At 48.8% G+C, this 71027-nt stretch overlaps 2 protein-coding genes and 2 pseudogenes across 2 annotated transcripts; 2 read left to right on the top strand and 2 right to left on the bottom strand.

The window, feature by feature from the left end:
- The first annotated feature begins 10880 nt into the window (after positions 1 to 10880).
- LOC101875708 (cis-aconitate decarboxylase-like) lies at positions 10881 to 16135 on the top strand (annotated as a pseudogene).
- Positions 16136 to 19260: 3125 nt separating this feature from the next.
- On the bottom strand, positions 19261 to 20122 carry GLOD5 (glyoxalase domain containing 5). Its single transcript, XM_005144840.3, has 3 exons — positions 19982 to 20122; positions 19587 to 19742; positions 19261 to 19413 (listed from the first exon to the last, which is right to left on the bottom strand). The coding sequence occupies exons 1-3, from the start codon at positions 20120 to 20122 to the stop codon at positions 19261 to 19263; spliced, it is 450 nt and encodes a 149-aa protein (XP_005144897.3).
- A 2692-nt stretch (positions 20123 to 22814) lies between these two features.
- Positions 22815 to 44857, bottom strand: LOC101871730 (exocyst complex component 1-like; annotated as a pseudogene).
- Positions 44858 to 64302: 19445 nt separating this feature from the next.
- LOC101871560 (BTB/POZ domain-containing protein KCTD12) lies at positions 64303 to 67304 on the top strand. Its single transcript, XM_034064378.1, is given in 3 exon segments — positions 64303 to 64436; positions 65919 to 66356; positions 66358 to 67304. Coding segments are annotated over 2 exon segments (891 nt in total). The 5' UTR covers positions 64303 to 64436; positions 65919 to 65942; the 3' UTR covers positions 66835 to 67304.
- Positions 67305 to 71027: the final 3723 nt, after the last annotated feature.

The raw sequence follows: 71027 nt of genomic DNA, 5'->3' as shown, positions 1-71027 counted from the left end.
TGCTGGCTCACAACCATTGCAGTCATTGCGTGCTTTAACAGCATCTTTAACGTTCACTCCAGGCATGCAATTGCTCTGGAGATGATTTCTGGGGATAAATGAATTAATAAACATCTCTCCCCACTGACGTCCAGATAAGTGTGTGGATTGCAGACCTGCTTGTGCTGAAAACATGGAAGCAGGGAGAGAAGAGCTGTCCTGTTCATCTCACCTAACTTCTTCAGCCACTCTGCTTTCTTGATGATGCAGCCAATGCCACCAGGGTAAACGTTTTCCATGAATTCCCAAAGCAATGGGCTGATGGGGGGAGCAGCTGCTCGCAGCTGATCTAGGTTGGAAATAAGATGCAGATGGGCTTCTCTTGAGGCCCTGTCCTGCAAATAGAGGATAGAGGAAGGGGAACAAATAGATTGAGAACAGAGTTTGTGCATGGAGAAGATGGAAGCACACAGGAACCCTGGTTTATGTGCTTCCCAGTGTCCAGGAGCTCCGAGGAAATAGGTGTCATCTCTACTCCAGATGCTGACACAGGAGGGGACTGGATGCTGTGACTGATGCTCAGCTCAGATCTACATGTTCAGACTGAAGAAGAGAGAGAAAAGTGGCCTGCTCTTGGGATCTTGGTGGGATGCATCCAAATCCTCTGCTGTAGACACAACCAAACGCAGGACCACTGATGCTCTGCTCTTTATCAGTGCTTTTAACACCTTCTACACTGGGGCCCTGATCCTTCTCTAACTTACACTGGTGCAAATCAAGGTCAAACCCACCAATTCAAAACTGGATAATGGAAGGGAGAGCCTAACCCCTGCAAGCCAACACCTACATGACCACATCATTAATGCTTTGAAATAAGCTTGCTGTAAAGTGAACAGTGATACTGAAGGAACATAAAAGAGCTCACAAAGCAGTGTCCTTTCAGTCCTCAACTGACATCAGTTTTCAGCAGGGCCAAATGACTAAGGAGCTGAGCATGTATTTACATTCTGTTTATATTATCTCATCAAGAGGGAAGGTTAGCATTGGCATCAAAGCAGGACCAGAAAGACTGCCTTTGTTGCTGATGTTCACACTAAATGCCAGCTGAGATAGTCTGTTATGCTTATTTCTCCAGGCTAGCCAGGAAATTGCCTCATGGAGAACAGACAGGGCCAGGCTGCAAAAGTTGTATTGAAGCTGCAAAGTTTGGGTCTGATTCCAGCACTGAATGTCTCCAAAAGTCTGGGGAATTTAGAGCTGGGATTCTTATTCAGCAGTTCGTAAGACAGAGAGGACAAACAGAGGTTTGGATCCACTGTTGACAAGCATCAGAGGTGGTTCCAGTTTGGGTTTGTGCTTTACGCGGCAGTGATGCAGGATGTAGAGTGTCTTATCCCCACTGCCCCACACCCAGAATAGAGGGTTGTTTCACCCCAGGTTGCTCAGCTCAGGAAATGGTCCCGCAGCTTTTTGGTTTGGCTGCTCATAAACTCAACCTGATAGTCAAATTCTGAGGCTTAGGACAACTTGAAATAAGGGGGTACCATTTCTGTTCCTGTACATAACTGGTGTCTATAGGACATAAACAGAAGCCAAGTAACAAGATGACAGCCTTGTATTCACACCTTGATTCTGTAGACCTTCTCAATGGCTTGAGGGGTGTTTGCAGGAGGCTGCCAAAGCGTATACAGTATCTGTTGGTACCCCACAGACCGCCCCTGTGTTCAGCAAGTCAGCAATGGTCCTCAAGCCACTTGTACAGTGGGACTTGGGGCAGATGCAGGGTGGAGGATCCTTGGTGTCCTTCTTAGAGCTTTCAATCTGGCAATAAACAGGAGGCAACAAATCCATTACAGTGGGATAAGGAAAGATGAGATAGAGAGTAGGATACAGTTCCACCCAAATGCAGGTATCTCACTGTGCCATGCTCCCTTGATAGCCAAAAGGCATAGGCAGCACTTCTAAGGGTGTTTTGCCTCAGGTAGGTGAGATGAATGACAAGGCAGATGTGATTACTTCTGTCCCAGTAATAAAGACAAAGCTCAGGTGAGGATTCAGAGGAAGGGAAATTCCATGGAAATCTGAAATCCCTTAGGTAAGATTGAAGAACCCAGGTTATCCCTCCTGACCAGGGAAGCTACACCATCATGCAAAAGTGTCTTACTGTGAACAGTGGGGTTCCCATCATCATGAGATCCTTCCCAAACATGTTGTTTGCAAGTGATGTTGTGGCTCCATAGAAGCAGATGATGCTGAAGATGCTCAGCATTACAACTGGAAAAGAAAAAAGAGAGTCAAAGGCAGGAAGGGTTTGTTTTCTTCTCTATCTCATCGCTTCCCAGCATTGCAGACTCACTTCAGTCTTTCTTGTCATGCACCATTTTCAGTTCAGCCATATTGTGGGTCTAAAATTCCAAGGGCATTTCCAGCCTTGCCTACCTGTGCATCTTTTGCCATATGGCTTTTGGTCTTTGTTCTGGTGGAAAAGCTTCTACAAAGCATCTTGCTAAAGCACTGAACATCATTACAAATGGAACTGTCACTTGCAGCAAAAGCCAAAGTTTCAACAGAACTACAGCCATTCACACTGGTGGCACATTTAGCTCATCCTAAGCCTTAGCTCATTGAACAGCTACTAGCAAGAAGGGCTGTACAGAACCTCAGGAGGTTGCCTTCATCCAGCACTATCTAGCCCCACCTAAATGCTTCTTAGGAAGCTAAGGATCTTGGGGAAGATATGAGGAAAGGTTTCTTCCTCCAATCACGGAGCTGAGAGGCCAGTCTTGTAGGGAAAGATGACACACTCTTCATGTTGAGTTTGTGCAGAGCATTGCTCCTCAACCAGGGACCCGCTCACTGCACTCTATGGTGAAGGTTTGATGACCCAAGTTCACCCAAAACTCACTTTCAAATGGCAAAGGGAGTTTCTCCAACGTAAAGAGCAGAAAACAAATGGTCAAGAGCTCCATTGCAAGGGTCCTGCAGGAGAAGAACCACGTTGAAAGTAGAAGCTGTGAAAAGAAACGGAAACAGTGGGAACCACATCAGAGAATGGGCCATGAAAATGTATGTGAAACAGCAGAGGAGATCCTAAATCACTTAATCTTATCTGATTAAACTGAGCAGTCTGGTGGCCTGACTTCCCTGTTCATGGAAGAAGAAAGGCTTGGCTATGGTTCATTCGGCCCTCAGCTTTCAAGAGACAAGCTGCCAAACCCTTAACCTGCAGTACACTGTGCTCACATGGAAAACACTTCCTGGGCAGCCAAGACTCTGATTTACAGCAGCTGGATCATGGATACATGCCAAGGGCCAAGTCCATCTGACACTTTCACCTCACTTGAACCGTTTATTTTCTTTGAAATGTTCTTCCGTTCTCTTATGACTGGTTCTTCTAAGCTCAAGTCAGCTTCTGTTACTGCTTGTGGCAAAAACAGTTCAGTTCTTGCTTAATCTGCATGACAGAGAGAGCTGAGACTCTTGTGCATCTCCACCACAGAACAAACACGATGGGATTAGTGCTCTGACCCCAATTATCCCTCAACAAACAATCACACATGGCTCTGAGACTTACCTAGAACAATTAGAAAAGCATTGAGCACCAAAAAGGCCACGCAGCCTGCAGTGAATCCTTCGCTGTTCCCCGCACTGATGTTCACCAGTGGCCTGAAATAGGACCAGAAGATTGGGTTGTGAGCAAACCATCATGTGCAGCATAACAGAAGAAATGACGTATCTGCAGTTGGAATGACCACAACTCAAAACACTTGATGGTGGCCACTATAAGGCCGTAATAAGGAAAATTATCTGCATCCAAACCCATTGCTTCTGAAATGCAAAACATTTTAGGTATTAACTGGAGGACAGAGGATGGTTATCCAGAAAAGGTGATGATTTTGCTTCCAGCTTGTAATAAACAGGTCTGGCTGAAAACATTAACAGCTTCTTGCCATTACCTCTTAAGCAATAGCTTTAACTTTCCCCACAGGTGCTAATTTTAATAGGACTTGGCATGGAGATTCTATGAACATGCTGCCCACCTGGAGCCAAATAAGGCTTTTTAAAGCCCAGGCTCTGCGTTCTGAGCTCTTCTTTTGTGGCTATGAGTAACTGTGTTGCTCTAGGCTTCTGAAGGATAAATCCATGAACTTGGAGCCTGCTACTGCCTGAAAAGCATCTCCTGAACTGTTATTGAGAGATAAAGGTGCAGAAACAGTCTGAGTGTTGTCTTACAACAGCTTAGCCAGAACATTTTGACCTCTGTTGGGTTGAAGATACAGCTTGGACTCCTGTAGCTGTGAGAGTACCAAGTGACGGTGACAATGGCAATTGATTGCTGAGAACAAGCTGGGATGTTCAGTCATTATCTATTTACAAGGAGAAATGCTGGTAAATCTGGTTTCATTGAATCTCCTGGGAGAAGGAATTATGTTAAAGAAAGTAACCTGTAATGTCCTAAAAGCACCCCTTTTTTGAGGAAGCAAAGTAACCATCCTGACCTTGCGTTACCTGCAAACCGAAGCCAGGTCCATGCTCCCCAGAAGGCAGCATAGCAGAATGGAAGAACACAACCGAACCTTCTCCCTCTTTGAACCTGGATCCTGCAGATGTAGAGCTGCATTACGGCTCCTGGGATGAGCACAGAGGGTATGGAGAGTTGCTGTCTGCTGGGGTCACTGAAGCTACCCTGGATGGCAGAGACTGCAGCCAGGCCATTGCAGATGTAGAACAATGCATCTGGCACTTCAGCACTGGTGCCACTTGGGAAGTTCTTGGACCTTGTGAGGTAGGTTTTGGCAGCCATCAGTGTGGTTTGCAGAGCTGAGCTGGACATAGCCTGCATGCCAACTGGAATCAAGACCTTCTCCCCAATGGAGTTGATAAGGGTGGCAAAAGTGGCATACAGTGAGAGGGCAAGTGCAAAGGCTGCAGGCAGCCCCCAGGAATAGGTAAGCACCTGCATTGGGATCTGATGGATGGAGGCGGCTGTGAGGATGATGAATGAGGCGTTTTGAAGCATCTCCAGGGTATCCTTGTGGGTTGACATCAGAAACAGCATGCAGGCAGTGGCCAGGAAGAACCACCCTCCAAAACATTCCTAGCCTGCTTTCCTCAGCCTTGGACAGCCCTAGGAAGGTGGTGACTATAAACTCTTCCCAAGACATCACCAGCCAGTAGAGGCTGTGGACACCAAGCTTGGTCGTGTGGTAGACATCACCTCTTAGATAGCTGTAGAAGCTGGACAGCAGCTGGCAGCTGGAGATGATGGATATCCATGCTGCTCCCACACAGAACATCTTCATGTACCCAAAGAAGTAAAAGGCAAACATAAAGGCAGAGATGGTATCGCAGATGTTGCCTAGGGCCATGGGCTCAGCATACTTTGTATTCTTCTTCTTTTCTTCCCCAATGGCCTTGGAAGAGCTCCTCTGAGCTGACCCCAGTAGCAAGACATTGAAGAGAGGATGCCCAAAGCCTGGAAGGACGTACCGTTGTGTGATGCCCTTCAACAGGAGAGCCACGGCTCCATACAACCCACAGATGACAATGACAATCTCAATGACACCAGACACTACCAGGGCCCACTGACCAAACAGGGCAACCGCTTCAAACACCAGGGCGAGCGCAATGGCCCCAAATATGAAGGGCATGATGTAGTTCACTGTGGCTGAGCAGAAGGACAGGATAAAGGAAATGGAAATGTAGGCCACCAGCCCAGCCACCACGCTTTGGCTAGAAGAGAGCTGGGCCATGTCAGTGAGCAGGAGGTGGCTGGCATTCCCAGAGGGAAGTGTTATGTTCTGCAAGGAGGGGTAAGTGGCCACAATGATGCGTGTAGCCCCATAGCTACTCCACAGAGCAGAGAAGGTGAAAAAGGCTGTGCCTCCAAGGTGGTCATACTTCCGGAAGGTAAGGAATCCTGCCAGGAGCTGGACAAAGCCTCCAGTCAGGATGAGGTGGACACCTGAGAGACACAATGAAGAGATCAGGTAGAGTTATAGGTTAGGCTAAGAGAGAGTTACACTGTTGAGGTGAGTACAGAGGGTATTAAGATGCTCTGAGAGCTGAAGCACCTCTGCTGTGGAGACATGTTGAGAGCTGGGCTGGTTCAGTCTGGATAAGAGAAGGCTTCAGAGAGACCTTAAAGCAGCTCCAGTGCCTAAAGGGGCTGCAGGAAACCTGGAGAGGGGCTTGGGACAAGGGCCTGTAGGGACAGGACAAGGGAATGGCTTTAACCTGACAGAGGGGAGACTGAGCTGAGCTCTTAGGCAGAAGCTCTTCCCTGTGAGGGTGCTGAGGCGCTGGCACAGGGTGCCCAGAGAAGCTGTGGCTGCCCCATCCCTGGCAGTGTTCAGGCCAGGTTGGACACAGGGGCTTGGAGCAGCTGCTCCAGTGGAAGGTGTCCCTGCCTGTGGCAGGGGTTGGAACTGGGTGAGCTTTGAGGTCTCTTCAACCCAAATCAGCCTGGGATTCTATGAATCGATTCAATACGCAGCAGGTATATGCATTTGTGTGTGTAGAGGGAGTGAAACTGAGTCTTTCTGCTAATATACACAACACCTACACCCCAATACTACAAAGCAGTGCTCTCAGGCCAAGTTCACCTCTGAGCAGCACCACCTGGTACCCCCCCTGAGCATCATCACCCACCTGCAAGGATGTCCTCTGCTCCTTGTGGCTTGATGCCGGTGTGCACCACAGTGAGGTTCTGCAGGCAGAGGAGGAAGGCACTGACCACATTCGCCAGGAGCCCCAGCACTGCCGGCTCACTGTAGAAGACAGCGGCGAAACCCACGGTGCTCACCATGGCCCCTGCAGACACAACAGGAGCTCCGGTGGTCACCCCAACACCTCACCGTCCCCGGTGTCTAGACCAGTGCTGCCTCGGCGCGGGCACTCGGCCAGCCTGCAGAGCCGTGCCCCTGCTCCAAGCAGGGAGGAACTGGTGACAGGCTCAGGTGTTTCCACCGTGCTCGTTGCTCCAGACAAAGGCTCGATTCAAAGCAGAGCTTTAGGTGTCTACTTTCCAGAGTCCTATCCAGAAAAAACACACACAACCTATTTAGGCTACGAGGATTTCTGGCAAAAACATGTTTAGGTGCCCCAAAGCGCTGCAGGTGTTGGTGATGGTTCCTGTCCCCTCTCCTCCAAGCTGCTGGAGATGGAGAGCAATGAATAGCCTAACACAAATGAACAAACATTCAGACAAAACCCACAAGGTATTTTTGAGCCATTCCAGGACGTTTCTTATCCACTGTTACAGACAAACAGACAGGCACGACGCACACATACACAGTCTCCCTTCCAGATGGAATTTTCCAGCTCCATCCCTTTCTTGAAACCCCAGTGACTAAACAGTTTATTTTCAAACCCTTCATATTTCTACCATTAACCTCGTCTATTTGCAGGCAGCCCCCACATTTCCATTCCTCTGCACTCCTGGGTACCATGAGCTGGAGTTTTCTCTCTGGAGGTTTTTTGTTAGGAAACAAAGATGAAAATAAAACAGCAATGTTCTTGTTATTTTGGTATTTTTGGCACACCAGATGATCTAAAGGAGCTGGAAAAGGAGAAAGTGATGTAGTCTGTTCTCAGCCATTCCAAAAGCCTTTGGAAAGCAAGGGAAGCATGCAGCACTACTATTGACATGGGAAGTGAGGAGTGGAGGAGCACCACCCAGAGAAGAGAGAGTTTTGTGAATGTTAATCTACCCAAATCCCAGTGTCTGCTCTTAAACACATAGTATTCATCAGCACATGTATAGTTTGCAAACATCACAGGCCTCTGGACCCTTTTGTTCCACTAAACCCCCATGTTTTCCTTTTCTCCATTGATTTTGAAGGATGTGATTTTCTCTGGAATGAGGAATGAAGCATAAATTGTCTCCTAATAGCTCTGAACTGATTCAGTGACTTAAACTTCATGAAATGGTAAAAACCAATCAAGTGAGCCTTGGGGAGAGTAGTTCATTAATACTATTATTTTGATTGTGCTAAAGGTTAGGTTTTTTGGTTCAGAGATATGCACCAAACCACAGTTCTGCAGGAGGCACAAGCATCTCTATAAAGTACTGACCTGAGGAAGGCCCTAAGGATGCACCTTAGGAAGAGCTGAGCAGTACCTATGCTGTCCATGATGCTGTCATGCCACATGGCATTCAGATATAAAGAAGCCGTTTGGTTTATGTGGTTATACTTGGAGGCAGGCCATGATCTTTAGTTCCTCCAGATGTTTTGCTCTGAAATAGCTCAGACAGTGGCTTTCTAGGCATGCTGCAACAAGCCCCTGTTTTGAGTCAGTCTCTGGAGGAGGATGAGATGGGTTTTGGGAGGAAGATGGGCTGGCCAGGTGTCTCCCTGGCTTGCAGAAGTGCTTTTCAATTTGCCAAGGCTCATATTGGCAGTTCCTGCGTAACTAGTGGTTTTAGAGCCTGCAACATACAGCTTGGTTCTGTGAAGGATGTAGATATACAACTCATAGGGATGTTTCTCTCTTCTTGCAGTGCAACCCTTCATAGGATGTCTGAGAATACACCATATCAAGCTACAGAGGTGTAAAGGGAGAGGATGTGAAAGGATTTAGACCAAGATATGGAAAAGGAGGAGGATGAAGGAGCTTCACTTGGGAAGAGAAGGGCTTGGGGTTGAAACTGCTGCAGACCTACCCACAGCATCCCCCATGCTCTGCAAACACAAACTCTGCATTGCCTCCCCCTCTATTTCATGCAGCATAAAGACACATCAAATAATGAATCCCCTCCCTTTGTTGTCTCAGGGGTAGCAGCACTAATGATGCTGTGGGCTGGAGCAAGAAATGAGGCTTCTGCATGGTAACAGAGGTGTTTTCTGTTCAAGCCTTGTTTGTCCATAGGATAGAATCCCTCATCACTGCTGTCACTATCTGTTTTGCACAGCTGCTGCCTCTGGCAGTTTGGTAGGACCTGTTTCTCTACATGCACTAGTGAAAACCAAGCGTGACACCTCTCTGCTCCACGAAACACAGCAAGGAGGCATCTGCATCCTTTGCCCTCAAGCCTGCAAGCTGGGTGTCCTCAGCTGAGACTGATGCAAAGGAGCTTCTTTGGGTATCCTGCAAGCAATACAGGGCAGTGTGGAGGCAGAGGACCAAAGGGGAGGTCTGTTTCTACCATGTGGGGTTAGCAGCCCTCTGCAGACATGGGGTACCAGCCAGCACAGCCACTGTCCAGGAAACCACAAGGATGGAGATGTCCTCACAGTAAGGAGGCACCTGGAGAGCTGGGGCACTGCCAGGCCTGGCAGAGCTGTTTCTAGCAGATGATGGGGCAGCCTGGGGTGATCCTTCTTTTGCACAAACCCCTCATGCAGCGAGGTCAAAGCCAAATCCATCCCTTTCCTCAACCAGCCTCCTCCATCTCCTTTCCTTTTCCCTGCTTGCCCCTGACATTCATCAGCTTGGGGTCTGCAGAAATGGCTTGTGAGGTCCTCCCTCCGTCCTGGCTCTTTTCCCCACAGCATGAACCATGCCCATGTGGGCTGCTCACTGCATGCCCTGGTCACCTTTTTCTTGCCTTTCTTGCAATAACTCCCTTTCCAGAATAGGTCACAGTCCTCTGCACCCCTCTTCCAGCTCACTGCTATACCTGGGCTTTGCAGACACTGCTGTGCGTCTGCTTTGCACTGTCATTTGTGCTTCACCTTGACTTACACTAACGGGAATATTCTGATGTGTGGACATTGCCTCCAAAGGAGGTTGGAACAAAGCTTAGCATGCCATGGGACACATATATAAACACCAGTATGTTACATTTATCAGACACTTACTCCCACGTGGCATTTTACTATTAGTTTTCCACCCCACCTTATTAATAACAACTGTTTACACAGCTCAGAGGAAACACTGCTTCTCTCCAGATAAACATGTTAAGAGAATGAAATGCAATTCTTTTCTGGCTAAGCACATAGCAAGATTAACAGTGCACAACAATGCCATGCAGCTGGGTTAAATACCCCAACCCTGACTCTCCTCTGGTGAAAACCAGCACAAAGTTGCCTGAGGTGCATTGCTACATCCACAGTGATCAAGGATCTGCCTTAGTATTTAGTAGATTCTGGTTTTAAATGCAAGGTGTACAACATCAGGCTGCTATTCTGTACTGAAGAACCTGCAGCTTGTTGAATGTCCACAAGGTTTCACTCTTGGACCAAGCAAAGAGCCATGGCATCCCCCAGAGTCCAAACATTCATTTGGGAATGAAAAGTCCCAATGTCTCCTGGCAGCAGCAGCATCCACCTCTGCACTAACCCTTCAGTGAACCCACAGCCCATGGCAGGCAGCATCACAGAGCTGACTATTTAGAAGGAGAGAGCTATGAAAAGATTCAGCCAAATGACAAAACACTGAATGTATTCAAGAAAAGCACCAAAGAAAAACCACCAATGCCTCGTTTCTTCCCTCTGCAGCTTGGATTACCTGGTTTGGTGACACTTCAGCTCAATGGGAGGATGCTCTTGTCCCTCTCATTTCCTGGTCAGTACCAGTTTTATAGTCCTCCTCTGTAGGAGGAGCCTGGGGCCAGTTGCTTCACATACTGGCACCTGTAGCATTTGGAGACAGGAATTTCCTTGGACTTTGTCAGTTATTGTCCTAAATCTTTTCTTATTTCCTGAAACCAGGGGGGTTTCCCTTGTGTTCGGCAGAGAAAACCACCCCTCCTCATCTATTCCCCCCACCCTCTCCGTCCCCAGAGGCTGATGTCATCACACTCGAAATTCATTTGCAAAACAACAAAAAGCAAATTGCCTTTCAGAAGCATATATAAACCCTGACACCGAAGCACCTTGCAGACAGACAGGCACCTCTCCCATCCCTCGAATAGCGCAGCGCAGAGCTGGGCACTAGGGAGTGGTAACAGCCACAGCATGGTCTACTTAACCTTACAGGTAACTACTATTTCATGTACAAACCCTATCCATCTCTGATCTTTCCTTCCTCACTTTAAAGAGGTAATGTTGTTTTCCGGGCAGTTCCTCAACTGGCCGAAATTGCCGTGACATGAAGTGGGAACCTGCCCCAATACTAACAAAATCAGAAGTTTTCACAGACACCTTATTTACAGTTACTAACCTGTTCCTTTCATGTCTGTTGCTTTTTATGCAACCCACACGGGTTTATATGGTGCCATGGGAGAGGGGTTGTTGTTGTTGGGATGTGTTGTGTGCTGTTTTACTCCTTGTGTTCACTTGAACTGCTGCTGCTCGCAGCCGGAACGGGATTCCATGGTAGGTCTGCAAAGGCTATGCTGCCCCTTCTACTGTACTGCTTTATTTCCCTGGCTAGTCTTGGCATCCCTGCTGGACTGAGCCTTGGAAAATGTTTTTCTCCTTTAAATATGTAGCCAGTTTTATCCGCCTGTTTGATCTGTGAGTGTCTCACAGTGCCATGTTAGAGGCACAACCAGAGTAAAGCGGCTTTGAAGGAGTTCAAGCGGCTTTGGTGACAAATGCTCTTTCTCTGTCTTTAGATATCCCAGAAGTTCTTGGCAAGCTCCCGGCAAGTTCACAAAACTGCTGCTCACGGTTTGTACCTCTGCAGAACAGCGTTCCCTGCCCTTTTTTAAAGAGCATCCAAATAACCATGTTACTGCTTTAAAAAGAAAGGCTCTGGGCTGCTCACAGTGAGATAAACCGCTCAGATCCTCGGAAGATAAACGTGTTTGGGGGTCTTGGTGTGATTATTGCCTATGGTTGCTAAAGAACAAGGAGAAAAGTAACAAATGATAAAAAACACTGATTGTTAAACCTGTGCTAAACCAGAAACTTTAACTGATTTAGAACCAGACTTTCCAAATTCCTACTCTTTGACCATAAACGTGAGATATTTAAGTTGGAGCTGTCATCGGCTTGCTCAGATCCTTAACTCCCCCGTCTGTCACCACTTCTTTATTACATCTGATCTTGCTATTAGCACTGCTTGAAGCGATTCAGGGGTCATTCCCTGTGTCTCACAGCAGAGGAGCTTCAGCACAGCTACAGCTTCTCCCTTCAGGCAAGTTAAGCAGGGACTTTGCTGTGTAGCCACTTGGTCTCTCATAGGTTTTTCTATTAAGTGGTTCTGAAATGTGTTATTAATATAATAAATGCAATGAATTCTGTTTAATCAACACTCGAGAAGAGAGGATTAATAATAATCCACACAGATCTATTTGGTCTTGAATGGAGTATTTGGGGTTTTAATGAAGTTCTGCAGCACCATTACCATACCCAGACAGAAACACTGGAGTCATGAAATGCTTTTAATGGAAGGGTTAAAAAAACATCTCTGCCTACTGAAGCGACAAAGAGCCTTTGATGACGGGAAGGAAGCAATCCAGATTTTATGGCTGTGGTGTGATTTGAGCAGGTTTTCCTCCATCTTCTCCAGTCCAGTTTGTTCCTTCTTGAGAGCAGAGGTTTTGTGGGACGCTGAGGATGCTCCGGGTACACACAGAGGACACAGATTTTGTCAGTAGAAGCTTTCCCAAAGTGCTGAGTGTTAGATTCCTATAGCGATGTATTTCATAGAGCCGCTGCAAGGGGGAATGTTATCCCCATGAGTCACAGCCATGATGACATTCTCAGCTGTGTTTACAAATGGAGTTTACACTCTGAGGCTCTAGGTGAGTCCAAATACACTTGCAAGCAAACTGTGAGTCAGTAAGCATGACATTTAAGGATGAATACAAGCTACTGAAGTTAGGGAATGGTCATTTTTTTTTAAATTGGGGTGTTTTCTGGTTGAAAAATGAAGTGTCATCATCTGCTGATTCTCATGAGGTTTCCTGTAAGATGTTGAAGCAAAGTGTTTTTACTTGGTTGCTTCACCCATCCTGACTTTTTTATGTCATTAGTTTCATTGGGACATTAGTGCCGGCTTTGATCTGTGTGCATGTGTGTGTATTTCCCCAACATGCATACCTATATGTGGATTTGCAATCATGCATATGTTAGCTATATTGAATTTTATCATTTTTTCTGCTCCTGTGCACTCTCAGAATTATCTTATAAATTATAATGGGTGTAAGAATGATCATTCTATGAATTATAAATTCATCAAAACTATTTTGGCCCAAGTTTGTGTATTTCCACTGATTTTAATGCCACCGAAGGTTTGGAAATAGTGACTTCCAAACCCAAAAGTGCCAGGAGTTTGTGCTGTCTGCCCAGCTCTGCCTTTCAGGTCACAAATACAGGCACTGACTTTGCCTTGGGAAGCTTGATGTGTTGCTTTTTATCTACCAGCAAAGATGTTCTCAGAGACAGGGAAAGCTCTCCTTCAAAGACCAAGCTCAGGAGATCTTCTGTTTAATCCCCATCTGAAGGATAGGCTGGATCCTCTGATGAGCTGAGCTCAACTGTGAAAGAACACAAAAGGACTTGTTTTAAGCACTAGCATCCTTTTGAGTACATAGGGCTTGAGGGCTCTGTGGCTGAGTCAAGACACCTCAGTGACTTGTAGGACCCAGCTTCTGAATAAATCCAGGTTTGGGTGTAGTCCTACCACTGGTAATGCAGCAGGGCTTCTGCACTGTCTGTTCTCCAGATAAAGGGACATAACTTGTATTGACCATCAGCACATGGCTCACACATCTTTATCCCCTCTCCTCTCCCTTGGTGCTGCAGTGGTGGCCAGGAGTGCTCCGGAGGAGACAGTGACCAGCAGCTTTGCCTCCTTCATCCATGCAGCTCGACCCGAGCACTTGTCCAAGACTGTCCGTCACAGAAGCAAGAGGATGATCCTCGACAGCATCGGGGTTGGCCTCGTGGGTAGCACAAACACATGTGTTTGACATCGCTCTGCAGTACTGCCGGGTAGGAATGGTCCCATATTCCTACGTAGTTAATGTGGTCCTGACACCACCACCACATCCAAGTCCTGGCTGACACAGGACTTTCACCTTCCAGTAGAGGAGTGTTCTGGCATCACAGTCACTGCTTCACTCAAGGGTCCTCACATCCATCTCTCTCCCTTTCACAGGAGCTGTACTCTTCAGTTGCTGTGAGCTCTGTCTATGGCAAGCCAGGGGTAAAGCTCTCCCCCCACGCTGGCTGCATTCACCAATGGAGTTGCGGTAAGGAGGGCTCTTCCAGGAGCAGAGCTGCTCTGTGGGGCCTTCAGAGACACTAGTTAGGATTACGGGAAGCAGGGATTGGAACTGGATGAGCATTAGGGTCCCCCATAAACCATTCTATAATTCTATGGGAAACTACTGGGTGGATGCTGTTACAGATGCACCTTCACCAGCAAGGACCTGTAGCTTCCCCAGTTTCCAGACCCCCACACCAGCATGTCCTTATCTCCATTCCCTGGCAGACTCACTCCATGGACTTTGACGATACCTGGCACCCTGCTACTCATCCATCAGGGGCTGTGCTGCCTGCTCTTCTGGCAGCTTCCCAGATGCTGCCTCCAAGCACCAAACCCAATGGCATGGATTTCCTGCTGGCATTTAATGTGGCCTGGAAGTGCAAGGAAGGCTCATGCATTTCTCCACTGAAGCTCACAACATTCCTAAAAGGTAAACCTCCTTTTCTTCACCAAGTAGGAAGAGGGCTGGTGACTGTTAACAGTGCTACTCAGGGTTTCAATATGTTAGTTTAAGTCCAGCTGACTCAGGATCAGGGTTAAGGACCTACTGAGAGCCAGATGCCAGCTCTCCCCAAGCTGATGAGGCACCACATATTCATTTGGTGACGTCCAGTGATCTTCCCTCAAAACTAACCATCAGCAGAACTAGCACTGAGTCTGCAATGTTATCACCTAAACTAGGCAGGGCAAGAGCACAGGACAGGTAGTGTCCACAGCCATGCAGACAGCTTCATTGTGGCCACAATCCCAGGCAGTACACTGGTGTGGTCCAAGGGATGGCATGACCAGGAGCTGTTACCCTTGAGCATGGTGGATGAGGCCACCTTATCTGCCTGGGGGAAGAATGTTTGGCTGTATGGACACCAACCATGCCACCTACTCTTAGAGAAAACTACAAATGGCTTTCTGGAGATGCTGAGCTCACTCTGTTGTCTCCAATGAAGTTTCAAGAAGACAGTTTGTAGATGTCTACATCTTGAGTTATGTAAATCCCACCTGCACCAGAGCCATGAGGGCAGCTGGCAGTTCACCCCAGCCCCAGGCAGGTCTGCTGGATGAAGTCCTTGGGTGTTCCCTGTGCCAAGCAGGCAGGATGCTCATATCTGCAATTTCCCCCCATATCTACAGGTTCCACCCTCCCTCTGTGGTCGGTACCATGGGCAGTGCTGCAGCCACAGCGAAACTGCTGTCTCTCAGCACGGCCCAGTGTGCACACGCTTTGGGCATTGCTGCATCACCTTGCAGGGGCACCCATGGCCAATGCTGCCACCCAAGCCAAGCCATTGGCACATTGGAAATGCCACCCGCCTGGGCTTCGAAGCAGCGCTGCTGGCTGCCCGAGGGATGGAGGCCAACCCCTTGATTCTGGATGATATCCCTGGCTGCTCTGGATTCAGTGCTTTCTACAGTGTCTATCAACCCAAACCACTCTCCACACAGGTGACCACCATGAGTTCCTCTTGGAGAAGCAGGATATTGCTTTCAAGAGATTCCCAGCCCACCTGGGGATGCACTGGGTAGTGGATGCTGCCTTGTCTGTCCGGAAACCTCTTCATCAACTATGCAGGGTCCTTCTCTCCCTCTTTGATCCGCACCATTGTGCTGAAGATCCCAGTGTCAAAGTACATCAATCGGCCTTTCCCGAGCTCTGAACATCAGGCTAGACACTCCTTCCAATTCAATGCCTGTACTGCCCTGTTGGATGGGGAAGTGGGTCTGAGCTCCTTCGCAGAGAGCAGCATCCAACGGCAGGAGCTGAGGGAGCTGCTGGACAAAGTGGTGGTGGAGCACCCCCGAAGATAATGTGGCCAACTTTGACAAGATGTATGGAGAAGTGGCACTGCTCCTGCACAGCGGGGACGTCCTCACAGGCAAATGTGACACTTTCTATGGGCACTGGAGGAAGCCTCTGAGCAAGGAATCGCTCCTGAACAAGTTTCGCTCCAACGCCTCCCATGTGCTTCCAGAAGAAAAAATAGAAGCCATCATCACTATGGTAGACAACCTGGAGAACCTGTCAGACAGTTCCCAGCTGGCCTGCAGCCTGTGAGGGAGCAGCAAGCAGGGTTTAGATACTGGACTTATCCCAGTGAAACTCTGATTCCTCTCTTCATTGGTGCTTTACTTTTGTTTTTCCAATGACAGGAAAATTCCCACCCCTTGAAGTCAAAGTAGACGCTTTAATACCAAAGGAGCCCATGAGGCAGGAGGTGTTCTTGTGCCGGTGATCAGGACACAGACTGAATCTCAACACATAGTTGGCTGCAAGGCCATCACAACGAAACTTGCATGGAAATCTGGGAGAATCCTGGGGTATCACCTGGAAAACGGTTCCCCAGAAGGAACCGTGTCTAGATCTTCTTTTAAGCTGCATTCCAAGTTTTTTCCATGCGGGATGCCTGACTGCTGAGGCTGGGAAGCAGAGGAAGCTCAGCTGCAGCTGTGGTGCTTTTCTTAGCGCTCTTCTGGGCACTTTTGTGATCATGGTTAGTTAGTCATGCTGGCCAGCTGAAAAACCTATCAGTTACTGTAAACAGCCCTGCCTGCAAAACCCTCAGGCAGAGATGGATTATTTCCTTTTCCAGTAAAAGCCTCCCATTTCTGCAGTACTGGCAAAGTGTTTTTCACTTCTGTGTGTACAAGGGATGGTTCAAGGGACTTTAAAACCTGTATTGTTTTCTGAGAGGAAGGCAGTTGGAAGGTGAGGAGCCGACAACACTCCTATATCTGATGCTATCACCTCCTGCAAGGTGATGCCTGCCAGTTGTCTCTGCCACAGCATCCCACCCAGCTTTACCCTGCTCAGAGCTGGCTCACCAGAGATGGTCTTTATAGTCTCTGCAGAGATGGGCCCCTCTGAATGGTGACCTGGGCACATACACACCATGACTCATGTTGGGAAATTCCTGTTTCTCTCCCCTTAGAGGAGGGAAAGCTCAATGAGACTCAGTCCTTAACTCATCTTCCAGCTGCTGACCCTGCTTCCTTTGTGAGCAGTGAGATGGAGAACTGTGCAATAATCCCCTGTACATGAAACAGATACTGTGACTGCTGATCCAAAGGACTGGCCTCCAATCGTGATATAGGTACAGAATCCATTGCAGAAGTGAAGGTGCCTTCTGCAAGGCACAGAGTGATGGGACTAGACAAGCAAGAAGGCATGTGGGCTGGTTCCTTTTCAGCTTGCTGGTAGTGGTGCTTGCAGAGAACTTCCCCATCAGAGCAGAACTGTTTGCCCATCTATAATTCCCTCTCATACTGTCTTGCATATTCCCACTGAATCTTTCTGAATAAAGAACTGAAGTAAACTTACCTTCTGCGTGCAGATTTGATGCTACATTATGTGGACCATCAGGTTTTCTGTTTCAATCTGAACATATTCAGTACAGAGGCTTTTCCAATAGATGGGGAACCCAGCAGAGGTTAGCTAGAAGGCTGGCCTGTGCCCAGGGATTTCTCCAGACTCATATTTACATTGAGCCCTGCAGGCTGTATTTCCTGATGAGGACAATAGCCCATAGCCGGCAAAGCCTGGCTGTGGTTAAACATGGTCTCTCGACAAAGAGAACTTACAAACTGTGTTCCCACTAAGCACTGATTGCAAATATTTGCCAGGTTTCCATGACAAGCTTCTGGTTTCCCTCCGTTGGAGTCACACCTTTTCAGCTGGGTTTCAGGCTGCGTTTCATTCCCATGATCCAGAAGCCTCACTCATGCCTTGGCTGTCCCATCAGGTGTAATCCTGACACCTTTCAGCAGACACTGGGTAAAATTAGGAAGGGAAGGCACAGGAAGGCTGGTAGGGCCTAACTCCCCTTTTATCAGGCCCCTTATCAGTTGAAGCAGTAAGATGCTTTTCCAGAGGACCCAAAGGCACAGCCAAGGTTTTTTTCTTTCATGGTATTTCCTCTAAAAGCCAAGAAACCTGAAACACCTCCAGTATCCCGGTCCAGGAAAGTGTCTCACTTGTTGTTTTCACTTTCACACAACAAGTGCTTCATATTCTGAGCTAATTCAGAGGCCCAAACCCCTGAAAGGGAAGCAATACCTTAGAATAGCCAAGGAAACAGATGAGCTACGAAAATTACAGACCAGCTTGTGTGACACTGAGGGTGTTCAGAGATTAATATGGTGCTACCAAAATCCCCAACTTCTCTCAGGCTGAATATGAAAAGAGCCATTTTCCTTCTTTCTACTGCTGTTCCAAGAAAAATGACACTTAAAATTAAGAAAATGATACATTTCTCCACAAACATATTTATGGTAGCAAGATCAGTGACTGAAAGGACACTCGCAGTGCAGAGACAGGCAGGGTCCGTGTTGGCAATCAATCCATAACTACAATCCCTCACCAGAAATTAACAGGGCTCTGCTGGCACAATCACTTGGCAGGGGAGAAGCCTGGGCCGGTGGAGAGTGGGGGAAAGCTGCAGAAGGGCTGGTGGGAGCAGGATGGGATCAGCCCTTTCCTGTGGGCAGGACCCAGCCGTGGGGTCCGTAGGCAGGTCCCACTCTAGCTCAGGAGGGCAAGGACCGCCCCGTCGGGCCGCGCTCAGCACCCTGGAGAGCAGCCGCCGCTCGGGGGGCGGGCTTTAGGACCGCGCGGCCTCCGCTGTGCTGGGGTCCCTGCTGGGGTCCTCCCAGGTCCCCGTTGTCAGGATAAGGCTGTGAGATGTCTGCGGCTTCCTCCCAGGGCAGCTCTTGTCCTTGGCTCCCGCAGTGGCTCAGCTGGAGCTTGGAGAGCCCTGAGCCCCATCTGTGGCCATCCTCAGCTCTGCAGTTCTTAGGGACTCGCAGTTTTGCATGGAGGAATTGGGATTTCCCGTGAAATGCCAGCAGAAAAAAACCCAACCAAAATAGCACAGTTCAGGGATTATTTCAATTTTAGAGAGGATTTGGCTGTAGAGGTCAGAAGAGGCCTCTCTCCTTTCCAGCAGTGATGATAACATTGCTACCTCAGTGTGGCCAGCTAGGGAACTGCTCTCCTTGATATCCCCCAAGTCCTTCCTTATTGTTTTATGCTTTTTAAATGGTTGAGGGGCTGCTTTTTAAATAATTAACTTGAGTCTTGTCCTAGGTTTGCAAAACAAAAGCTTGAGCCTGTAAACTGGACACCAAAAGCCTGGCCTCTGCATCCTGCAGGCTGCTGGGATGCAGGCACAGACCAGGCTGTGGTCAGGGTTCTCCTCTGTGGGCTGCAGTCACATCTGGGCAGTACCTGGAAACCTCGATCAGGTTCTCATCAGGGTCTCGGAAGTAGATGGATGTTATTGGACCCATGGCACCAGTTCTGGCCACGGGACCTTCTTCAATAACCACCCCACAGGCCTGGGAAGAGACAAAGAACAGGGGTTTAATGCTTAAGGTCACTCTTCCCCCAGCCTTGAAAGCATGAGCTGACAATTCTGACGTTCCCCAACACAGAGACCCTCAAAGCGTCACTTGGGAGGCTCTGTCTTCATGTCTCCCAAGGTCCCACTGTGGACACTCTGTGCCTTCACCTTCAGATGATCCTGCAGCTGGTCCAGGGGTACCTCTGTGATAAGGCAGAGATCTGCAGAGCCAGGGATGGGGCACCGAGCCTTTGGTTCAAACTCCTTCCCAGCCTCGTGAAGGTTAAACTTCTGGTTGCCAAAATGTAAAGCTTTGCGAGTTCCCTGTCCCCAGAGAAAGGAATCAAAGGGCAGTGAGACTTCCTGAGCTGGAAGTCACCAGCATCCACTCACCTGTGTAGTCCTAAAAGTGCTGGGGACCTGGCTGCAGTCCTGCTAACTCTGAACATCCATCCCCACCACAAGGACATGCCCCAGAGGATCTGTCAGAGATCCACAAAACCCAGCACTGGCCCAGAACTGCAGCTCCCCTAGAGCCAAGCCAAGCCTGTGCCCCACGTTACCTTGAAAGTCACCACTTCCATGCCCAGGACTTTGGAATAAAAGGCCACAGTGTCCTCAATGCTCTTCACAGTCAACACAAGGTGGTCCAAGCGCTGGATGAAACATGAGGGTGAACTCATGCACTCCTCCTTCCAGGACATTATCACAGGGGCTGGGAATCAGCATAAAAACCCACAAAACATGAAAGTCGGGATCTGCTCAGGGAAATGGTCCAGGGAGCTCGAACTCACCTGTGAACGGAGATCAAACAGGTTTGCTTTTGGGCTTGTCGGTGGCACAAGCACAAGGAGGTAATAAATCCTCTTCCCTGGAAGGGCCCCAGACCCCTTTGCTCTGGTGGGACCTGACCATGCCAGAGCCCCTCGTTTTGGCCAGATTCAGAGGACCTCACTGAAGGCTGATGTCCCAGAGATGCTGAGCTCTCAATGCACAAACCCCTGTGTGCACCAAGGATGGACCATGTGTGTGATCCTTCCCTCCTGGGTTTCTCCCAACCTCCAGGAAGAGACAGAATCCCTTCTGGTCCCTACATAATGTAGATGGAAAACATGGACTGTAAAGTAAGGAATGTGGCCTTTACCAGCGCCAAGAGGATGGGAACTTGTCATCAATGTAACTGCACTGTGGGACTGAGCCCAGAGGGCTGAGGGGACAAACCCATGATGATTTGTGCTCTGATGGGCCTCTGATGATCCCTGGTTATTGCCCTTCTGCAGAGTCCCTGGGAAAAGCCTGGTCAGGAGAGAACTGGAAGCCCCACTGGCACAGAAGGAAGGTCAGCCTAAAGGAAACTGCTCCAGTGGAAGATGTCTCTGCCCATGGCAAGGGAAACCCTAATGGTTCCCTTAGGATCATCCGCTTCCTGCTGCCTGGAACTGAGCTGTGTGAGCAGACACGTCACAGGAGAATGAGGGGAAAAACCCAATGAGGTTAAAACAGGAGCCGTGACTTCATCATATTGCAGATACTGCAGGTGTACTTTGACCCAAAGGACCCAAAAGTCCAACCACATAGAGCTGCTTGAAATATCCCGGAACAAGAGCCTGGATATTTCAGCCACGTATCTTCCGCTTTGCATGGGAAAGATGTGATAATGTGCTATATAATGTGCTATCTTAAATTGATCTCGGTGCTCAGTCTGGAGTAAACTTACTGTTAAGAAACAAAGATATTCCTAGACAAGAGGAGCTGTGGCTTCCCCCTTTCCCACCTTCCCATTTCCCCTGTGCCTTTTCACCTCTTTGACCCCTCCTTGCATCATGCTGAGGTTTTATCTCCCTGTGAGGCACTTACTGTCCCTGGGAATGAGCTCCCACTAGTAAAAGATGTACAGGTTGTAGGTCCTGAGCTAACAGCCAGTATGCAGCAATGAGCAACAGAAAAGCATCCTCAGGGTGATGCTTTGGGCACCTTTTTGGGCCCCTTGCAAGCAGACACATGCAAAGGGACTCCCTGGCCTGTGCCAGAGTTACAGATCTTATTTTCCTTCCTCTACAAAACCCAAATCTGTCCAAAATCAAATGGAGTTTTGGAAGCTCTCAAGCTCTCTGCAGAGTTGGCTTTGGAGGAGTCAGTAGTTCATAACAAGACATGCAGGAGGTGATTTCTTCTGCCCTGCCAGATCAAGAGGTTCAACAGCCACACACTGGGGCTGGCAGCAGGTGGACCTCCCAAAACTCATTTTCTTGGGAAAAATATTAATACCTTTTCTTTATTTACGCTCCCAAAGTTCTTCCACAGGTGTGAGTAACAGGACAACTGATATCTAACAGGGCTTTGAGGACACTATTTGGCCTTAATAGCCCTGATTAGCCTCACCTGGAGGCTCCAACACACATCCATGCATCCTGGAGCATATTTAAACTCTTCTTGGAGGCTTTTACTCTTTGCCTGAGATTTGGGGTAGGGATGCTGCTCTGTAGTCTAGACCTAGATGTGCCTGGATATAAGGAAGAAATTCTTACTGTGAGGGTGGTGAGGCACTGGAATGGGTTGCCCAGGAGGTTGTGAATGCTCCATCCTTGGCAGTGTTCAAGGCCAGGCTGGATGAAGCCTTGGGTGATATGGTTTAGTGTGAGGTGTCCCTGCCCATGGCAGGGGGGTTGGAACTGGATGAATCTTAAGGTCCTTTCCAACCCAAACTATTCTATGGTTCTAAGGTGTGATGCTGCCGTAGATGCATCAGCAGAAAATGAGGTAAGAAGGGGCAGCTCCCTAGAGACCAGTTGGATCTCTAGAACTGAAGCATTTGCTACAGTTTCACGTAAGTGAACCCTTTTCTTAGCTAAAAACAATAAACCTTCGTATATTCATAACTCTGAACTTCCATCTGTCCTCTGATGAAGAGCTGATGGAGCAATGGTGTGTGTTTCTGATACCTGGATATAGTAACACTACATGCATCTGTGTCTTGGTGTGTTGTAAGCCTCTTGTTTTGTTACAGGTTTGCTGTGAAATCAAAGTGCAGATAGAAAGGGGGAGAGTTCCTGAAGAGAAGATGCTTTTCACTGTTCAGCTGCAGTGAGAGGTGCTCTGCTGAAGAGGTGCAGTGCTGGCACTTGCTTTGGCAGTAACCTGAGGTTTGGATGTCCCTTCACTACCTTCATGATGGTTTTTTGGGGCTGGGAAGCTGCACTTTGGGTCTGAGAAACTCCACCTCTCCAAGGGAGATTGAGCCTAAGGACTGACAAGTCAGAGGCACCCTGGTGGGAGGTGTGGAGCCCCATATATCACACTTCAGCTTGGGAAGGGTCTTGGCTTAGGTCCTTAAAGGGGTAGCTGCGAACAAGCATTCCTGAGCTGCTCCCAGCTGGCATCTGGAGGAGGTTCCCTCTACACGCTGGACAGAGTGATGGAGCTGAAGTAGCTCAGCAAGTCCTCCACGGTGAAGTCCATGGCAATCCCTGACCCTGTGTAACAGCGCTGGATCAGTTCCTCAAACTCTTGGTACTGATGTATGAGCTCCTGCTCCATAGCGTGCCACACCACCTAGGGAAAACCAGACCATCAGCTCCCTTCATCACCCTGTGACAGCTGTAAATGTGTTGTGGTCCTGAACCCCCAAAACATCACAGCATCACACATAGACCACACTCTGGTTACCGGCAAAAGGTTTTCCTCAGCGGAGAGATCCTTGTGGATTTTCCTGTAGAGGGTCTCAAGGGCTCTTTTCACTTCCTTGCCAGGGTATTTGTCAATGACCTTCCTCAGTTCCTGCTTGCTGTAGGCCAGTTGGAAGCTGACCTCTTCTTCCTTCACCCCTTGAGCCACACGGGCTTTCACCCCTTCAAAGAAGTTCTGGAAAGACAAGGAGACATTCACTGGTGAGCTTCCCTAAGGTGGACTCCTGCATTGGGTATGAAATCTGTTTCAGCTCCCTTCCCATGTCTAATTAAGTGGGAATTGAGGCATTGGAGGCTGTTTGCCCTCCTACAAAGCAGGGCATAGGGGATTTCATCAGTTCTCTTCCCTCCCTGCTCAGCAAGCAGCATCTCTAAGGGTTGCAGCACCATGGAGCAATGGGACTGCTGGGAAAACCACTTGTGTTCCTTTGTGCTTCATAGAGGCTTTGCTCACTACAAAGCGCCCCAGGGCCAGATGTGGGTCTGGGGAATTCCAGAGTCTGCCGAAGTCTAAAGCAAAACTCAGTTTCAGTTTGTTCCTCCAGGATATTGTGTGAAAACAGGACAGGCTGTTCTGTAGCGAGGAGCACATCACACCCCAGGGATGGCTGTTGATTGAGAGCCCAAGGCTATGCCAATCCCATGGGATACAGACCTCAGTTAGCTTTCAGTAAAGTGCCAGGGAGCAGTGCAGCTCTGGGAAAGCTCAATGCTGACAAACATCTTCCTGCATGAGCTTTTCAGGCACAGAATCAGACTGGAAGGGGCCACAGGAGGTCTCCAGCACCACCTCCTGCTCAAAGCAGCTTCCACACTGGATTTGAAGGAGGATACATGGGGGCACTTCTCAAGGTTTAAAACCTTTGAGGATAGAGACTGTGCAGCCTCTCTGGGCAGACTGTTCTATCAGTGCTCTGTTATCCTTCCAGTCATTCCTGCCTTCTATCCATCTGAAACCTTCTTTTTTGCATTTTCTGATGGTTGTCTCATCCTGCTGTGCACCTCAGTAAGCTTCTGGTTTGGCTTGGAAAGAACCTCAAAGCTCACCCAGTTCCAACCCCCTGCCATGGGCAGGGACCCCTTCCACTGGAGCAGCTGCTCCAAGCCCCTGTGTCCAACCTGGCCTTGAGCACTGCCAGGGATGGGGCAGCCACAGCTTCTCTGGACACCCTGTGCCAGCTTTAAGTATTGGAAGGCTGTACTTGTATTGTACTTGTATACAATCCAAGTATCCTTGTATGTTGCTTGCTTTGCTTTGTTGTGAGCAATGAAATGCTACTTGCCCCCACAGAGGAAGAATTTGAAGCCATTAACATAGCAGGGCTGCAGGCAGCGTGAGGCACAGAGCTGATCTTCCAGTCAAACCTACAAGATGTTTGACAGCAAAGCCTGGAAACAAATTGAAAGTAACAGGCCCTATAAATAATTCAAGCTGATCTCGGTCTCTGAGACATCTTACACCAGTGAGAAGAGAGAAGGAGCGGAGCAAGAAGGGGTCTTGGGAGTAGCCATCATCTCTAGGAAGAAGGGGATGTCTGTTTGAGTTAGCAAGCCAGATGCTCTGAGCTCCACTAACAAAGCAGCCTCTTGGGAAGTGTGAAACTGTGTTAGATGGATTAGCCCAGGCAGCTGGGAAACTGCCGGATGCAGGCACGCAACTGGGAGTGGGGCCTGAGCAGGTCCTTATGCCACTGCTGGGATGCGGGACTGGTACCAGCACCTGATGCTGCTGAGCCCTGTTCTTGTTGGGGCTGTGCTTTAAAACCAGCACTAAGTGGTCAGAGGAGGTGTGGGAGCATGGGGCAAGTTATAATGAACTAACATAATCCCATATTGGATCTGGGGAAAGGTGATCTGGACACCAGTTAATTCATAACTTTGGGAAGTGCCCTTTGAGACCCACTTTACCCTGTACTCACATTGAGCTTCTCCAGTGGCTGGCCCAGGTACATGATGATGTATTTCTTCATGTGCTCTCTATATCTTTGTTTTGCTTCTATCTTCTTGTCCTCCAGGCAGTGGATCATCTTTTGGCACAGGAAGCAATGAATGTGGTGGAAATTTTCCATCATCACCATATCTGTGTTCACCTTCAGGTTTGCTGAGGACAGGCTATTGACTTAAAAGAAAGGAATAAATCTAAATCTCCCCTCTGCCAATTTAAAGCCATTCCCCCTTGTCCCATCACTGCTTGCTCGTATAGAAAACCCCTCTCCAGCTTTCTTGTCAGATCCCTTTAGGTAGTGGAAGCTTCTCTAAGGTCTCCTGGAGCAGCTGCCTGCCTTGCTCTCCCAACCCTTCTCTTCCTACCAATACATCTAGGAGTTTTGAGGGAAGTTGTTCCTTGGCTGTTGCTGCTCCTGCTCCCAAGACCTCTGAGCTTGTAAGAAGAGCAGTGTGATCTATAGGGAGGAGCTTCTCCATAGTGGGAAAGGAGAGGCTGACATTAGTTTCAAAGCTCAGCACATGCTTCAGCCCTGTCACAGCTGGGACCACCCTTGTGCATCAGATGCCATTCAGCTTGCATGTCACACTGAAGGTGTCTGCTGCTCCCAAGTGAAGGCAGTTTCAGCTCCAGGCAGCCTGCACATACCCTGCTCAGCTGACTGCTGGTAGCTCCTGAAGCTGCAGCTATACATTAGATCTTAGGCAGAAGCTCTTCCCTGTGAGGGTGCTGAGGTGCTGGCACAGGGTGCCCAGAGAAGCTGTGGCTGCCCCATCCCTGGCAGTGTTCAAGGCCAGGTTGGACACAGGGGCTTGAAGCAGCTGCTCCAGTGGAAGGTGTCCCTGTCCATGGCAGGGGTTGTAACTGGATGAACTTTAAGGTCCCTTCCAACACAACCCATTCTATGCATCAAGCCACCAGTGCACTCACTGCTGCTGAAGACACTGCTGGCCAGCCTGAGGTGTGCTTTGTCCAGCTCCCCTCTCCGCTGAGCTGTCCTGAACACCTCCTCTGAGAAGCTCACAAACTCCTCAAAGCGGCTCACGGAGGGCAGGATCCCACCTTTCAGCTTGCTGGGCATCCTCGTCTCCTCGATCTCTTTGCACAAGGTCCCCTTGAACAGCACACAAGACATGGCACTGTCAGACCTAGTGTGGCCCCATCCTCATTTCATGGTACAGAGGCACAGGCTGGACATTCTCCATTACTTCCTATGGGGCGGTACATGAGCCTCTCTGAGGCTGGATGTGAAGCTGTGCATGCTGCTCTTCTGCACCTGGTGTTCCTGGTCTCCCAGGCTGTGTGGATCTTTGCTCAGACACAGTGCTGCTATCTCCCCATGAAGACACCCACAGCTCCTAGAGCAGAGATTTTCATTCCTGCCCCTTCTTGCACTTCTCAGGCTGGTTTAGGAGCAGATTTGCTGCTCCAGGTCTTGGCACAGGCACAGCTGATGTCAACACGTGGCTTTGCTTGACCTCAGTGGGCTCAGGACCAGGTTCCTTGGCCGGTTCTGATGGAGAGCTTGTCTCCAGCCATCTGACTTACTGCCCTTACTCCCACAGCCTCCTGGCCCTCTATATGAGGGAAACCCTTCGGTTTGAACATCCTCATAAGAGGTGCAGATGGTCCTTAGGTTTGTCCCACCTCCCTCAGACACAATCTATGATGCAGTGGGCTCTAGTCCTCCCAAAACCAAAAGAGCAAGATCCCTGCTTCACATAAACCAGCATTGCTTTCAGTCATGTTAAAGTTTGGAAGGCTCTGGAGGAGGTCAAACATCACCCAGATCTACTTGGGCTTACTCCTACTGATACTCACAATGCACTTGTTGAAGCTGTTCTTGGCCAGGAGCAGCATATTGCCCAGGATGGTGTTGAAGAAGGATGAGGGAAGAGCTGAGGAAGAGTCCCACATCTCAAAGATGAAGTCATTCAAGGTAACCAGGACTTGCAAGCAGCCAAATGGGTGAATCTTATTGCAGATATCTAAAAATGCCCTCAGCTCTGGCTCCAGGCAACTGAAGATCTCAACTCAGCAGCCGGGCTGTAGGTTCTGCCAGTCTGGAAAACAAAAGGTTAGCAATTGAATGGAGAGGGCACTTACCCTATGGCCAGCTGCAGAGGCAAGGGCAAAGGTAAAGAAAGAATCAGAAGCCTTCTCTGTCACAGAGGAGGCTATTGATGCTTAGGTCATCAACTCTTCACTGTCCCTGCTTGCAGGAGGACACTGAAATGTCCCTGTTTTGCCAGCCAAATGAAGAATTCCAGGGTTTTTAAGCTGCCATTTTTATAAGGTTTCTATTCCATAGTATATTCTCACTTTATGACACTGTTAATAAGGAAATAAAACTGATCATGATTCCATGAAACACAAGCCTTGCTTACTGATCCCCCTTCAGCAGAACTGCTGTAGAGAGGCAGGACCAGCAGGCTCTGCTCAGCCTTTCTGCGTTCCCAGCTATGATGCTGGCCCAGGGTCCAAATCTGAGGCCACTTGACCATCAGGATGGTCAAGGAGGAAATATCCCTCCGTCAGTTCCTCTGGCTGTTCCTGCAGGACACTCCAGGCTATCTCATCACCCACGTACTGGCTCCGGGGCTTGGTGCATGGAGGGTCCTCAGGAGATGCTGTGCTCTTTTCTCCCTTAGTGGTCGATGTCTGGAAAAAGGAATGGAATGGGAATCAATCATGACTTATCTGTCCTCCCTCAAAGAGGAAAGCTGTGCTTCATTGGGTTTCACTTCTGCTGCCTCGTATTGGAGACCTGTGTTTTGTGTTTGATGCTTAGAGGTCCTGTGATTTTGCTGGAGCTGTCAGTGATGTTCACCTGGGACAAGAGATGGCCTCAGGGTGCACCAAGGGAGGCTTAGATTGGAGATCACGAAAAACTTGTCCACCAAAAGAGTTATCAAACATTGGAACAGGTTTTCCAACCTAAATGTTTCTATGATTGGGAGTCTCAAAGCTTCTCCACTACTGACACCACGAGAGGACAAGAGCTCAGGTATCTGATAGAGGTAGGCAGCAACCCCCTGTGCCTGCTGTGACGAGCTGGAGGGAGGACTGGCTAATGGGACTGGAGAGGACACAGTCCTCACACTTACCTCCAGGTCTGCAGCATCATGGCTTAGCTGGAAGAATTTCTCAATGAACTGCTGCTCTGTGGTGCAAAGGGGTTTGTAGCTCTCTCAGTACCTGCTCCAGGATCTGCTTAGAAACCATTGGGCATGTTAGAAAACCCTTGTAGCACACACCGAGGACCCTGGAGTAGATGTCTATGTCCGCCTGATGTGACATATAAGCCAGGTCAACAGAGCATCTCTGCTTCTGCTCCAGGTACACAGCACTGGAGAGAGGACCGTGGGATAGGTTACAGCACTGAACCCTTTAGGAAACCTCAGTTCCTTACCATAATGATGATTCCTTTGTCCAGTGTGTGTTCCTGGCCCTCTCTGCTCCCAGGGAGACTCCATCGGGAATGCTGCCTGCTCCCCATCACCATTGGCTTCTCTACGCTTTCCTGAAGACCTGCATATTAGAAGGTGATGAGACATCTCCATCCCTTTTGCCCTTTCCAGCTCCTTTGATCATTTTAACAGATCTAAATGTCTCTTTTATGTCTGATCTTATGCGTGAATTGGCCTTTACCTGTTGGAATCAAATATAGGGGGGGAAAAAAGGTTTTGCTTTTGGTTTCTTATCTCCCTTCACATCTGTTTCTCTCTTTTTCATCAGTTCTATTTCTTTCACTGTCTGTGATGCTTAACCCTTTGCTTAGTCCTAACTCTGGAGCACTGGGGAGCTAAAAATCTTAGATGCTAAGAGCATAAATCAGCAGCAACATCTGCAAGAGCTTCAGGAAAAATGTTTGTTGCTTAGTTTTGATGGTAAATTGCTATGAAATCAAAGGAAAAACCTTTTAAACTGAGAAACATTCACCTGGAAATGAGTGCACTTCTCAAGCATCACCAGGTTTTTTTCCATAGTGTTTTCACTGGCTGCTTGGCTGAAGTGGAAAAGCTGAAAGATTTCTTTGAAATGTGCATTAAAAAATACTATTACACTCACTGAAAGAAAATCAGTGGGGAAACATACATATTATTTTCTAATTCATTCTAAAAACTGGCATCATTCCCCTTACAGAGGTCCAGGGTGAGTGGGGCCAGCACTCCATTCCTCGTAACATCCAAAATACCATTGTGTGAGCCACTACCTCCTTTCCAAAGGGTTTTCCCTTTGCAAAGGATTTGTCAGATGCCCTACATGCTGAATGGGATGAGGGATGACAGAAAGCCCTGCTTAAGATCTTGGCTTTGTTAAAACCACAAAGAATACTAATGAGCTGCTTCATCATCTCTTTCCCACTCTTCTGCACTGGGCGATGATAATTTCACCTCCTGGGAAGTGGCAGAACCAGGAAATAGGAAAGAATTCCATGAGCCTATAAATGTTAGTGTGGAAAAGGGACTGGGGAAACGAGGAGAAAAGACTTAATTATTGGCTCATGATTAATTAAACACAGCCTGGGGTTTGCCTTTGAAATTCATCATACTGAAGGTAATAAATCATCAGGTGATGTATTTAGAAGCAATGGACATAAATAATCCTTTATGAGGGCAGGGAATCAACCCTTGAAACTCACTGCCAAGGTAATCAGGAGGAAAAGAGGCAGGGAGAGCGAGCCTGGGATATGTCAAAGCAGGGATGAGGGATGTTATCAGGCAAGTGGCCTTGCAGCCTGGGCTGTCATCCATGCAGCTGCTCACCCCAGTGAGCCGCAGAGCAGCTCAAACATGGGGAAAGACCTTGGATGAGGCTCCTGCAGAACTTCATCAAAGGCAAATCTGAACAGACAGCCCAAGAACTGCCTGTTCTGCAGGAAAATATTCCAGCAGGAGTCTCTGAAGGTCCCCAGGAGCTGGGGGTGACCAGGATCCCATCAGTGCCCATTGCTGCAGAGCTCCTTCTGCAAAAGTACATGTGCCTGCATTGCCAGGGTGCTGCTGACCCTGCAGTAGATCCTTGAGCCACAAAGATGTCAGCTTCCAAAGGGAGGTGATGCAGAAGGAGATGGGATGTTCTCCCTTCTGCTTTGTCCCCAGGGTCCCAGAGATGGGCAGGCAAACATCACCTGGTAGTATCACAAGCCTTGGGGCACCTTGGGGCTGAGCATCCCCAACCAAGCCTGGAGTTTCCTACCTGTCCCAGAGCTCACCCCAGCACATCTCAGCACCTACAAAGCTCATCTCACCTCATCCCATGGCCATGGGAGAAAGCCCAGCAAGAGGCAAACATCCCTGGGTGATTTATGGCAGCGCAGCAACAGGCTTGTAGCCATCAAGGTGTCCTCCTGCCGCTGCAATGGATTTCACGGACACTGGATTTTCTCCTGGTATTTTAATTACTCCCATTTCATGGGGCATTAAAGATAGACAAAGCACTGGAAGGAGACCACTAGTTTAACAGTTACAAAAGGGGACCAGGCAAACCTGCCTGCAACACGTGCCCTGCTCTATCTTTCTCTTTATTTACCAGCCCTGTTTTCATCAAGGGCCTCTTTAAGAGCATTTCTCTCCCCTTGCAATGCCTCCCATTTTAACAGCTTTCTGAGGAGACAAACTTGTGTGCTTCTATTTTCCATCACCCAGCAGAATTCAAGTCCCTTGCTTGGAGCCCATCAGTCACTTTGCAAATAGAACCAGGGCCTCTTTATCTTACCCGTAATCTTTGTTATTTCCTTCTGTTTAAATAGAAGCAATTGCCCTTCTTCAGGAAATGCTGCTTGATCACATTATCTTATAAACCACATATCGGCGCTAGCTTCCCCGCTGCTAATTCCCCAGGCTTGCTGCCAGTGTGTTCATTACCTCTTATCAGGAACTCCAAGTTTTAAGTGAGAAAGAGCACGTTTTCCCAGGAAAAGCTGTGTCCAGGAGTGGAGAGGAACGTTATCTTTTAACTATTTCTTTTACCCAATGTGTCAGGTGAGGCAAACCTCTCTGCTGCACTGAATGCAGGAGCAGTGGGGTGAAGGAAATCACCTGCAATGGTCTGATCCTGCAGCCTGGAGAGCTTCAGGGCAGCTCCCTCCAGATGCCCATGGATGGGACTCCCTAACCACCCCTTGTATCCCACCAGAATGACATGGTCTTCACCCCAGAAGACAAAGGATGGGTGAATATCAGGACAATGGGTTAGCTGGATGAGGGATGTACAATCATTGCTGCAAGTGCAGAAAGGCAGAAACCCTTCCCCAGGATCCTTCAGCCATCAGCTTCCTTCCCTAGGCTTCAATCTCTGGCTCTGTGATCTGGACACCAGTGATGAAGTAGGTGCAGATCTGGAATAAGCCAGGAGAGTGCTCTGATAGACTAAACACAGTGTGCAAAGTGGTTTTTTGACATTCAAGTTGGGCCAAGCTGGCATGGAACTTTCCATTACAGGGCTTTGTTTTGCTGAAGGAAAATGTGAGTTCTGCAATAAGAAACTTCCAGAGCAGACAGATCAGTTTCTCTTTTTATCATCAGAAACACCTGACTGGAATATTTTGAGTCAGATGCAGTGATTTCAGTTGAAATGATCACCTTGGGACAACACAGCCCCAGAGTCGGCTCACCATGAAATCATTCTGCACTCACAAATACTGCTATGAATACACTCATGTCTCCAGGGACAGACTTGGTGCCATCTCTTTACAGGGAAACAGAGTGTATGAGGAGTCTGTGACCGGCTCTGCCTGCATGAAACATGGACCAAGCAATAGCCAAGCAGTCCCATGTCCTCCTCTTTTACAGCTATCACATCATTTCTGAGTCCTACAAAAGGAAGGTGGATAAAAGCTACAGCTTGGAGAAGCAGCCAAACAAAGCTGGGTAACCCACAGAGCCAATGCTCTCACAAATACTGCCGGGTGTAAAGCAGTGGGCTTTGTCATCTGCTGCCAACTGTAGAGCCAGTCCATGGAGGAGGAAGTAAATTCATAGCACAAAACCTGGGGAAGAAACCTGCAACCTGCAATAGGGGATGATTCCCTACTTGCAAGCAAATCACTGCTCAGCAGCACAAAGGTATTTGCAAATCACTCACTTCCTTTCTTCTTCCTAACAAGAAGGCTCTGGCTTGTTCAAAAAAGGCTTTGATTTCCCGGTCATAGAGTCTGCTGAGGTTCTGGGCATAGACCTGGGAAGCAGAGAAATGACCAAATGAAAGCAAAAAGACCAAATTTCAGCATTTCAGACTTTCTCTTCCAACACAATATCTAACACCGAGTCCCAGACTGCTTTCTGTCAAGAACAGAGGTCCAACCTCTGCTTGTGGGTTGTATGGGTTAGGTGAAACCAAGCTTTCATCATGAATTAACCACTTTGACTAATCTGTTCCCTGTCGATGGTATGCAATATTGGTTCAGGATTCCAGCCATACCTTGGGGAGATCACAGAACAGAACTGGGTTTGCATTCTTCAGCCAGGCCATGAGAGGGGTGTAGGGCACCAGTTCCTCATGGTGGAGCACATGGCTTGGTGCAGATGGCTTGCCAATGGGCTGAGCAAGAGCGGGGACCTGAGCATTACCCTAAGCAACAGAAACAGCAGTAGGAGTGAAATAGAGCATAGCCTTGAAAAGCTCTGTAAAGTATTTGCTTTATAATCACCATGAATTTACAGTTCTGAATATGTTTGAGAAGCAAATTCAATGAGCATCCATGGTCACTTTGAACTCTAGTTTTAATCCCATGTCCCGGGAACAATTCTGCACCCAGAGGAATGCCCAGGGTCTGGCAATGCTGGGACTTGGCATCCACAGACTCAGAGTCATGCAGGTGAGATGGGAGCTCAGCAGGTTCAGAGCAGGTCCTGGTGGAGCAGCTTGCTCAGGGATGTGGCCAATCAAGGTCTGAGAATCCCCATGGATGGAGATCCCAGAGCTCCCTGACATCACATCCCTTCCTAGAGTCAGTGCTTGGGGTTATGTGAAACAACCTCTCTGGGGAGGCTCCTGGAGTCCCATCTCCAGGATGTTTCCATCCCCTACACCACTGGTGCTATTGCACCAGAACATTCAGCTCTCCCAGTATCATGAGCTGCCATGTGCGGAGTGAAGCTCACCTGCAGCTCAAAGATGTTTGTAATGTGACTGATGAAAGAGCTCTCAAAGTTCTGCTTGAGTGTTTTCAAACATGATCAGCTGCTCAGCCACAGACTGCAGCTTCCGATAGCCTTAAGGGGAATAAGAAGAGAGCATCACGGTACTGAGCAGCATGAGTGGTTGTGGTTGCAGACCAACATCGCTCAGCACACTGGCAAATAAGACAGGTCTTCAGGGAGGAAGTTCTGGGATAAACACTACCACCCAAAAGCTAACAAAGGGGAAAAGATTTGCTGTTGTGCCAAGCAAAGTATCCATCAGTCCAACCATGCGCAAGGACAAATGCCCAGTCTCTTCTCAATACGTGGGGTTTAATGCCAGGATGAAGTCTCTATACACCAGCAGGTCTCCAACACCTGGATGCTTCTACAATGAATGATTGGTTTTTCCATGCTCAAGGCACAGGGTGCCCAGAGAAGCTGTGGCTGCCCCATCCCTGGAATCAAGGCCAGGTTGGATGAGGAATGTAGAGAAATTGTAGAGATCTTGCTATAAGTTTGCCTCAGCTCTAATGTATACTGGACCAGCCAGTGCCTGAGTCTTGAGGGAGGTGCCTGCAGTGCCTGGATGCATCTGAGTTAATTCCTGGCTACATCCCCTCCAGCTCAGGATGGGGCCCCTGAAGAGGCTGGACAGCAGGGAATGGTGCTATATGTGCAGCACAGGCTGTGGATGAGCCAGTGGCTCTGCTGTCTGCAGGCAGGAATCTCAGCTCTCTACTCACCAGGATGGATCTGGGTGTTCATGCAGAGAGATAAAGCCTCTACTGCAGCAATGCAGGCTTTCACCCTGCTGGGGCTGGAAAGGTCTGCCTGGCTCAGAACATCACAGTGTTCCCTGCTGAGGTTGAGCTGGGTCTGAAACAAAGCCAGAAGAGAACAGGTACAAGGACAGTCAGTTTCTCATCCCTTCTCATCCCATCCATAAGGTGCTGGCTTGAAATAGCCAAGTGATGCCAGGCTGCATGTGTCCATCAAATCACCATGCTGCTCTGTCCCCACCAAAAGCAAAGGTCTGCACAGTGACATCTGCAGTGGTGGCCATGGAAGCCCTGGCAAACATCAGCTTGAGTTTCCACACTCTGGGACCTCTGGGATCCTACTGTCAACAAAGGGGAGGGGAGGAAAAAGCAAAAGCTATGGAAACTGCAGCTTGAGCTGCTCAGGAAAGAAAAGGTCAATGGCACAGAGGTCACTGTCAGCAGTGGAAGTGAGGATTAGCTGTTCTATTACAGCACGTTTATTGCATTTATGGTATGTTATGTTTGCAAACAATCTGCTTTCCCACATTCCCAGAGCTCATCAAGAGTCTTTCCACTGGCTGTGCTGTTCCCTGTGCCAGTGTCTCTGGCTAAGAGCTGCAGAACAAAGCTTCTCTGGATGCTGGACAGGCTGATGTGCACAAAGTCCACAGCTGATGGCAGACATTGACCTCACAGTGAAGCTACCTTCAAGGGTGGAGGGAAAGAGGAGAGAAGAGGAATGGGGAAAGCCCCATAAGTGGGAAGAGAAAGAACAAGATCTGTGGACAAACGTCCCCAAATGGTTCTCCCATGGCTGATGTACAGTTTTCTTCAGGATCCACACAACATTCCCATCTGTTTCCTTGCATGTAAGGTTATCAGTGCTGATGGGAGCAGGGGTGAGTGTTGCACACTCAGGATGTAATTGCTGGTTAAGAGCCGTGTTTGTCCATTCCTGGGTAATGATTATTGGCTATTGCATTGACTACTGATAATCTGCTAATGAGAGCTGGGTTTCCCTTTGACATAGATAGAAACTGAAAGCTACCAAGTGAGGGGAGGGCAGAAGTCCTCAGTGACCATTGTTTCCCACAGGAAACCCCACAACCCAGACATGCGTGGAGTTCCAAGGCTGGGAGCATCTCAATGCTTTGGGTGCAAGGCTGAAAGCACTGCTGCAGCAGTCTCTCAGGATGAAGATCCCAAAGCTGACAGTGAAAGGCAGACTGCAGCATCCCAAGTGGAAAGGCTGCAAAGCAGCATCTGGAAAGTCTTTGTCATTGCATCATTTGAGGCTAATACTGCCCAGGAAAAGGACTTTCAGAGACCCTTCTTATAGCCCTGGACCAGAGTAAGACCATCATGTCTGCTGCTGGTCTACCTGCAGTCCACCCCAGCTGCATGGCCATCCTTACATTATCAAGACAACAAAATCCCTCATTTCTAGGCCAGAGAAGCTCAGCAGCCTTTGCAGACAGAGGATAGTTTTCAGAGTGTTTGAGGCTCACTGGAAGTTTTTCCTAATGGATTCAACAGGCTGAAGGTTTATGTCTTTGCAAAACCCACCTACCGTGAGAACAGGATCTCATCCATCAGCCTCGTCCTTGTTGGAAACGATGCGATGTAGCAATGAGTTTTCCCGATGGATGTGGTCCATCTGCTGTTTCACACTTCCCAGTAACTCATCGTAGATCTGCAAGGTCTCCTCCACTCTGGCCACCTCTGCCAGTGCCTCGTCAATGTTGCTCATCAGCTGTGTCACCTGCTTCTCTGAAGAGATAATGGCTCTAAGGTTTGCCTGTGAAATGGAGAAACAGAGGCCTTCAGCACTGTAGCAGGGACTGGGCACCACCAACTCAGAGGCAAACAGCCTGATGTTCACCCTCCCAAATCAAAGCAGAGACCCTCTCATTATAACATGCAAGATGCTGTTATAATTGCATCAAGTGTCCTGCATCACTGCATGCACAAGGTCAATGTCTTTGCACTTGGATAAACAACACCAGCAACAATCTGCAGGTCCTAAGTGCTGGGGCAGGACAAAACCCCTTCCCTGAGCAAGGTGTACACTCAAGGGACTTTGGTCTGCCACAGCAATGAGGTTACTGTGGAATTGCTGTGTAAATCAGTCTTTGCAGGCTAGGAAAGGGTACAAGCCCTTCTGGCTTCTGCACCACTAGGAAAGCCCCAGGTGGACATTACATGGAGTCTCCAAAACCTCAATCCCCACAACCTGGGTATCCATCCCACAATATTTGTAAGGAAACATGCTGGCTTTGAGGCACTGACCATTCCTGCCTGGCTCTAACACTTTGCTGCAGACCATGGCCATGCCAAGTGCCTGTCACAACATGTTTAGCATCGCTCCGGGCATCACCACTGCTGCCAGGGTGTTACCCAGCTGAGCTGCTCTGGCAGGGGATTAATAAACAGTGAAATCATGCATGAGACACACATATAGATGTCTCTAATACAGGAACCGAAGGCACAATTTGCCTAAGGAGGTCTCAGGCATTTGCTTTGACGGTGGTGGGATAGATCAGTGTGTTAATGGCTGCTGACAAGCTGCACTAGAGATTAACTGCTTCCAAATGTTAATTGTATCATTTTCAAGGCCTGTGAACCACACAAGGTATCAAAGAAAACAATCAATAGACACAGGCCTGGGAGGCTTCCAGACTGCCATTTTTCTCTCCATTAATAAAGCTATTAAAGAAGCTTGTCTTTCTGATATTTCAATTATCTGATGCCTTTTTCTTGAAGTGAAGTACAACAGCAGGAGCATCTGCACCCCCCAGTACACCCAATGCTCAGCTAGCTGGTGGGAAATGGTCAGAGGAAGAGAAGCAAAGTCTTGTCAACCCAACTGTGGCTTGGACTGAGCCTGTGCTCAGAATTAGGAGTGTGTTGAAAGCACAGTAGATGCTGGACACCTACAACCCCTGTGTTAAGGATTTTCTCTTCCTCAAGCTCCATCTACATTCCTGTTGGGATAAAGATGAGCTGCAGCTCCAGCTCTGAAGGTTTAGGATAAGATGCTGGAGCAGTGCTGAGATGCTTGTGAAATGCACAAGGGTCACCCTGCAGCACATGTCTAGACCAGGTAGGCTCAGTGTGACTGCAGAGCATCAGTTCCACTCTCCTGTGACAAACACAGTGCCGTCCTAGGAAAGTGTGGGAGAAAGGACTGTGGGGAGTGGCTTCAGATGCAGGCAGATCCACAAAGCACCTGGCAAGGTTAAAGGAACTGTGTAGAAGAGAAAAGCCTGATACTATAGCAAACACAGCAAACATCTCTGTTGAAGCATAGAGATGAAGCTGCAACACTGCACAGCTTTCACAGGGAGCCCAGTGATGCCAGAGCAGGCTGAGGTTCACTTGCCAGCAGGCTCAGGGGTCAGATTTGAAGCAGGGTTTGCTAGCACACACAGGTACTCATCTCTGAAAGCACCAATATTGCTAAGTGTGTGCTCCAACCAGCCTACACAGGCTGGTGAGGGGGAGCTGCGAGGGAGCAAACCACCCTGCTCAAGGACTGCTGCTTTCCAGCTGCACACCAGGGACCTGGCCCCAGCTCCATGTTTTATGGACTGTTCCTAAGTCACAGCCATGAGCCTGTCACTGCTGCACCTTCAGATTGTCTTGTTAGTGCTGAACAGACCCTTGGGGGGTGCCTGGAGCAAAGCATCACCAATGGCACTGAAGGGCACCGATGGGCAGAAAGGGCTCTCCAGAGATCCACAGCATGGGAAATGGGAATAACTGCCCTGCTGCAGCAGCACAGAGCTGCAGGCGCTGCCTGTGCTTCAGTGGGTGCCGGGATCCTGCAGGGATGCAGGAATACCAATGTGGAAATCAGAACTCACAGCCTCCCAAGCACTGGGGCTATGCTCTCCCTCCTCTGAAACGGATATAAGCGCTTCCTTGCTGCCAGTGTGGTGTTTGCCATCCCCAGAAGGGATGGGTTAACAGAGGGTGATTAGTGTTGGAAGAGGAGGACAAGGTGTCATCACTGGGATGTGTGGAAAACCATGTGAATATATGCACACACTAGTCTAACCTGCTGGTATTAATAACACTTAATATCATAGATTAAACCTTAGAAATAGAAACATCTCATTAATTAATCTGTATTAGCAATAAGTGACATTTATTCATTAGAGGGCATTAAAATAATGTATTCATCAGTGCCTTTCATCTCAAATAACTTAATAGAGATTCATTAGTTGCTCTCATTGAGTATTTTACAGCTGGGAACAGTTGCAAAGTGTCTGTATGACTTGCCAAGAGCAAGCAGGAGCAGACCTCAGGAGTCTGGTTCTCCAGATTAACTACTAAGATTCCAAGTGTAGCAACTAATGCATAAATAGGGATTGGGAGCACAGCAAATACTGGAGGTAAAGGAGGTTGGATTTAGGGGAGTTTGGGTTCCTGTATGGTTTAGGTTATTCCCTTTGGCTTCTTTTTACCCCTTTGTTCTTCAGTTACCTGCCCATAAAATTCTAATAGCAGATATATTAGTTTAAGATAAATGCTCAAAGCAGCTAGCTCATTATCTAGCTCCAGCACTCAAAGAATCAGGTTATCCTCTGCAGAAAGGCAATAAAATATAGCAACTTTAATAAGGTAAATTAAGGTCTCCAGCCTGAAAATGACGTGTGCCTTCTCTGCAGCGGTTTAGCTTTGACTTTTTATCCTTTCCCAGCACTGTTTCATTTCCTCCTCTTTTCTTTCTCTCTAATTGCTGCTTTTCCTTCTGTAGGGATCACTGCTGACCCTTTCCTTTCTTTCCAGACATCCCTATCTGTCAGATCACCCTGTCTGCTCTTCATCACCCCCCACTTTTTACATGCACTTTCATCCTCTCCTTCCCTACTCAGCAGCCTTTATCCTTCCTATCCAGACGAGGTTAAGGCTTTTTGGTTGAGTCACAGCCCTTTTCCCCCACCTTACCTCATCCAGCACATGGAGGTCATTGCTCAGTTGCTCTGCAAAGGCCACAGAGTTGTTCACAAGGGGCTCATACTCCTCCATCAGCTTCAACACATCAGCAGCTTCCTTTGCTGTCATCTCCTGGTACATATTGAGCTCCTCTTGGCTCTCAGCCTCTGCAGGGTCCTTCTGGGCTTCTGGGGGCCTTTGTCTCCCTGTATAGGCAGGAGGAGATGGGGAGATGGCCAAAGCTTTCTATCTATGCAATTTTATTAGCCTTGCTGATATTAGCCCCATTGAGTCCAAGTGACATGAATCCAGTGTCAGTTTGCTGTCAGTTTGAGTAAGATTATGGCACAAAGCAAAGGAAGATGTGCATGGGATAGAGGGTCAGCTTTGTAAGTGGGACAACATGGACATTTGAAACGTAATCTGAGCTCTGACCGTGTTTTCACTTGCTCACCTCTCTGGGACTGTGCATTGGAACATGTTGATGTGTTCCTTATACACAGCTGAGACAAATTTCAGAGATGAACAGGCTTCTTCTGATCAAATACACTGACAGTCGTGTGTTGTAGAGTAAAATACATTCTTACATCCATTTCTATCCGTATTTCTTGTCTGGGGAATGTCACCAGGCAGGCACCCTGTCTCCCTCAGCCTGACATTACCAACACTTTATTGCTCACCTTCCCCATTCCAGACTGCAGATACCATCTCTGGAGATAAGATAAATTGTCCATCTATTTGTCTTCCCAGCCTAGCACTGTCTCTCCATGGCAAGGGATGGATAAATCAGGTGGCTGTGCCTCCAGATACACAAAAACATGGATCCTAGGGCTTCCCTCTCACTGGTACCCCACCTCAGCCTCCCCCATCATCCCCATTCACATTAAATGTATTCACCTCCCATATATGATAGTGATGATGCAAAAACCCCGAACCCTGTGACAAGGAAACTGATTACCTTCTGCTACACAGGGGGGGACATTCACAAAGGCCATAGAGCTGCCCAGGTATCGGTGGCTCAGCTTCCACAAGCATCTGATAAATGTTTTCTTCTCATCTAAGCTGCTGGTTGTCCACTTGTAAACCTTATCCAAGTGCAGATCAAAATCCAGGCTTGCCTAGATGTCAACAGTTCATTACCACATCAATTAGACACCATTGAGCAGCTGGGTAGGATTAGAGAGGTGTGCTCATGGCACTTGGCAAATAATCACAGGCATGATAAAAGTACTCAATAAAAGGATGTCCACTAATTGTGACCCTAGACATGGACACCAGGACACCCACAATGGGTCAGACCAGTGATCAACCAGCCCCAGTGTCCTGATCCAGCACACTTGAGTTCTCTTCAGGTTATACAGCTCCCTTACCTTTTACTGCAGCTTATGGGGATGAACACTGATGAATCTTGACAGTGGCCAGTGGCAGATGCATGGGAGAAGAGGATTCAAAGGGCAAGTCCAGAGTTACATTGCCCTCAGGATTCCCTGCCAGCTTCCAGCAGCTCCCTGAGCCAGAGGTTGTATCCACAGCCCTGTGTTTAACAGCCCTTGAAGGACCTCCTGTCCCTGCTTTCCTCTAATGGCTTTTTGAACTTATTCATAGTGTTGGCATCTACAGCATCCTGTGGCAATAAGCTCTGCAGTATAACAGTGTGCTGAATGAGAAAGCTTCAATCAACTGGAGTTAAGCGTTTGGGGTAAGCACAGCATGCACCCTGCCTTCCTCTGCTGACATTCTCCTCTGCAACCCTCATCCACCCTTAACCTCAAACCTCTCTTTACTCAAGAGCTGGGAACACCCAGAAAAACCCCATAAACAGCCTGCCACTAGCTCAGTCCTGAAACCTTCGCTTTCATCCTCCTGCAATGCTTCACATTACATCTCCCAGCAGCCCCATTTCCTGGCAGGGAAAGGTCACCTGAGCTAACAGGAGCATGGACTGGAATAAAAGCATCTTTTGAATTCCCCATGCTGTTTTCATCTCTATAAATGTCAGTGTTGCTACACCTACCTATGCCCAAAGGATGTAGTCTCGTGGAGGGGGGAACCTGCCACAGGAGACTTTGGTTTTGCCACTATATGGTACATAGGTGGATATAATAAGGGAGGTTGCTGAATGAGGACCATTCCACAGAGAGAAACTCCTCCCTGCACCATCTCACCAGCTCTGCAGCACATCCTGATCTCATCTCCTGGAGAACTTTAAAGTCACACTTATAATTATTGATACTAATCATCATAACAGACGTAGCATTGATGAGGATGGATGCAGTCCTATGAACTTTAAAGGTTGCTTTCCAGTCACCCTGAGGCAATCCATTACACCCCGCATTGCTGTGCAGGTTTGGTAACAGCCCCTGCAATGGCACAGAGCAGTGATGTCCGGGGAGGAATTTATGTGCTCGTGGTTTATAGCACGTCTGAGGAGGAGCTATTAAGGCAGGGAGGCATCTGTTAATCGCTTCATAAATATTAATACTGGTTTGGTCAAGGGAGCTGAGGCTTTAAGCACTGCTGGGCTTGCAGTGTCAGGGCTTTGCTGGTGCCAGGGAACCGAAGGCTTCCCAGTGCACCAGAGCAGACCTTATGACCAAGCCCTGAATATTGACTCACTAGATGGGGTTTGGCTGTAGTCAATACTATCTGCTAAGCAACAACCCAACAGGCAGGAATCGTACTGACTGGGTTGCACTGGTGAGCTTGATGAGTGTAAGGTGTCCATGGTAGGACCCTGAGAGATGCCAACAGCCTGCTGCTTCAGCCTCTCCTCTGCCTGGGGGCCTCGTGCAGCAGCTCCAGCTGGTGAGTAGAACCCATTTCCATAGAATGGTTTGAAAGGGACCTTAAAGCTCATCCAGTTCCAACCCTTGCCACAGACAGGGACACCTTCCACTGGAGCAGCTGCTCCAAGCCCCTGTGTCCAACCTGGCCTTGAGCACTGCCAGGGATGGGGCAGCCACAGCTTCTCTGGGCACCCTGTGCCAGTGCCTCAGCACCCTCACAGGGAAGAGCTTCTGCCTAAGATCTTTTAGGAATACCTTTTAAGTGTATTTTAGGAATGATATGGACAATCCTGGCTGCCTGCCTTCAAGAAGGACAAATTCAGAGTGGGAAAGGCAGGGGAGATGACTCCAGGCCGGATGAAGGGAAAAGAGAAGTCAATGCAGAAGAGGAGCCTGGAGGTCAGTCCTGCTTATCCTGCCAGAAGGAAGTGTAATAGGGGAGCTCACTGCAATCTAAAAATGTATCCGCAAAAGGGAAGAGCTGCCTAACCTAAACAGCCATGGCACAGGCGCAAACAGGGATGATGCAGGCAGGAATGCAGGCTGGCAGTCATTGAAACCCTTTAGGCATTGGGACAACCAAGTTCTCCATTTACATCCCTGTAGGGGGGGTTCAAAAGTACACCAGTACTTTAAGACAGAGTATGACCAGTTTATCTCACTGGGATGGCAAATGGGGGGGAAAGGACTGAATATCCTGGAGGCATCTTCTAATCCTGATTCCAGAGGAGCCAAAGCAGTTTATAAGACTTGGTGTAGCCCAGCTTATCTGCTAGAAGAAAGGCCAGGGCAGAATGAAAGCTTGTCCTTCCTTGTGTACAGGACAATGTAAGACAACAGGATATCAGTTCAGCTCTAGCCATAGTGTCAAGATGCCCTGCACACCTGCAGTTGTGATTTTTGCTTCCAGAGAGGCTGTGCAGATGTACTTTATTTGTCCTGGATGAAGAAGTGAAAAGCTATTCTTTTCCTCATTTATTTCTATGCTTGTGCAAACCCAGGCTCTTCGCCAGAAGTCCCTGGAACATTCTCATTAATAACAAAACTAATTATACCGACTTCAACGATGCTCTGCCAGCCCCAGCGGCAGCAAGAGTGTCTTGTCCATACATTCTTTCCCCAAGAAACCTTCATATCACCCTAAAAGCACAGCCTCAAGCTGACTCCAGCTCCCTATAATCCCCCTTTCAGTAAATGCCTCCATTTAAGCTGTAAATACCCCATGCAAATGTCTGTCAAGGAGCTTTGTCAACAGGGATCGACAGATGGGCCTGACAATGTGCTCTGCAAATGCTGGAGACCTGACAAGAGCAGTGCTTTGCAGCCAGCATCTCCAGCCTCTGAGGGCTGCTGCACAGAGCTCCAGGAGCTCCTCTGCCTGAGGAATAGTGGGAGATTGTCCATTAGTGTTGATGGAAGCTGTGTTCAGGCACTGGTCACCCACCCACTGCTCACCCTGGTCAGGTATTTGGCCAGCTTGCCCTTGCCTAGCTTAGGGATGGTGCAGGAGGAAGGAAACCCTCAGCATCCTGGGCAGAGGTATCTCATCTTCATAACCGTATCTCTCCCACCCCCAAGATCAGTTCAGTCCTTTGCCACAGAGGGAAAATCGATCCTACCTCATCCAGAGTCTTGCCATCCACCAGCTTCAGCTCTGCTAAAGGCCACCTGTAGGCTTCCTTGTACTGCTCTCCTCGGTCTACCTTGACCTTCACCAGAGACAGCTGCATCGGGCTGAAGTTGTTCACTGAGGATGAGGGACAGGAAAAACCAACAGAAACAACCCACAATATTATTGTTAGCCCAGTACACAACAGCTCAGGGTGAGCAGGCAGGTACAGATGGACACACGGGCACTGATTTTGCATTGTGGCTGTATGGAAAGATACTGCAGGTTTCCTACTGACTTGTCTCTTCACTGAGTATTTACACATGGGAAGTGCTCTCCAGGATTTAACCCAGAGCACTTTGAAATCTATGGATGGATTCCCAGTAATTTCAATGAGTTTTAAAACCATTCTGCTCTATACAAGGCACAAGAAATACTTCAGCAAGACACAACTGTGAAGGGAAGAGGTCATCCTAGTGCAATAAGACTTATGAGTTGCATACTATATTGCTGCCCCAAAGGGGTCCAAAACCACCCCCACTGTGATACCTACACAAACATACCCCATCAAAAATCAGTTCCAGTTCCAATTCGCTTACAGTCACCTCTTGGTTAATCTGGAGGTGCTCACTGTACATCATTCTGGCTGTTATATCATCTCCCATATGAGCTAGATACCTCCAGAAAGCTGACATAGACAGTTCCAGGGGTAACCCTTGTGTTTTAGATGTTACTTACAGGCTACATCATCCCTTGGAGATATTTCTGCTGCCCTCCACTGATGACTGAGGAAGCTGAAGTGCATCATTAGGTCAAACATGATGGGTAAGGCTGTAGAAATGAATCCTACAGTAGGTGACTACACTGTCTAGAAGGTCATCAGCAGGAAAGTCTCTGCCCCTGCAAGTTTGTCCAAAAAATCCATGCTAACTGTTTCTCAGGAGTGATGGAGCAACTGGAAAAGCATAGACCAAAGGAGATGGAAAATTCCCCAAAGAACTTGCACTTTGGATCCTAATCAAATGAGATCCTGAAGTGTCTGAGTACCATTAAAACTCTCATCAAAGCTACAGAGAGACGGAATGAGGCTGTACTGCTGTGTCATGTTAGAATGGTTTTGTTGCTGACCTCTAATGACAGATTCGATGTAAATAGTGAAAATTAATGACCTGACACTGATGGAGGGACTCAGCTCTCTCCAGTCAGCTAAAGATCATCCAACATTCAAGAGGGAACTTGTGCTTTTGATGCCAGTTCTTGACATACTACAGTGACATGGCACAGCTCCTGTCTTTGGGTAAAGATTTCCTTCATTTGAAGTACAGTATTCCAGTAGTGTCCCACCTCTTCTCCCAGATAAGGAAAAGAGCCATCAGAGACCAAACCAGGCAAGAGCTGCAAGAAACCTTCCTGGGTTTGCAACTAAACCCGCTGCCCATTCCCCCCCAGGGTTCTCACCCACAAGACACAGAATGGACATCTTCTTCCTCCTCTCTGTCTTCCAGACACGAACAGTTTCCAGCAGCCTCTCTTTCTGTGGGTGGAACACGCCTTGTTCCAGCGAGCTCCAAAGAGAAGCCATAGTGGGACCTGAACACGAGTGGTACCCACGTGTGCTGATGCTCGTGGTCACTGCAGGATGCGCAGCACCTCCTGTGAAACACACATAGGCTGGAGAGGGGATCCACAGGCAGTGGCACACCACTAAAACCCATCACCCCCACACTGGTTTATCGCTGTTGTCTTGCAGATACTATGGGGGCTAAGTAACTGTTGTAGATTAGAGGTGAGAAGGCTCTGGATTCCTTCCCAGTGTATTCAGTCCAGTAAGGCTCCTCACAGGTTTCACATGCTTGCAGACTCATTAGCAAATCAGTATTAAGAGCAAACAGCTAAACTCCCAAGGAGACCCCCATCTCCTGCTCTTTTTAGCTTCCCTGGCTCCAAGCTAACCAGCTAATTAACCTGGGATGGGAATAACACAAAGGGAATGGGAAGCCCAAGGGTGTTCTCAGTTTCTGGGGCTGAGCCCTTCCTGCATCTTGCTGTGCTCATGGTCCCCTGGCTATACGTGAGTCCCATGGAAATGTGTGTGCCTTCACAGCCAAGTTCTGCAGCCAGTGCAAGCTTTTGGTTTCATAGATAAGAGGATGAGTTAAGAGGAAATGAACCCAAACTTCTTCTCCCCTTCATTTGGTTTATGTATCTGGACTTGCTTTTCTACAGCTTGAGTATGGCTGTGATGTGCAGGACTAAGTCATCAAAGGAAGCATCAGCATCCAGCTTTAATCCTTTCATATTCTGCGAGAGTACCGTGACCTCCACTTCACAGAAGAGGAAAGAAAGCAACCTAATGAAGAGGATCTCTCCTTGCTGCCTCCTTATAAGCAATACTCAAAGCATTTTGGGGTCTCAGTCCTCATCCTGAGTCCAGGTGACACAGAGCAAGGAAGATTGTGAGTGCAGCCTCTTGATAGCTCAACAAGCTCAGCTCAGTGCTAGGCTGGAATGAGACAACCTTAAGATATTAAAACACTGATTCAGGTTAACCCAGTCAAAGAAGGAAAGGGCTTAAGTCACCATAGCAGAAGCAGTGTTTTTAGCAAGAAGCAAGTGTTTTAGCTCTTTTTAAAGCAAATATTCTTAATGGAAAGTTCTCACACAACTTCCTAGCCAGACCTAAAGACTCATGGAGGTGTCTAGGTAAGAGAAACCCAGCACTATCAGGGTGGAGGTGGCAGTTCATGTCCTGTACATCATGTCTGAACACCCAGCAGCTTGCAGTAGAGCCTTTGATGTAGGCGGTGAGGAAATGAGGAAAGCGGCTACGACTAAAACATTTAATGCAAGTATTTCAGTAAGAATTAGGGATAAATAAAAACACAGACTGCAGGAAAATAATAACATCTAGAAGGGGCACTTGGAATGTTTGCAAATAGAGATGGATTGTTATTGAAATCTACTCCTGGCTCTGCAGTGAGCGGAGGCAAATGAAACCTTCAGCAGCTCCCTCCCCGTGGTGATGGGGCTTTCAGCACAGCCATGTAGGTAACGAGCTTGAAATCACATCTGCAATTAGTTACACTGAATCTTAACTGTCTGTGACCAAGAAAACATAAATAAAGAAGAGAAATCTACTGCTGCAAAGATGCTGTCACTGCAGCGTCTCTTTGAGGACAGTCCCTCACTGGGTTATCTTGGTTTCTCCATCCCTGTCAGCTTTTCAGTCCCTGCTGGCATTCACCTCCAGAGGCAGGATGGCAGCCTGGAGCCCTGACCATCTACACTGCTCTTGCTTTTGAACCCACTAATTCATTTCTAATAGCACTTGAGCAACAGCTACAGGAAAATGATTGAAAGCCAAGGTAATAGAGGGCTCAGAGCTCCCTGAGAAGGTAATGCAGGAAGCACAATACTTCCCACAAATGTAATTGAAAACCTGCCTGCAGTGGAGCCGCTAAAACCCTCCCGTCTTCTAGAGACAACCTGTGAGACTTCAGGAGCTCAGGGAAGCCTTCCTGAAGCTTTCAGAGGTGCCCATCACCCATCCAGGCAGCTGCCAGCGAGGATCAGAGCCTTAGTGAAAGGAAGAGCATTCAAAGACTTTACCAGAGGAGTCTTGCTGAGGATAAACTGCAGGATTTCAGTCGCAGGAAGGCTTCGAACAGGAAACTGTTGGTAAAATGAAGGCTTTAAGTGACAAACAGGAAACCCGAAGGACCTGTGAGAAGCCTGTGAGCAGCCAGCTTGAGGTCAGGGCAGGAAATCCCTCGTGCAGATGCTGCAGAGATCAGGTGCAGTGCTGGAGCAGCAGGGGATGGAGTGGGGTTTGGCTAAAAGTGAAGTAAAACTGCCCCCCCATTTCCTCTTTGTTTTGTTAAAGAGTCAAAGGGGTGAGCAGAGAACAGCTGTGGTTCAGCCTCTAACCAGATGTTATGTCCCTTTAACGAAGAGTCTCAGGAACCTATAAGAGCTTTTAGGGTCTCACAGGATGCTAATGGCACAGTATGTGCCCTCATTAAGCAAGATGCATAATCATGATGCATAACTTCATAGCATCACAGACCAGTTTGGGTTAGAAGGGACCTTGAAGCTCACCCAGTTCCAACCCCTGCCACGGGCAGGGACACTTTCCACTAGAACAGCTTGCTCCAAGCCCCATCCAACCTGGCCTTCTCCAGCATGTTCCAGTGGGGCCACAACAGAGCACTGGCTGGGTTGGTGAGGTGATGGAGACACCAGGTTAACCCCTGGGGGTCAGGTCTGGATGCCAAACACAGCTGAGTGAAGCTGTGCCTACAAGCCTGCTACGTTGGTGCCTTGGAACAACAACTTGCTTAATTTGTGACCTTCAAGGACATTACGTGCGCTCTGGAGGGTAAATTAGATGGGACAAGCGTTTATGGAAGAGAGAAAAATGCGATCACTCTGCACAGCAGGGACTGCATTAACGCAGTATCATTTACTGCAAGACAGTAAGGATGCGATGCCAGGGCTTCCATTCATGATTTCATGTTATTTCAGTTAGCTCGACCTTTTTAACCTCTTCTCACTCAGGGAGTAGGTTTTCCTCTCCTCCAGCCAGCTGTGCCTGTCTTCATTATCATTCATGGGCATTGCAGGGAGCACAAGGGGGGAACATCTCCTTACACAAAATACCCTTGCGGTTGGGCTTGGTCCAGATGCCAGCCTGGCACACAAGCCCTGATTCCACTGGGAGCAGGGAGGGGTTTTTAAGACCGTCCTGCTTGGCTAATAGAAAAATTCAGGAATAACACAGGAAAAGGAGGAGTTCCTATAAGGTTTCTGGCTTTACTCCATCATTCCCAGAGCCCACAGAAAGCTGCTTTGTAGTGCTGCAGTCTCAGCCACCAGCACCCAGACAGATGATTTCCCTTGAGTCTCATGGATGGTGTTGACAATGAGGAGTCAAGGCTTGTATTTAAAGCAGAGCCTGGGTTTTGGAGGGCTGGGGAAGGAAAAATCCCAAGCAAGCCTTGAGAAAGGCAGCCCTCACTGGCATATTCCTCCCTGCATCTGCAACCAGAGTGAAGCAGCTGCAAGAGGGATGCAAACGACCCATTAATCTCAATTGCTGCAAGCTCATAATCCTAATGGATGACTTTTTCAAATACAGGGGTGTTTTTAGCAGTTCTCACCCAAAGAGAAATTAGGAAATCGTGTGTACAAATGAGCTAATAAAGAGAAGGGAAACACAAGTGTGGAAGTGCAGTGTGCCTCGCATTGATTTATCCACCAAATGCGGTAATAATGGGAGCATTTTAACCTTCAGGCTGCAGGAATGAACCCATACACAGTTTGGGTGTCTGATTGCCGTTCCCTGACCGAGATTAGCAATCTGCAGTAGGTTGCATTTCTCTTCCTTCCCAAAACAGGGAACAGAAAACTGCTTTTGCCTCAGGCACAGCAGAGAATTTAAGCTATTTAATTTTCAGCCGCAGGGATTTGTAGTCCTGATTTGATGCTGAATCTTATTTTTGGTGCTTAAACAGCCTGCATTCCCCAAGTACCCAACCATTGCAGTGTTTAATGGCTGGCCTCTGCCATTCCAAGGAAAACAGGGGTGGCAACCAGGACTTCTCAGGAAGGACTTGCCCTGGACCATTAGATGGTCAGATATACATGGACAGAGCTGCTTCAAAAAAGAGCAAAGGGTCCCAAACCTTCTCCTATGGATTTTCTTCAGCATCCTTGCTGTACATGAAGAGTAAATCTCCCTTTGCCTTACACCAGCAGCAGTGTGGGATATATACAACCATCAAGCACATGGCTGCTGCCCCACAGACCAGTTATGCCACAGAAGAATGGGGAAAGGCTTAGCACAGGAATTTTCACTGTAAGTCAATGCCAAGATAACAGTGATAGATTAGAACAAGGCAAATACAAGAAAGGAATCACTTTGTCCTTGTGCTTATCATGGCTTTCCATGTTTAACGTCTGGAGGCAGCTGTGGCTCATGTTGAAGGGCAAGCAGCAATGCTGGTGCACAGTGGGTGCTGTTTCTGCCCTCTCCTTTCCCCAGCATGCTGCCCCAGTGGGGAACTCCAGGTGTTATAATAAAGGATGAGAGCTGACTTGTGAGACAGAGGAAAGGCGAGAGCTGAACAAACACTTTACTTGATGGCTTCCCCCTTTTTGCCTTTCCTCTTACCAGGACCAGACCTTAAGGATTTCAAGAGATTCACATCCTGAATTTGTTCTTTTGCAGTTGCAGATGACCAGCCGTGTAGCACTGCTCCTATATCCCATCAGTGCTCCAGAGCATCACAGTGTGCCCCACACCATGTCCAGCTGAGGCTCTGCAAAGTACAAGTGTCAATGGTTAAACATCAGACAAACAGGGTCAACTTTGAGTCTTAATGTATCCCAAGTGAATTTGGACAAGATCCCTCATTGCTGTGGATGGTGCATGTGTGTGCATGCAGTGTTTAGGTCTATGGACAAACCCTAGCACATGGTAATCTCCATGGCCTGAGATGAGCTCCTTCACTCCCGACCTGCTGAACTGCAGTGACTTGGGTGTCTACCTTGCTCAGACAGGCATGTGTGTGTCTATCCATCTTCTTAGTAAGATGATGCTATTTAAACATAAACTAGTATGATTATAAAACATAATGCCTGTTTCCCCCCACTGTTTGCACCTCCTCTGCTCTCTCCTCACATTTTTGCTGGGCGGATGGGTTTCTTACATGCCCCAGATAACTCATTGAGTTTCATCTTCATTGCTCTTCCACCCGCCTGCTCTCCCTTTCATTTTTATGAAGACTCCTTCTTGCTCTGCTAACATGCTCTTGGTCTCACTGGTAAATCAAGGTGGCTGTCTGTCTTTAGCTCTCTATTTGCTTCCAGGAACACAAAGATAAATCTAGGCACTGTGCTGGAGCTGGATCAACAAGAAAGCTGATTTCTTCCCTCTTCCCTCCCAGTTCATGGTTGTGCACAGCTGGCAATGAGTTGTATTTGAGACCTGAGAACGTTCCCTCTCCATTTGCTGGGGTGAAAGTGGTAAAACAAAGAGATAGAGTGAGAAACAACGACTCCCAGGCTCTTCTGGGTGAAAGAACACTGCGGAGAGCTCTGAAATAGAATGTTACACCAAGAGCCCAAACCAGGGTCAAAGCAAAGGCTCCCAGACTTCATGTGATGCTCTCAGATTCACAACCTCTGTAACCTCTCCACATCTTTCTGCTGATCTTTACAAGCACTGGAGGATCCAGACTGTGAAGTGGAGCACACTCATTGGGAGTCCCTTATGGACTGCAACTGCTAGTAATAGGAAATCAGGTCATGCACTGGCTCCCCCAGCATCGGAAGAGACAAGGAATGAGGCATGGCCAAGCCTCCCTCTTTATTCCATCTCTGTTCCTGAGATGATGGCTGCAGGTAGTAGTGTCCAAGTGGGATTTAGGTGTCCAGACCCCTGCAAACATGCCATGTGTTGGTGCTGCTTTGCCCTGTCAGCTTTCCCACAGAGGAATTACATGTGGGGTTAAAGAAAGAAAACACAAACACCAAATCTTGATCTGGGCTCAGTTTCCTGTGTCTGGATGGTCCATGGCAGCATGATCCAGATTTATGAAGGAGAGGAAATATTTTAGGAGAGGCCATTTATTCTCTTCTATTTCCCATAAAATCTGCAGAAGTTGCTTAGCGGTCGATGTGGCAGCGACGCTCAGCTTGGGAACAAAAACCCACCCTGCAATCAAAGCAGTAAAGCATTAAAAGACACAAAGCAACATCTTTTTAGGCCACTTATAATTGCTCTGTGGAACTCACTGCCTCAGGATCCCAGTTGGAAAAATGGCTCTGTGGTTTTTGTAAGAGTCCGTCTGAGTGTACCCAAAGATACGGGATCAGTGGACAGGATCCAGGCATGGGCAACCTCTTCTCTGGGAGACCCCATCTGTATACATATGAGTCTAACAGAGTGCCATGGTGATAGCAGAGCATCCACCATGTGCTGCCAATAAGAAGATAAACCAGGCTAAACAAGGCACTGGTTTGTTATGGGGAGAACTGGGGATAGATTTTGCCCCTTTTGTCCTTTAATGGCAAATTCCTGTAGGATGGTTTTTGATTCCCTCCGGTTTCTTGCTTTGCAGCCAGAAAGGAAACACACAGAAGGATGTGGGGAAGCTGCAATACTTTGGATCTTCCATCCTGGAGGTGATGGAGCTGATGCCCTGCTCTGCCTGGAGGATCAGCCCCACACACATCTTGGATGCTCAGGGCACTCTTTCACTTTGGAGCAGTCCTGGGTGTGCTCTGATCTGGGTCCCTGCCTCCATTCACCATCTGAAGGAGCTGAGGCAGAGGAGAGATGAGGGCTTTGGCCTGCAGCAGTGATCCATAATGTGATCCATAGATCAGCCTGTTCTGCACCTCCACCGCTATCCCTTCCCTCTCTGGATGAGGTCCTGATGCTGGAGGGATCTTCACCTTTTCTGCATAAGCAAACCTGGGTGAGTTCTTGAGTGGATGCTCAAGTCATCAGAGGGTGAAAAGTCCCCTCATCCTCACCCTTCCTCCTTGTGTGTGGTTTTAGGGGATGCTTGCAGAGCAGGACACGGTGGAGATCCCACTAGAGGGTGCTGCCCGGCTCTGCTGGGAAACCCGAGCTCCTGGGCCTCCAGACATCCCTGTTAACTCCAGGTGCATTCCCCTTGCAAGCCTGCGATGTCTTCCCTTTCCCCCTGATTTATCCCCAGCCATACCACTGCTATAGATTGCCACTGCCAGCAGGACAGATGAGCCCGTCTCTAGTTTATGGATCTGCTTTTCCTTTTCCTCTTTCTCTGTTTTTTAACCCCTTGAGTAAACACAACCAATAAAGCGAGTGAGTCTGAGTGAGGAATGGAGATTACAGCACAGCCATGTGCTCAACTCGCTTTGTATTAGCAAAATGAGAGCCAGCCACACAGACACAGGCTTCTTCCCCACCTCAGTGACCTATACCAGTACCGAACAGCAACAAGGAGGTATTTACCCACCCCAGGACTATATTAGAAGACAGACTTATTGGTCCTAAATGTCTCACATGACTTGCAAGACATACACAGGTAACCTCAGAGGAGCTGGGGGGAATCACAGAATCCCAGACTGGGTCGCGTTGGAAGGGACCTTAGAGCTCCTCCAGATCCAACCCCCTGCCATGGGCAGGGACACCTTCCACTAGAGCAGCTTGCTCCAAGTCCAATCCAACCTGGCCTTGAACACTGCCAGGGATGGGGACTCTTCCTCTCAGCCCACAGCACTTCTCCTCCCAGAGGCAGCACAAGCAGAAGATGCTCTGAATGGGTGCCTGGCTGCACGTCCAGCCACAGACCATGGCTGCCACACAGGGTGGGATGCCAACATCCTCCTTGTGCAATGCGTCTCTGGAAGATAAACTGCTCATTGGCACTAAATGCCCATGTGTGAAACCTGCGGCAACAGGGAGTGAAACATCCCCTACAGGTCCCCTGGTAGAAGTGCCCTTTTGAAACGCTGTTACAAACAAGCTTGATTTAAAACTGAACTTTCTGTTCCTCAGGCAGCTTCTGCCTCAAGGATGCTTCCGTCAGTGGTCCATGAGCACACATCATCATACCCACATAGCAGCCGCTGTCTTCTGCAGGGAAAACCAGACAGTTCTTACTCTGCCATTAATGTGACACTAATTCAGCCAAATACACCCCTGGGAAGCAGCACAAGCGATGGGGAGGTGTAAGTGCTCCTCCACAGCTCCTATCCCCAGCTCTTCTGGAAGCTGGTGCCCCTTTGCAGCTAAGACAAGAGCTGCCTGTGTGCTTGGAGCCTGTACTGACCAGAGGATATCACTCAGCCCTGAAACACATTAGAGAGTGGTGAGGACACATGTACGAGGCTGCTGTTGGAATAGGAACAGATAGATCCCACCTCAGCAGCTTAAACTGAAGCCAGAACAGCTCAGGGGTGGTGAGACTGGTTCCAGCTCAGGGGACCCCTCTTTCTTTCCAAAGCCAGAGAGCTCAGCTCTAAAGGAGTCTCAAGATATCCTGTTTCCAGCACTGGAAAGGGCTATTTGCTCAGGAACAGGCAAAAGAACAGGGCAAGTACATAGAGATTTCCCTGTCCACTCAGAGAAAATCTCTGTTTAAGGGATTAAGCCTCCAGTTTAAGGATTTCCTAAGCAGGGAACAGCCTCTTCTTGTGTCAAAGCTGCAGTGGATCCTTCTCCCATGAACTCCTCATGTTCCTCTCTGAAACTAAACACATTTTTCAGCCCCTAGCAAAGGTCCCACAGTCTGAAGATACACTCTCCAAAGCACCCAACATGGTTGGGACCTAGGTTTCTGCAGGGCTTTCTGAGTAGTGGGATCCCAGGGATGGCTCTGGATAAGAAGGGTACACATGTTCTAACATGCATCCTTCATTGTTGGCTCCTTCATATTCCTGCTGCATCCAGTGATAGCTCTTTCTCTTCTTCATGTGGTAGGATGGGAGCATGGATATACAGGGCATATGCAGGGGCTGGTAAAGTGTTTCCAAGCTAAGCAATCCATCCTTTCACACAGCAGCCACACTAAAGGATAGTATCTACCTCCAAACTACTTAATGGGGGCAATGAGCTTCATTGCTCCCTAGCTGCATGAAATATTCAACACTTCATCGCTAGTTTTCCTTCTGCTTGTTAAGCTTTGACAGAAACCCATTTGCCATTTGCTGACTGCAGCTCTGTGCCATGCCAGAGGGCCATAAACTGGGTCACCCTGCAGTGGGGTGGCCTCTCTGTCCTTGCTGTCTAAACCCAGTCACTGCCATTGGTGTTGCTGTGGGTTGATGCAATGCCAAGGCCTTATTGGCAGTGAGGGATGAGCTTTATGAGAGAAGAAGTAATGAAGGGTGAAGGGTGAGAGTCCTGTGGCTCCGGTGGTGGCCCTGGTCCATTTTCTGAGGTGGTTGGGAGTTTTCCAGGAAAATGGAAATACTGAGTCATGGACACCAGAACTTTTGTGTTGGAGCAGCAGTTTTGAGGGACATCTCCCTGGTGAAGCTGCTCAAGAGCTCCTTGGCAGTGTGGATGTGTCAAAGACTCATATACCCATAAGAAGAGCCAGGTCCAGGTCCTTACCAGATTCACATCAAAGACTGAAAGGCTGGGAAAGTCTTATAGTTTGTGCATGGAAAAACGCCAAAACACCTTGTCTGCTGCTCTGTGCCAAACTGCAGCATTCCTGAATCTTCACTTACATCCTTTGCAAGGTGTTTCCTTCCTCTCATTGTCACTCCCTGTGTGACCATGGAAAAGTTTATCACCTCTCCATGATCTGGTCCCTGTCTGTGCTATGAGGACAGTGAGCCTGGTTGTCCATTTAGACTGGAGTCATTCCATAGCAGAGATTGATGTTTATGAGGGAGGTGAGCACTGCTTGAAATGGGTGACAGAAGATTGGAGTTCGCAGAATCACAGACTGGTTTGGGTTGGAAAGGACCTTAAAGCTCATCTAGTTCCGATCTCCTTCTTTTAAAAGCATGAGTTTAAGATCAGGGACAGAGCAATGGTATGGCAGGAGTTACACCACAGGCAAAAAGATGACAGAGGGTACAGACATATTACAGCTAGATGTGTTGCAGGATGATTGCAATGAGGTTCTTCAGGCTCCTGCCTCTGATTTTATGTCCATTCAGCGTGTTTCCATGCTTCCTTAGCCCACATCTCTGTGGCCTCAACAGCTGTTGTGCTTTTGGCCGGGTGCCTGATGCATTCCTCTGGAGGAGGATGCGATCAAGCGTATTCTCCTCAAGCTCCCTTAAATACGGTGAGTGTCAACCTGCTTCTGCTTGAGTGACGCTTTTGATGCTCAGAAGGAGGGAAGTAATAAGGAGAAGACCAAATATTATTGCTGGCTGGAGCTGTGGAGTGGGAATGTTGCAGATGCAGGAGAGGTGCTGGTAGCTTTGGTGTCCATGTCCTCAGCTGTCTTGCAGGTCACTTGGTCTGTAAATGGGGACCCACTTGTATGCAAGGGCAAAAGAGGTGACTGAATTGTGGCTGGAAAACTCCTTGGCATTTGTTTTTTGATGGGAAAGGTTAAACATTATCAGTATTTGTCATGGATTTTTCCAGTGCTGGTCGTGTGCAGGTTGCCTTGGCATTGCCATGGCATCAGTCCTGGCAATAATGTCAGCTCAAGACATGGCAGGGCTGACAGATGAGCATTCCAAGCAGGTAATGTGAGGGTAAAGTCTGAGTCACCTCTCCCAGCAGTAGCATGACCGGTGCTGTCACTGTGCTCTCTATGGAAACACAATGGCAGGTAGTCAGGAGATGCCAAGGAACAAATGCTTTAATGTTTTAATAGATTTACTTTGTGTTTTTTATTTCATTTCTAGTTAAATCCACCTGTAAACCAGCTTTTAAGTGGCATTTCACTAAGGGGAGTAAGCTAAGGCTTGGATGAGAAATGTTGAAGGGGGTTAGAATTAGATGATCTTTAAGGTTCTCTCCAACCCAAACCATTCTATGATTCTATGGAAAAGGTGAATTAAAACAGAGATTGGGTTTGGGTGAGATGAGGCTCCACGTTCCGCACCATCTCCTGTACTCAAGCTTGCAGGAAGGACCTGTGCTATGGCAAACAAGGCACCTAGATTCCTGCACTGGAGCCTGCTATGAGGTTTCAAGGTAGAAAACACCTCTGGCACAGAGCTGTGACCCTCACATCCCCCTTTGCTCTATGCTTATGCTCAGGGTGGGAAGGCAGGAGTGCAATCACAGCTCCTGCATGGTTCCACTCCACTTCAGGGGGAAGCTGATGTCCTGGCCCCATCCTGGCTCTCTTAGAGCTTTGTCAGTGGTGAACTGCACATCTGGAGGATGCACAGGATGTCTCACTCAGACAGCAGCACCTGTGTACATGGGCTGGTGGATGGAATATCTGCTGTCAGTGGAGACGCAGGAGTGTCCTGAGGGTGAGTCCTGCCCTCTTGGACACCCATCTCCATTAGAGAGTGCTTCCACTAGATTAAAAAGTGCAATAAACCCCATCTCACTCATTGGGATGTTTCAATCCCAAAGAGGATGGTGAATGAAATGCCCCCATCACACCAGACCCTGCTTCCTGCCCACCCCCAGCTCCCAAATCCATGAGCTGCCTAAAGGCAAACTGCTGATCCCAGGCACTAGTCACCCTCTGGCCTGGCTCTAAAAGCCTGGAGAGCTCAGGACAGGGCTCTGAGGTCACCTTTGGGAGCAGTTAGTCCATCAGTATTTATTCCCTCCTCACCACAACACTTGTGCCATGTTGGACTGTATTGTCACAGTTGTTGCACTAAGTTTATCCTTTTCCTTGACCTTTAGGGCATTATACAAGTAGACTGTGAGTGTGGTGGCCTGTCCTGTGCTCAGCTGCAAGCAGCAGCATCTTTAATGCTGAGTATTAACACAACAGCCTATAGGAGGAAGCATTGCCCAGGGTTGAAGCACAGGAGTGGAAGGGATGGGAGATTCAGGGGAGATGCAGACATTCTCCCGGCTTGGGCTGTGTGGTGCTGGGAGAATGATTTTAGAAGGGTGATAAAGAAGGAAATACACAACAAACCTTGTGTACCTTGACCTGCAGTTCAGTGTTTAGAGCCCAACAAGTGAGCTCAGCCATAGGAACCCCTTCAAAGGCAAAATCAAAGCCAACAACAAAACACGTTTGTAAAAGCTCTTCCTTTGAACGCTCCTGTGGAAGAGCCCACGCAGGGCAAACAGGTTTGTCCCAGCAGCTCAGTGCCTGTCCAAAAACCTCTCTCAAGCTGTTCATGGTCTTTTTGTGCCTGTATGTCCCCACCTGGGTTTCACAGCAGTTGGAACTGTGTGTAGTACATGCAGAGATGAGAGGAAGGTTTGATCCAACACAGGTCACAAATTGGGAAGAGGGTTATCCCACTTTTTTCCCTATGTTTTCGTAGTTCCAGTGCAGGGAGATGATAAATATAATGAATACTAATAAGTATTAATTCAGCACACTCAGCTAGCTATTAAGATTTCTTTTTCTGATAGATTGTACAGATATATTTAATTTAATGTTATCTAGGAGGAAGAGGAGAGAGAAAGAGATCCGTGGCATAGGCTAAACTGGGAATATAAGAATAGACTTCTACTGTCAGCTGGGAAGCAGATAGGAGCTGGCCCAATTTAATTCAGCTGGTTTGCTCGCTCCCACTCTATATAGACCAGTAGGATTCCTCCAGCAGTCCCAGCCTGCAGGAGCTGGAAACCAGTCCTCTTTTAGCCTCTCCCTCTACATCCTCCTGGAAAACCAGTGGTAACTCGAGCAGAGTAAATCTTGGATCAAGAAGAGGTTGTGGCAGGCTCAGATCAGGAGTCTGAAGGCCAGGCTGAACTGGGAAGAAGCTGGAGGGGAATCAGCCAGAGGCAGATATTCTGCTTCAAAGCAGCTCCCTTGAGAGCCTGTAATCAGTTTCCATTCCTCACAATCGATCGGCAGCAGATTAGCACGCTTGGAAATGCCAAGGGCATGGAAAATGCCATTCTGTCACTCAGGGTAGGGTCTGAATGCATAGGATGCTGCTGGCATCACATTCACTGTCACCTACAGACCCCTCCTCTGTCCTGGCAACTTTCAAAGGCTAAACTGACTACTTGGAAAGCTCTGTTGTGTTTCCCAGCAGTTTCCATTGCTCTGTCCCTGTGCCATGCTGCAGTCCTTTGGGATGCCTGGGAGTCCTGCATGGATCTGGCTCAAAACTGGGTCCTTGGTCTTCAAAACCAGCCTCATGGGAAGAGCTTTCTCAGACTGGATTTGGGATCTGAGCAGCTGGGCTGGAGCAGTGGGTGCCGTGCTGCAAGCGCCCTTTAAAGCACAGGGAAATGTCTCTTCCAAGTCTGTCACCAAGCGCTGGCACTGCCGGTGCACTCGGAGACATGAGGCACCCAGGGCACGATGCCAGGAGAACAGGCCAACAGGTTTCCTTGACATAGTGCTTGGATAAGGCTGTGCTTCCCAAAACCGATCCTTGGCTCCCGTGGTTGGCAAAGTCACACCGATGCTCTTGTGCCTCAGTCTCCACATCTGTGAAAAGGGGACAGCAAATCCCCTCTGTGCTGCCAAGAGGGCTGGAACTGAGTGAAATGATGGTGGTAGCATTAGAAGTGGAAGGAAGAAGCCATGCACACATTCAGGCTGGAGATAAGAAGGTTTTCAGCAGGATCGCTTTTAGTAAGAGCTAAATCCTGACCATACATTCTGGAGAGGGTCTGTGTGGTGAGGCTGGTGTGATGGCACAGGCTGGGATTGGGTGACCTTGGAGGACTCTTCTAGCCTACATTGCTGGCAGATTGACAACACTGCAGTGCTGTTTGCACGTGAGGGATGGTGTTCCTGGCACAGGCAGACCAGAGCTATGGAGCTTGATGCTGCAGCCCTGTTTTCAAAGGGCTGTAGAACATAGACAAAGAGTCTTTCGGGCATTCCCGTGCACACCTCAGAAACATCTTGGTCTTCCCTCCTCCTAAGGCAGGAGTTTGGAGCCATTTCCTTTGCCTCTCAGGTTGAACACAAGCCTTTTGGTCTTCAGAAAATGCTCCTCTTGTCCTTTTGTGATCTGCAGCATGTCCTCGTGTCATGTTGAGCATATAAGATCTTTCTCTCATCTGTGGCATTCATACAGCACTTAGAAACTTGTCTAAGCTGGGAGACATGGAAAACTGAGGTTGCAAGCCCTCCCATCTGTGGGACAGCCTGGGGAGGGCAGACACAAGAGTTTGCTTGGGGTACCCTGGATTTACTGCTATGACTGCTGAAGCAGATCCTCCTGTCTCCCTCTGTGTACACCAGCACCATTCTCAGGCTGCTCTGCCAGGCCAGATGGCACCTTCACCCTGGGGTGCTGCACTGGCAGAGCTCAAGGAACAGACTGTCTGCAACGAGACTGACACAGGTTCCTCCTGCAACCCACCTGCTGTCTACCTCGGTTTAGGCTTCAGATCTTCTTGTCACATCTCTGTACATGAGGCAAGCTTGGGTCTTACTGAAAAGCACCTAAATATATCCTCTGTGTATGGAAATCTAAGTGTACATGGCAAGTTTTATAGCCCAGGTTGTTTCCAGCTCAGTGTCTCAATGATCCGCATCCTAGAAACACAGCAGGCAGGATGTTTGCTTTTGCCAACACAGGGGAGTGAGATTGTGAGAAGGCAAAGGCCGCAGGAGCTGCTTCAGCAACTGGGTTATGAGCTTGTACCAAGGGTAGAATTTGATCTGAGAATTCATCTGTGGAGAGGGAAGAGTCCTCTAGAGTGATGGAGAGAGGCAAGGCAGGGAACACTGGGAGTGCTCAGTGTGCCCATGTCCTGCTTGTTCACAGCTGCTCTGCTGCTCTTCAGAAGACGCCAGGCCACTCTTTAAGCCCATTCTCTCTGAGTATTGAAGACATGGTGGTATATTTCTAAACCTGCTCCAGCCTCCTTTCCTTCTGGGCTTTGCTCTGGCAGTTATTACCTCAAATGCAGTGGCCTTTTTGGTCCTGTGCCATGGCTTGAAGAAGTTACCAGCTTGAAAGAGGTCATGGAGAAAAGGCTGCATGAGACATCTCTGCTTCAGGGATGAGTAGTTCCCAAGTGGCCATCCAGTTCCTGAGTCCAGATGGTGAAATGAGATCAGTGGATACGCATGTTCTTGTTACTGTTAGCAAATAGTGCACAGGATGGAGATGGATCTCTGATACATCATCCCTGAAGTCAGTGGTGATGATGCTGGTTTCATCACTGTCCGAGAGGATCCTAAAAACCCATCTTTTAGTGACGACACCAGACCGAAACCTTGATCCTCAGCAACTCCCACATTCCAAGAGGAGTTTGCAGCCTAGTCCTCATCCTGTCTCTGACTTCTAACTCCATTTTTGCTGCAGGGACATCTAAGCTTTCATAATGAAAAGGCAATTAAAGTGCACCATTAAGCATAGCCTTTTTCCTTCCTTGTCCAAACCTATCTGTCACAGAAAGGACACCACAACTGTAGTGCAAGTTGGCAGATGCTGCTAAAAATGGGCCAGATAAGATGTATAAGTAAATTATTGACATGCCAACCTGAAGTCTCCAACAGTACCACGATAGTGGGGTCAGATGTATATGATTGCTTACCTGCTCCATTCCCAGAGCTGCAAAGCCACCTGAGCTCCTCACCAAGCAGATTAACCACCTTTTATAGAAGCTGGCAGTGGCTGGAGTTTCCAGGCTGCTCCTTCAGACACAGCGAGTCCTCAGCAGGGAGAGCAGAGAGGTGTTTGAAGCAATGAAAGCCTCGTCACTTGTAGTTAACTTCACGTGTGCATGTTGGTCTGTGCCTACCAGCAGACCTATGGCTCCTGGAGTAGGTGATGAGTGGATAGATACATCTCAGTGATGCTGGGAGGGGCTTGCTGCTGGCTTATGGGCATCCAGGAGCTTGTGTGGGACCAGTGACTCGAGGGGAGACCCTTTCTGACCCTCCACTATTCTCATTGATGCCCTAAAACCTCACAGTGGGATTTAAGTAACTCATAGAGAGGGAATGGCAAGAGGAAAGCAGAAAGAAACACTGCTAGAGGAAGAAGAGAGGAGAAATGCAGATAGGGATGAAGGAGACAGATCTGGAAGCACAAGGGTGGGACAGGGATGCTGTATAGTGCGATTTTTTCCCACTGACTGATGATGATACATCCATGAGACCCTGAATGTATTAAACTAATGCCCCATCAGAGCCTTGCACTCGGTGCTTCTGCTGCCCTTTTAGGACTAGCTCAGCTCTGTTTAAGGATGAAAGATACCTGCATTTAGCCCTCATTCATGAGTCATAACAGTCGCACAGTGGGTTGGAACCTCTGTGTGCTGGACCCTTCTGACACACATGAAATACGGGGTTTTTAATCTAATAAATGTTTCTCCTTCAATGTGCATTTCTCCATTATCTCTAGATAAGAAACTGATGTAGCAGATGCAGCAGCACCGCTTTCTCTGTGACAACATCCTTGCAGCGTGATGTATCACAACATCATCGTCAGAGCAGGGTGCATACCTGATTTATTACTATATTTTTTCCCTTTTTGGAGGAGAAAAAGTCAGGCAATGGAAAAATCTGTCTTATCTTCAGTTTATGGCCCTTCCACCCTTAAAATGCATAAAGAGTGTTGGAGCAGCACAACGGGGCTTTTAGGGATGCTCAGTGTGTCTGGAGAGAGGGCAGGATCCCACAGTCTGAGGATGAGGAGGTCGATGCACTGTGAAGTGAGTTTTGTCCAAGCTCAGCAAACACAAAGAGCTGGAAATAGCAGCCAGGAGGTTGTGCAGCTCCTTCCTTGCAATCACCAGACCACATTCTGTGTAATAACAGAGTGGACACAAACACACGCACACATTAAGCCCATTCCTCCCTTCTCTTGTGACACGGATGAATCATGTTCCACTGCTGTGGCTGATAAAGGCCTTTAGAAGTCAGAGAGGGCCCCAAATTCACTCTCTTAAGGAAGAACTTGTAAAGCTGCTTTATAAAACCTCTTGGCATTTCTCCTGCATTTCCAGACCCCCTCATTACTTCTGTGGTGCTGAACATCTTCCCCTTCTCTGCAGATCACGTTTCAAGCTGCCTCAAGACACGTCAGCAGTGGCCTGGATGTTTTCCACTTCAGCTCATGAAGATATTTGCACTGATGTGAGTCTTATAATGTGGAGGACAAAGCACTAAAGCAGCACAGTGCATTTTCACTTGGGTGGGAAGGGCTGTGGAAGGGAGCAGTGATGCTTCAGGTGATGGTGGACAGGTGATGGTGGATCAGGATCTAGTAACACCAGATCTAGTGGCACAGACACAGGGTAAATACCCACCTTGATGTATTTGCTGCATGCCTGGACCCCTGCTTTGAGCAACTCAGGCAAACTATGTTTCCTCCAGGGCTTCCCAAAACCTCAGCACCAGCATCCTTCCTGCCGTCCTCTCTCCATGCCTGTTCCAAGCTGCCATCCCAACGCTCTGTGCATGATGGTGCACAGACTCCATCTGACCCCAAAATAAGGTCCCCATTCCTCTTCTGACCCCAAAATAAAGCTCCCATCCCTCCACTGACCCTAAAATACAGTCCCCATCTCTCCAGCCTCGCAGCTCCCACTCCATGCAGCAATACCACCTTCCCAAGGGCAACGGGCACAGCATTTTCTGTGGGATGTCTCCAACTAAAGCCTTGCTTTTGTAGCCTTCCAAAGGCATTATCAAGCTCAGGTTATTTTTAGGCTCATTTCCTAAGGAAACAAAACGAATGCGTTTGCATGTGCTGTGTGCGAGACAGCATGTGCCTCTGCTCTGCCCTCCCACAGATAGTTTGAGTTCCTTGGGCAGCTGAGTTGAATGGAACACTGTAAGGTCTCAAAGAGATCCGTTTCTGATAGACTTGGGGATAACAGGGGACTGGACAAAGGAGGAATTTAATGTACTTCTAGAAATCAAAAGCTAATACATTCACCAGACTGACCCCTCGAGCTTTCCTTTCCCTCATTGCACCAGTGCTGGGAGGGAAGCACAAGTCATGGGGGCTCCTGCAAATAAAACCCATCACTTTCAATCCTTGTTGAGCCCCCACATTAAGTAGACAACCCTTTCCATAGGCACACCAGGGTGCTTTAGGGAGTTGGAGCCCTCAGTGGAGGTTTTAATGCCAAGCACAACTGCCTGCAAGCAGCCTGCCAGTTACTTGCATCTGCGTGCTCACACTTGTTCATATCCAAAAGCCTTTTAAACAGTGTTCCTTATTTCATGTCTTGGCTCTCCAAGCTTCCAACTTCTTTTTCTCTCCATTTATAGCATTTGCAGGTGAAACAAAATCTTGAGGTAAAGAAAGTTAGGATGTCAAAACATTTCCTATTTCTTCCTTTTTTTTTACCTCTATTTCTGTAATTTGGAGCAAATTCTGTTGTTCTATAATCCCAAAGCACATTCTCCCATTCTTTATTTCCCCCATAAATATATTCCACAAAAATATGCACATGGGAGAGTGCCTGGTTTGAAGTGTGAAAAGTGAGCCTTGAGGCCTGATCCACACCACTGATAATCACAGACCTTGAATTCATAGGAGGATGCTGAATTCCAGGCACCTCCGCTAAGGTGGGATTTTGGGAGCTATGATTTATTCTATACCTATGGATTTATTCTTCCACACTACTGACAGACCCAGGGAACAGCATCCCAGCTTGACTATTCAGAGGTGTAGAATCATCCCATCTATTTATTCAGTGAGATATCCCACCTCTAAGTGTACTTCTGGTGACCGTATCACACATCTGTGCAGTGACACTGCTGGGATGCAAGAAACCAGCAATGAGAAACCCAAACAGAAGAATTCCTTGGATCTCAGTTCCCAGACTCAGTGTGGGATCTGGTCTTCAGGTGGAGCAGAAATTCTATGTTCTGCCCTTACTGCATCTGACAGTTATGTGTAAATAAGCTCATACAGAAACTCAGGTCAGCTTCCCTGACAAAGAAGCTGGATTTTGGGCTGCCTTCACCAGACTTTTAGGAAACAGGCAAATCTTGGGATGCTCCTTGGAATCACTGTGTTCTCTTGTCTTTACAGAAAACTGGCATTCTGAAACAAAACGAGAAATGCCAGCCAGCTCTGGGGGTGCAGGTACCCGGGACCTGCTGCTGGGGATTGAGATGTTGTTGGGCTTTGTCCCAGCAGGGAAATGGCATTAGGAGCAAATCCTGCCTTGCTGGGAAATGGATGGATGGATGGATAGATGGATGGACGGACGGATGGATGGATAGATGGAGGGTGGATGGACGGATGGATGGATGGGAGCACCGCTGGAATCCCCATCCCGAAGCACGGACCTCCCCGATGCGGGTTAATGCAGGGATGGGCGTGCGGGGTGACAGAGGCGGTGGCGGGGGGGGGGAGAAGCGGAGGGGAGGAGGCGAGGCGGGCCCGGGGCCGCGGGGGAGGGCGCTCGGTGGCTGCCCGGACAATAAAACGGCAGCGCCAGGGCCGGGCGGGCAGAGCGGAGCGGAGCGGAGCAGCGGCACGGGAACGGAGCGGGCCGCGGCCGCACCGATCGGACAGGCTCGGCTCGGCTCGGCTCGGCACGGATCACATCGCACCGGTTCGGTTCGGCCCGGCCCGGGCCGCCCTGCGCTGCGGAGGTGAGGGGAGCGGAATGGGGCAGGACGCGGAGCGGGGTCCCCCGGCTGAGTCGGGGCTGACCCGAGGGTCCCCGGTCCCGGCAGCGCTCGGAGGGGGGGTTCCTGTGTGTGTGTCCCTCCGCTGCAGAGTCGGATCCCGGCCGCAGCCGTGACAAAGGGACCCGGCTCTATCAGACGCGCTCCCGGCACAGGCGGGCTCCCTCCGGTTGTGCTGTAGCAGGGAGCACCGGGAAAAGGGACTAAAAGCCGCTGCGGGAGAGGGTTTGGGAAGCTGGGAGCGCGCTGGCTCCTTGTGAGGTCTCTTCTTGGCTTGTCCAAGTCACTCCTTGCTCAAACACGGTTCACCCTGAGCATCCCTATGAGCTGGGAGGCAGCTTTTGGCCATGAAATGCAGGCTCAGCTCTCTACCCCCCCAAGCCCCCCACCCAAAAGTGCCCACAGAGTTAAACTTTGCCCTTTAGTCTCTTTGAAATTCGCATTAGGATCCTTTTGTGGGGCTCCTCTGAAGCCACACAGGACATAAGAATGGGGCAAGGCTTAGTGTTTCATGGCTGTGGGACCAATCCGGGGGGGGTGCAGGCTGCTGCTGCCAACTTCACAGCACTCCCAGGGCTGCCCTAACATTCTACATCGGGAAGAGCATAAGGCCAACCCTGCAAGGCAATTGGGAAACCCCTTCTCTCCATCATCCCCCAACATCCCTGCATGGAGCATGGCTTGGCCAGGCTGGATCCAGAGTCCGTCTGATGAGCCAGGTTTATGTAAGCACTGATTTGCACTGTCAAGAGATGGCTAAGAAGGAGCCTGCCTTTGGAAATGTATAAATACGGCATCTAGCCCGAGCTGTACCCAGCAGCACAGTGTTTGTCTTGGTCCCAGCCCCTTGGAGATGTTCTGCTACCTCTCACCTGCTCTCCACTTGGCTTTAAGTCTCTACCAAGTGCTTTCCAGGAGCCAGGATGGAGCAGGAGTGCCAAAAGGCACTGTCACTGTGTCCTTTATAGTGGTATCTAGTGTTGCTTTTCTGGCAGATCTGTGTGTACTCCTTGCATGGACCACGAAGTCCTCTCCAAGCTCACCAGCTTGGCAGGAGACACGGTGCCGTAATGCGGTCCTCCCTTGGCACGCTCAGCAGGATGCTGGGCCAGGCAGGTCACCACTCAAAGCTGGGGTGTGACAGCCCTGGCTTTCCTGTTGTTAACATCAGCGTCATTGTGCCTTCCACATCAAAGGTGCTGAGCCCCAGGAGCTGACTGGTGGGACCACTCTTCCCTTCTTGTGCTGTGGGAGAGAAGGCAGCGTTAGAAATGATTGCTGCCTATTCCAAGAGGAATAGGAGGAGACCTGACTTCCCGACTCCTGGAGAGACAGGAGCCTGATCCTGTGCTGCTTGCTGCTCCAAATAAAGTGCTTGGCTTGGGATCAGTGGAAAGCAGGCTGTGCTTGTTGGCAGGCTTAACACCTTGCTGCTTTCTGTTGCAGGTGGGAAGGCAGCAGTAGCTCACTATGGCCCTGGCAGACAACACAGGCTGTGCCAAACCCAGCGAGGACTTCCCCTTCCCCGAGATCATTGAACTCAATGTGGGTGGACAAGTGTACATCACCCGACACCCTACCCTGGTCAGTGTGCCCGGCTCGCTCCTCTGGGAGATGTTCACCCAGAAGAACATCCGCTCGCTGGCCCGGGACAGCAAGGGACGGTTCTTTGTGGATCGGGATGGGTTCCTCTTCCGCTACATCTTGGATTACATGAGGGACCAGCAGCTGGTGCTGCCCGACCACTTCCCTGAGAGGAGCCGCCTGCAGCGAGAGGCAGAGTACTTCATGCTGCCGGAGCTGGTGAAGATGCTGGCCCCCAAGCTCAGCAAGCAGAACTCGCTGGGAGATGACCCATGCCAAAGCGACCCCGAGGAGCTCTCCCCCCAGTGCGGATGCCACCCGCACCCTGACCTCTGCCAGCACCACGCTCCCCAGTGCTGTGCCCGGTGGCCCCGGTGGTGCCGTCACCACCGGCACGGGTGCTGCCAGCAGCGATGGGCGCAGGGCAGGTTTTATCACCATCGGCTATCGGGGCTCATACACCCTGGGCAGGGACAGCCAGACGGATGCCAAGTTCCGCAGGGTGGCTCGGATCATGGTCTGCGGCAAGACCTCGCTGGCCAAGGAGGTGTTTGGGGATACCTTGAATGAGAGCAGGGACCCAGACCGGCCCCCGGAGAGGTACACCTCCCGCTACTACCTCAAATTCACCTTCCTGGAGCAAGCCTTTGATAAACTGGCCGATGCTGGCTTCCACATGGTGGCTTGCAACTCCACAGGCACCTGTGCCTTCGCCCATGACCAGACAGATGACAGGATCTGGACCTCTTACACCGAATATGTTTTCTATCGTGAGTGACACCAAAAACACCCAACCCCACACACACCAAACACCAACTCTCCCTCTCCTCTCCTGTTTCCTAGAAGGTAGACATCCAACCCTGAATCCCAGCGTCCTTTTGAGTTTGTTCTTGGGTTTTTCCCCTCCTCCTTCCTCCACGTTGAACCTGCCCAGCTCTCCCTTGTAGCCGTCGACCACCAACCTTCTTCCCTCTCTCCGACTTCTGCAGTAGCTGCCTGTAGCTCCCAACCCTCCCTGGATGTGTGGACTTGGACACTGTTATGTACTTGTTTGGGTGGGAGGGGGGCATACACCAGACCATGCTCTGGGCTGGGATTCCTGCAGCTGGATGAGCTTGTCCGTGTTGGATACTGAACTTGGCTCTCGTGCCCTGTGCGCCAGGAACATGCTGCGTACACTGTATTTGATCTGCCAATGGGTTCAAGGGAGAAAACACTGGGTTAAGGACATGCAAAAAGTGGGAAGCAGCGAGGAGGGTGGAGGGGAGGGGGGAGGATGGAAAGATGCAGCCTCGCAGCATGGATATATTGCCATTAGCCATGTAAGCAGCTTAGTGTTTAGACTGTCAGTGCTGGGGAAGGTTAGATAAAGGCTCACCCTGTGTTTGCAGTTGGGATCTGGAGTATCGCTGCTGCTCTGGGATGCCTTGGGGGGGTGTTTTGGGGGAGGGAGAGGGTGGATAGATAGATAGATGCTCTGTTCATGTATATGTGGAGGGAGGTGGGGGGAGTGGGGAGGGCTTTACACGCTGTAGGGTGTAAATTGCTTATACTTTGGATGGTCTGTCAGAAAAAAGTCCCTTCATCTTTCCTTTGGAATACAATAGTGATGTGAGGGATGGGGCTGGATTGCTCTGGTGAGCAGCAGCCGTGACTTCACAGATTAAAGGGAATCTTTGCCTAACATGAAAGCCTTTGCCTTTTGGGCAATCTCTTAAAGGTCCCTGCAATCAGAGCTCTCCATGGCCTGCTCCTGGGCCATGGGCTGGCTGCTGCTGCTTCTTCACCATGCCTGGACAATGGGTAATAAAAGAACAAAACCAACTCACCTATGTCTTTGTGTGCCAAGAAGCAAAAGCAGCAGTGCTGGTGGTGTGCTGTGTGCACCCAGGGTGCTGCTCCAGCAGCACTACAGCATGTGGGCATGAGGAACGTGGTTTCATAGAGTGGTTTGGGTTAGAAAGGACCTTAAGACTGTGTAGTTCCACCCCCCTGCCATGGACAGGGACACCTTCCATTAGATCAGTAGTATATGGTTATGAATAAAGAGAAGGAAGGAAGACAAACTCACTGGAGCCCTGTTGTCTGACTCCCCTCCTCCTCTTTGAACCCTCACTCCCACCCCAGCGGGGCTGACTCTCAATGCAGTGAGAGTGCTGGTGCAAGCAGTTGGGTCCAGAGTTACCCACCCCTCTGCAGACCAGCCCTGGGTGATGCCTTCATCCCCATCACTCAAGCAGGGCTCCCTTACACGTACCATATAATCCCCAGTCCTGCTGCTCTGCTTCCTGAGCAGCCCTTATGAAGCTCTTGGTGTAGGGAGCTGAAGGATCACATCTCTGGATGGATGCTGCCCAAAGGGGCATTTCCATTTGGGGTGCAGTTAAGAGATTGGAGGGTTGGAGTCCTTTGGCATGCAGGGCAAGCAAAACCATCACAGCCAGATAACCCCTTTCTCCTGGAGAAGGGGAAGGCAAAAATGGTGTTTTTATAAGGGCCTGTTCCTCATTGCAACAGCATTTGAAGAGGAAATGACAACCAGCCTTAAAAAAAGCAAAGAAAAGGGAACTTGAGCTCTGTGCACAAAGAGGCTGAAGGGCAGAATCAAAACCTTCTAAGTAAAGGGAGAAGGGATGTGCATGTCCTGTTGGCTTCTTGGCTTCTTTTTAACTAGAGACTTTTCTGCCTGTTATTGATTAGGACTGATTGGAGAGAAGAAGTTTCTGCCTTGTGAGAAATGTGGTGTTTGATGTTCACTTTTCCCCTCTGGAACTGGGCTGCAAAATCAATCTCACTGGAGGAAGCATTTTTCCTGAGGGGTAAACCATAATGGCACAGTCACCACTGAGATGGTTTTGATCTGTAGGTTATGTGATCTGGGCTGTTAAACCTTATACCCCAGGTGAAATATGACCAGAGTAGAAGAGTTTACTTGGGAATTACTTTGAGCTTGATGGTCTCCATTAAAACCAATACTTCACGAGAAAATGCTTCTGCTGAGCTCTGGCTTAACAATAATACAACGATTTGGGGTTGTTTCTTTTCTTTGCCCATCTCTTGTACTGGAAAGAGAGAGAGAACCTGATCGATTTGATCCTTAGGAAAGACTACATATGGAGAAACGGTGCCATGGAAAAGCATCTGTTTGAGGTCCTCCCTTGGCATCTCCCAACCACACCTGCTGTTGGCACATGTGGTGAAGGAGAGGGGTGAAGGGCACAAGTCACTCCTGGGGAAATTCCAGTTGAACACAAGAGGAACATTCTTCACCATGAGAACAATCTGCCACTGGAATCATCTCCCCAGGGAAGTGATGGCTCCACAGGGTCAGGCACTGTTAAGATTGAGCTGGACAAGGTGCTGGGACATCTAGGCTTGGTCATGCTTTGCTGAGAAAGGCTGGACCAGATGATCCTTGAGGTCCCTTCCAACCTGGTATTCAATATGACTCCCAGACAGGAGACTGCCTATTATCTTGGCCTTGAGGATGGTTTGAAGGAGACCAAAGGGGTCTCATTCTGGTAATAGGTCCCTTACAGAAGAGTGTGGACCATCGTGGGGAAGTGTTCCTTGGGAGGGCAGCTGGTCTCACTGCAAAGCTCCCCAGAAACCAAGGAATAAAGGCTTTAAAACAAAGGTTTTTAAGCTTTTGAAGCTTGTTTTCCTTCTGAGGGGTAAATGTAACTCATTTAGAGACCCCCAGGAAATCACCCATCCCAAAATAACATCCCTCTTTCAAGTGAGGCAGAGCATGAACACGGGCTGGGACTGTGTTCCCAGGCAAGCACCCTGCCCACAAATTGCTGGTTACTGGCTCGGTGTCTTATTCTGCACAAGAAAGTGCAGGCACTGAGCTTTTCCCATGCGGAAAAGCCAAATCCCATCCTCCCATCTGTCTGCACCAGGCGCTTCTGCCACCCTGAGAGAACATCTGAAAACATTTTATATCCTAAGTCTCTTTTTAGCCCCTCTCTAAAGGGACCCATTTTGGTCTTGCCCTGCCCAGGAGCTGAGCTCTCCCCATGCTGCCAGCAGTCAGGAAGCAATAGGAATTAGAATCCCAGACTGGTGTGGGTTAGAAGAGACCTTAAAGCTCATCCAGTTTCAACCCCTGCCACGGGCAGGGACACCTTCCACTAGAGCAGCTGCTCCAAGCCCCTGTGTCCAACCTGGCCTTGAACACTGCCAGGGATGGGGCAGCCACAGCTTCTCTGGGCACCCTGTGCCAGCGCCTCAGCACCCTCACAGGGAAGAGCTTCTGCCTAAGATGTAATAGGGATGGAGCAGATTGATACTGGGAGACCAGGAAGAGGGCAAGCAGGTTGCTGTGGGGTCTAAAAGGTGCAAAAGGCTGGAAGGGAGACAGAAAACCCAATTCCCAGCTTAGAAATCCCATCCTGCCATGGACAGGAGAAGGCCAAGCTGCTCAGTGCACCACAAAGACTTGCTTGTAGTGGTTTAATAGTGAAGGAGTTAAGCACCATAATGGTAGAAGCAACAGTAGCTGGAAGCTGGAACCAACCTCTTCTAATATGAAATATAACCCCCCAAATCTACCTTTAACAGCATGGGTATTCACCACTGAGAAGAATGATTGGAGGAATGTGGGTTCTCCAGTTCTTGGTGCAGAAGCTGTAGGAAGGGGTTTAACTAAACAAGCTTCCAGGCTCAGTTTAGCAGCTGACATGGGCTGGCTGCAAAGTGCAGGAGGTCAGACAATACACAGGACATTGCTCTGCTCTGGCCAGCCATGGAGAGACCTGTGGGGCTAATTCATGGGGAGGAGCAGGAGAGGAAGCACAGCTGAGCAATCAGTGTTTGTGTTTGCTGCTCCAGCAGCAGCACTTTGCCAAATGAAGGTTGTTCAGCCTGTGCTGACAGCTTGTTTTGAGCTAAAGCAGGTGACTTGGGGTCTTCCTGATGTGCAGATGGTTTTCTTAAAGGCTCCTGCAGTTAAACACAGTTTCAGTT

The sequence above is a fragment of the Melopsittacus undulatus genome, chromosome 6 (genome assembly GCF_012275295.1).
Source record: "Melopsittacus undulatus isolate bMelUnd1 chromosome 6, bMelUnd1.mat.Z, whole genome shotgun sequence".
In the NCBI taxonomy this organism is placed as follows: Eukaryota; Metazoa; Chordata; class Aves; order Psittaciformes; family Psittaculidae; genus Melopsittacus; species Melopsittacus undulatus.
Note: the sequence above shows the minus strand (reverse complement) of the source record. Positions and strands in the feature narration are given on the sequence as shown.

What these genes read in the sequence shown, in the direction of transcription:
- GLOD5 (XM_005144840.3), bottom strand. Translation starts at nt 20,122, where the DNA reads ATGTCCTGGAAGGAGGAGTGCATGAGTTCACCCTCATGTTTCATCCAG. An exon ending in TGGAAGTGGTGACTTTCAAG is followed by an intron (nt 19,743 to 19,981) that starts GTAACGTGGGGC and finishes CTCTGGGGACAG; the next exon opens with GGAACTCGCAAAGCTTTACA. An exon ending in AGCTGCAGGATCATCTGAAG is followed by an intron (nt 19,414 to 19,586) that starts GTGAAGGCACAG and finishes GTCTCTTCCCAG; the next exon opens with GCCTGTGGGGTGGTTATTGA.